Source organism: Ixodes scapularis, unplaced genomic scaffold (genome assembly GCF_016920785.2).
Source record: "Ixodes scapularis isolate PalLabHiFi unplaced genomic scaffold, ASM1692078v2 PGA_scaffold1__304_contigs__length_218370807, whole genome shotgun sequence".
Classification (NCBI taxonomy): domain Eukaryota; kingdom Metazoa; phylum Arthropoda; class Arachnida; order Ixodida; family Ixodidae; genus Ixodes; species Ixodes scapularis.
Genome location: NW_024609846.1, coordinates 120,257,319 through 120,313,238, shown reverse-complemented (window position 1 = coordinate 120,313,238; position 55,920 = coordinate 120,257,319). Strand labels below are relative to the sequence as shown.

Genomic DNA, 55,920 nt, shown 5'->3' with positions numbered 1-55,920 from the left:
TGCTTATACAAATTCATGGTCATAGTTGAACTTAACTAGTTTGATGGGGATCATCTTTATCAAATTCGTTTGCACCTCATTTAGAAGGATGGCATGACTCTGGGGCCGGAACATTGCCGAAAAGTTTACTTTGTGAAAACAATTTGATAGCTCTGAAAGCTCTCTGTTTATCGACGAGGTTTGATTACTGGTGATCTGTGTTTACTTTGAATGATTGAGCTAAAATTTTAATATACTATGATACACTTGGCTTTTTATTGGTTGGATGCACTTTGTGCAATTCTGCACATGCAATATTAGTGCTCCTGTACCAGTTTTATTCCTTGAAATGTGTGATTGGCAAGCACAATGCAGAGAGATTATTTAAATAAATATGGATTGTAAGTACTCTGAGAGCTTATGCAATTATGAATTGCAGTTTAAAGCAATAAGTTTAAAATTTCACAAAAGCTCGTGTTAAAATATGATATATGGAAATGAAGAAAAAATGTGAGAAGCTTGTAATAGCAGTAGTACAGGTGTGTGGCACACCTATATAGTAACACTTTTTTTTTTGTTTTTGATATTTTAAGACTTGCGTTTTCCCTTAAGCCTCAAGCGTAAATTCAATTTGTGCACTTGGTGGATGCCTTTTCGGTTCCTAAGGGTCCCCTCTGACATATATCACACGTAAACATTTTCCACGCTACCTGTGCCAGATGGAACTTGGATCCAGTTTATTGGGAACTCCAGTGTTTTGCATGCAAACGGACAAAGTGCACCAAATAGATTGTCAACCTGAGAATGACCGATAGTTGTGAGGGTCAGGGTGAGGTATTTGTTTCACTAAAATATAAAAGATGTTTACAAATCTCTAACGTGAAATTGGAGCGCAGCTCTTGATGTGGAAGAGAGGAGGATACGCCCCTCCTCCTCCTCCGTACAATTCAGATTGGTGTTGAGGTCATGTAACATCAGTTTCCCCGCTAAATCTAGCGGAGAAACTGAATTTGTCCATGCGTGAAGTTATATAAAGTCATGTGACATTGTTCTCCCCACTAAATTTAGTGGGGAAACTGATTTGGTGTTGAGGCCACGTGACGTCAGTTTTCCCGCTAAATATAGTGGAGAAACTGAATTTGTTCATAGGTGACATGACACAAAGTCGTGACATTGTTTTCCCCGCTAAATTTAGCGGGGAAACTGAATTGGTGTTGAGGTCACGTGGCATCAATCTTCCCGCTAAATCTAGCGCAGAATCTGAATTTGTTCATAGATGGCGTGACAGAAAAGTCATTTGACGTCATTTTCCCCGCTTAATTTAGCGGGAATATTGACGTCACATGACCTCAACACCACTTCAGTTTCCCCGCTAAATTTAGTGGGGCAACTGAATCGGTGTTGTGATCACATGACGTCAGTTTTCCCGCTAAATTTAGCGGAGAAACTGAATTTGTTCATGGGTGAGGTGACAAAGTCATGTGACATCATTTTCCCCGCTAAATTCACAGGGAAAATTGACATCACGGGACCCCAACACAAATTCAATTTCCCGCTAAACTTAGCAGGGCGGTTGCGCCGACACCGACGGTGGAAACGGGTGCCTAAGAGCTGTGCTCTAAAACACCTTTGAACTTGACATACCCATATCACTTTGATATCTTAATTAAATGTACACAATCCATGAAACATTCAGATCAATGGCATAAGAACAACAAGGATGGTTTCGAAAGAAGCTTTTTGGGAAAAGCCAAGATGATTGCAAATCAAAGGATGTAATGAAATTCTTCCACGGAGTTTTGCGAATAGGCTTCGTCCATGTGCACCCCTTTCAAATGTTAATGAAAAGACCAAATATCTAGTTAACAATCATGTTGGACCACACTTAATGCTTGAAGGCTTTAAACGAAAAGCAATAATATCTTATTTATTGATGAAACAAAGGTTTTTAGCCTGTTTGAACCTTTCCTCCTCCGAAAGCTTTCAAATCACCTTCATTACAGCTTTTTGTTAATTTGGTTCAGCTCACACACTCCCTGTCATAAAGTGTTATTGCTGGAGCCATATCTCAGAGTTTGTAATAGTCTGTCAAAGGCTCCTGTATAAAAATAAATGCCTTAAACCTTTTTTTTTAATTTGGTTCAGCTCTCACACTCCCTGCTGGAGCCATATCTCAGAGTTTGTAATAGTCTGTCAAAGGCTCCTGTATAAAAATAAATGCCTTAAACCTTTTTTTTTTTTTTTTTACATTCCTGTTACTTTAGTGATGCTCAAAGGTTACAGAATTTGTTAGAACTTGCAAAGTAACCTCCTGCCAGCCTCCCAATGATGGCTTACGTTTCACTAGGTGAAGTCTGGCAAACCATCTGCTCCCGTTTTTGGGCTTCAAAAACGTGTTTTTTTTGTTCGTTTTTTTTTTTTTCAAGTTCCTGCCATTTGTTTATTGAGAAACGGATTACTATACTCTTTCTCGCATTAAGTTTGCCCTCGGCCTATGTTACGACCCGACGGATCCAATTGAGCAGCGCCAAAAGTGCATTGTCACGACGCTCGTCATCTTTGTGCGTTTGCTGTCACCGGCTGAACCAATCGTGCGCAGAAAAAAGTATGTGATCACGGGGCATTTGTTGTGCGTGACTGGTATAGCCAATAAAGATGACGGGCGCCGTAACGACGCACCTTTGACCCTGTTCAATTGGATCTGTCGGATCATGGCATTGGCTGCAATCTGACTTGGAGTGGAGCGGAGTATAGGAGTAGTGACGGGGAGGGCACTTACGGGAGGAAATCTGGTCAACCAAGTCGCACGCTCACAGGTGCTGCAAGCCGTCAACACTCCGACACCCGGCCCAGCAAAGCACAGGGTCATGTCCGGTCACGTGACTTCTGTCGAGGGGGAAGTCAACTTCATCGTTAAAGAGGTGGGCCTTCTTGTCAAGCGGGCATTGCGGCGGCTTTCGGGGCTCCTCTAGGAGAACCCTTTTTTTTTTGTCCTAATGTTGCGAGTGGGGTTTTATTTATTGTGGTCGATGATCTTCCTTTTTCCCAAATCTGGAAGCATAGGGGAGTGAGAGTCCAAAGAAACACCGTTTTGTAACAGCTGAATGCCAAGTGTTTAGTCATTAGAAGGGTATTATTCTGCGCCCTTAAAAGGACAAGGTTCTAGAATAAATAGGCACATTAATCGGCACATCGTTATGAAACATTATAGTCAAGCATTCCAGTCCAACAAATCAAATTGAATGTTTTTTTTGTTCTTGTTTTATTTTTGCATTTATTTTAATTGCAAGCCGAACTTCAAAATTTTCTAGGAAAATCTTTTTTCCACGAGAATTTGTCACTCTTGGCAGCCCGAGTCCGCACGTTTGATGAGTCCTAGCGGGTAAATATAGTAAGGGTGCAGGCGAGCTGGTGAATATGAATCATATTGAATAAGCCTGAGACGAGTAGAAAAGAAACATCAAAACGTAGAAAGGACAGAAAATAGACGGGACGACGTCCCAATCTGTGTGCTCGTTTAAATGGTGCTAGAACTGCACTAGTTGAAGTGGGTAGCAAAGGCAATTATCCTTTATCGTTGCATCTGTAATCACCGACAGGATGGGAACATCTTTTGAATGCCCGTTCTCCAACGCGTGCCCTTCTGACTGACTTTGGTTACCCGTGCACGCTCGCGCCGGAGGCTGGACAACTGAAAGACTTTCCCGCCTTTCTCATTCTGCCTGTGACTAAAATGTGGTTCTTGCACTCGTTTCTAATGTTAGTGTTTATGGTGTGGCTGTTTCAGTACCTGGACCACCTGGGCTTTGACACTGTGGCCAGGCTGTTCGAAGAAGAGTGCCTGAAGGCGCAGAAGCCCATCCAGGATCACGTTGCCAGTTCTTACAGGGACGAACGCATTGCGAGGATACTGGTGGGACTTCCTTTGTTTGCCTCGGTGTGTGAGGGGGGCCGACAGAGAGGACACACAATCGCAATTGTGTGTCCTCTCTCTTCTGTCCCGTCTGTTTACGCTGTGCGTTTTAATCATCTCGGGCAGGGCATCGACAAATAAGGTCATTTGCCTTAACTTTTTTTTAACCTACGCTATGTGCAGTGTGTACATATATATCCGGGTATTTTTCACCCTTTCCAAAGGTATATATCATTTTGGGGACATTTCTGTCTTTCGATATAATTTACTGCAATGTAAAGCGGGAGCAGAAGGAAGAGAGGGGCGAACGACACAAAACTTCACTTTTTTTGTTTTTATGTTAATTGTACTCCTTTTTTCTTTCTGTCTCTGGGTTACTATGCTTATCTTAAACCAGCTCGCCTACAATCTCGCTTTACTTTCAATAACTTACTGCACTGCTATATACATGATGTTGAGAAGTATGTGAGCTATAGCATCTTCATATTTAATTGCAGAAAATTAAAATATTGACCCGACATGAGCATTTGAACCAAAAGAAACCAGTCATTGAGAATTTATTATTTTTAAGTACGTTTCAATTAAGTTCTTACATATAATGTCAAATCTAGCTGTTTTCATCCTAAGCATAGTTTAATTTTTATCTCCTGATGAGCAGTAAATTTATTTTGGGTTACCAACACTGGTAACGATGTACAGTCGGCAGCAGAAGTTTGCAGGACGCAGGAGCCCCAGTCGTCGCTCTGTCATCTGACGACGCACCGTCGCTTTCAAGACCCACGCTTTGCGCATGTGCATCCCTTTGTGTTTGCAGTCTGGTCTTTTTCGCTCGCTTCCATCCGACGTGCAACCTACTATAACCAGGACTGGCGCAGGATGCCGTGAAACATTATGTAGAAGCAAAAGGGGGCACGCAAACTTCATCACCCTTCGCAGCAGCTGAGGCAGATGGGTGGCACGGCAACTGGCAAGTGGCACCTTGCGCCAGTTCCGATCAAAGGGAAACTCCGCAGATTTTTTTATATTCTTCGATTTGGCTGGAAATTGGCAGGTCACATGATTAACCCTTTCTAAACTAATAGCCAAAATGTTTTTTATAAAAATAAAAATTTTTTGTGAAGTTGTTGAATTTTTAATTTACGCTGGCAGTGAGGTTTTCAAGAGGCGACGCTCTACTGGCAACAGTGAAAAATCCTTACTTTTCCCTACCCGTTTATGTCACCAGCGGGCAAGCGGACGAGCGACTCGGGCAGCCTGAGTCGCTTCGCGGCCGCCTGAAAATAATATTGATCACTCCAAAGCCGCTTCGTGGCTTCGAAGCGATCAAGAATATTTTTTCACAGCTTCAAGGTTGAAAGTTCCTTTGCGAGGGGTAGCAATCTGTGCTTCATGGTAGAGTGCCGGGAAACAATGCCAGGGAAAAGTTTTTTACTCTTGTTTTCATGGGCGAAAAAAATGCGCTTTCGGCAGCAGTTGATGCCAGCCACGTCAAGGTGCTTTTGCGCGAGGTGTCTTCCGAGAGAACTAGTGTCACATAAAACATTCTCATTTATGCTCGGAATACTTTATAGTAGTCGTGTGCTGTGAGTTGAGCAGCCTCCTTCAGCTGGAACTAAAGTCACTGGATAGTTGAAACAGCTTCAAGAGTGGCAAGCGCAGACTGAAGCAGGCTGTGACCACTACGACATCCGTCCTAAGAGAAGCGCTAATAATATCGAGAAAAAATAGTGCGCTTTCTGGCACTGTAGTCGACATTTGGTGCAGCCACATTTGTTGTTCACAATTGCTTCAATAATCTTTTTTTTTTTTTTTTCATAAACACTAATTTGTTTTGAACATCAAATCTAGTTTTTTTTGCTCGTTCCAGAGATCCACTCACGTGACTGACCTGGTAAACACAGGAGGTGGAACGTCTAAACAAAGTTAAATTTTGAGTTTATACATGACTTTTGACACACTGCTATTCTTTCTTGTATCGTATTACAGGGATTTAGGGAGCAGGTGTTGGGCTTCATTAATATACGATAGAGCCATTGCCTGGTTTGTCAAATGGTTGACATGCAATTTTCTCTCACAAAAGAGGTAGTGAAAACGCTTTTATTTTATTCTTTTTGCAGAGAAATGTTATAGGGCTGAAGGTTTTTTAAAACTATGAAAATATTAATGTCGTTGAGGAGAGGCATGCACATTTAGAGCTGATGGAGGCTGTGCAAAACCAAGACTTAATCTGTAAAAAATCTTATATAGAATTACACTCTCCTGAATGACCTCGTGGATGAGTGTTTGATGAGCGTGTTGCGTTTCTTCTTCAACAGTAAGAAAAAATACATATATATAAGTACACTTTTTTTTTGTAAATTTTGTGAACTTATTTTGAATTAAAAATGTTATGATGCATTTTTGTACTTTACGCATTGTTGCGTTTCCAAGAACATATTCTTTATTTGAATATGAATAGTGTATGTTTATTTCACACGCCTTTCATTGCGCCTTGATGTTAGCTTGGTGGTTGCGGAGTTCTTTTAATTTTCATTTTAGCACAATCTTCATGAAAAGTAACCTGCCATTTGGTCTACACAAATGCAGTTTATTCCATTCTCTAGACGATTGAACGCAAGGCGATTGGCCACCGCCATGTCTCTGCTCGTGCGGACAAACCCATGCAAGTGCAAGCTTGCCAAAGCTATGTTCACGAGCAAGCTGCAAGTGCTTGCACGCATGGGGCAGCAATCGGGTGCTCAATGTTTACGAGAATCACAGTCGACATGTGTTTTAAAAGGGGTCGCTTCAGAAGGTGAGCAAAGCATGCGCCTTGCGCACGAATGCTGAAAATGGCACCGGCCAAAAACGCTTTTCTGGAATGGTCTAAAGATATTTTGCTAAATTACCTAAGCACCAAGGAACATATGCATGCTACAAGAGTAGTTACACGTGCTGGCGTCTTAAAATTTAAAACGAATGGCACGCTTCTTCTAGTAAGACGAGCGTGTGGGGCACCTGTACCAACATTCCGAGCATTCTCCGTGGCGCTTGGACAATTAGTCAAAAAATGTATTGCGTGACTCTTCGACCTTTCTTCGCCAGCGTAACTGCCAGCTTCTGATAGAAAGAAAACTTATTTGCTAGTGATTTTACAAAACTAGCAAGCCGCGGATTGACTGTACGAAGTTGCAAAAACGGTTTTCTCAAAATCCCAATTGCTTTCGTTTTTTTACTTTCTCCTAGTTCAGCCTAGGCACGTAGCCAGGATTTTGATTCAGGGGGGGCCGCTGCCACCTATGACAAAATGCTGTATGAGGGGGAGGGGGGAAAGGAGGCCCCAGCAAAATGGAAGATTTCGGGGCGGGCCAGGCCCCATGACCACAACCCCCCCCCGAATACGTACCTGGTTCAACACGTAGGCCAAGGTCATGTTTTGCGCAAATAGAGATCATTATCAACTTCAGATAGCACGAATGCCCCTGTTTTCTCGATGTTAAGGCTGAGAAAGGCGGGCGCGAGCATACCCGATTGCCAGTCACGCGCCTCGATGCCCGCCCATGACGTTACATTTGGATGGAAGGGAAAACTGGGAAAAAACTAGGGAGAACGATGTTTCAACTTCAGCAGCAAACAAAATATCATTTTTTTACTTAACTAGAGTGAATCTGGGGGAACAAGATAGCATTTCGTATTCAGGAAGCCATTTGCATTCAGATTATGCCTTTAGATCAGGTAGTTCGAAAAATTGCCAGAGTTCCCCTTTAAAGGGGCCCTGCAGTCATATTTAAGCGTCTACCTTTTTTGCGGTTTCCACGTCTCTTGAAGTTCGGGCAAGCCAGCGGGCACGGTGAGAGTAACTAAATATCAGTGCGTCATATTTTAACCGGACGACGCGGAAACCTCCTCCACCGACGAGGGCGACCCGCGGTACCGAAAGCGCGCAAAATGTGACGTCTTTGGTCCTGGGCTTGTCACTGGTCAGAGCCGCTAAAAGCTTCTTTTTAGTCGAAATACAAAATATAAGTGTCGCGAACCGTTTCAATTACTTATAAAAGTAGTTTTTGTTCACTATTTTAGATGAGAAAAGAAACAAATGCAGTTTATAGAGTACGGAAACAAGAAATGACCCGTCGACATACCCGCCACCAAGCGGTGTAAAAGGCGGCGCATACTAGAAAGAAGTAGTGGGATCAGGCGCCGACACAGAAAGGTCCCGGATGTACGCGGCAGCGCTGCGGTCGTATGGGCAGGAGGATCCGACCGGCTCCGAGCCTTCCGAAGGCCGTCGGCGAGATGCTTTGTCTTGCGGTTTGGCCATTTCGCGGTATGGCAGCGCGAAGTGGCTCCCACTCTGAACTGATCTGTGTTTGCCCCGTGTTTGCTGTCGTTTGTGGCCAATGAAGTGTCATACCCAATGAGTGTTTAATCACGCAGCAAAGGCAATGAGAGCCGCTCTGGCTGCCCGCTGCATACAGCCTGTCCAGAACACGCTTTAGTGGCGCCCTCTCGCGCCGTCGACACGGAATGCGGCGGCTGTGAGCGCTCGCGGTGAGCTCACTACCCCTCCTCTAGTTCACGGCCGCTCAAGCAACCAAGGACGTCAGGAGGGAGGTTATCTTTTGCTTGTTTATGTAATTTTGATTTGCCTATAACTTTGAAAATAAAGTGAATTTCAAGAAAATAAAAGTTACACTAAGTTACTACGTTCAGTGCGCTCAGGTTTGGTGCAAATTAAAAATTAGTAAAAAAGTGCTTGCAGGGCCTTAAGGGCTGTTCGTACGGGACACTATTTGTGCCGCTTACGACAGAAGATTGTACCACTTCGGCACACGCATATGATTTCAGTGAGGACATCAAACTCGCTGTTGGGCGAGAAACAGCACAACTTTCTTGCGATGTCAGTATGTCGTCAGACATTTAGGGACGCTCCTCCTCGCCATTGTTTTCTCCTTTCTTGTTTTTGGGAGGCTTTTCAAAACAACAACAGCTGCGGAGGCCTCGATTGACAGCCGGCTGGGAGCGTGGCCTTTATTTTGGGGCCTATGTCTCCCAAGAATGCAAGCAGACAGTTGCTTGTTGCCCCCCCCCCCCCCCCCCCCTCCTTCCAACCCTTTCGCCAAAGGTCGCCTGGAAGCTGACCAGAAGTAGGAGAGAACTTACACACTTCCATCAGGTAAAAGTCTGAGAAAACCTTTTCTGTGTGGACAGCCCCTGAGCGGGAGCACACAAGATGGAAGCGAGAAAAAAAAGATGTAAATGCAAGCTCGAAAGGGTGTACACGCTTTCATTTGATAACTTTAGCAGAAGTGTGCATTCTAGGGTATGAATAATTGGATGACTCGAAGCGTGGCATACTTTTGTTCAATGGTGATTCTGTAGAAGGACCTGCAGACGCTGTTTGATGAAGGCAACGAGGCGCGCTTCTTCTCTGTCTGGGACTCGGGAGTCTGCCGGGAGCTCCGGGAGGATACAAGGCTGTCCTGCCGAGACCTGGAGTTCCAGCTCCGTGTCTACTTTGCCATCTTTCCCTTGCGCCACCCTGAAAAAGCGGTGAGTTGCCGCCCTTCGCCGCCCCGTACAAGTCGCTGGGCATTCGGCGATTTGGAAGGGTCACGAAAGTGAGGCCTTTGGCTTTCGCTGCATTTCATTCAAAACTGACCATTGACTCTTAGTGATTCTGCAATGAAAGGGCACGTTGTTCTTAGAACTACGGTAGACTCTCGGTAATTCGAAGCTCACAGGGACAGCGAATCGCATCGAATTAAGCGAACTTCGAAATAAAAGAAACTCATATAAAACTGAGTATTTTATTCAGTACTAACTTAGGAGAAGTACTGTTTGATCTTAGATCGTCTTCGCTGACGCATCCGCGCCACCGTTACTCGGCTCTACAAGTGATGGACGTGTCGTAAGGAGTTTTTGGCATTCTCTTCGCCTGAGAAAACACATTCTACGACGCCTAATGCAGCTTGCTCGTCAGCAGCACTCGGTGCTGGAATCGACGGCGGTGAGAGTTCCTCGTTATCAGAGTCATCGTCACTTCCTTGCACCGCCACACCAGGCCTAACCACTTTGATTATTTCTATGTCCAAAAGCGGACCAGAAACCTCGACGTGCTTGTCAACCTCGACATCCTCGTCAAACGGATTGTCTCCAAAGGCTTCCCAAAGTTCATTACATGTGGGCACCTCTTTTGGCGCAGCTTCGTCAGCAATATCTCCTGTCTCGCTTGCCTCGCTGACGGCGTTGACGGTGATGAACCCGCAGTGGTAAAAGCAGTTGGCGATAGTTGCCGTCGTCACTTGATCCCACGCGTGCGCGAGTATATGAAGGGCACTGAACAAGTTAACCTGGTATTCTTATCCAGTGTCCATGCATAATATCATTTGTTCAAGCAGATGTTTTCTGTAAAGGATCTTAAGGTTTCTTATTATATTTCTTGATCCATAGATTGAAGTATGGAGGTGGTACTCACAGGCAGGTAAGCCAGACAAATTGCAGCTAGATCAGAAACGTCGACATGAGCGCTGCGCTGATCTACGAGAAGGAGCACCTTCCGGCCAGCTGTGGCAAACTTGTGGTCCAGCTTGCGGACCTATTAGCAGAGCAGGCCAGACGTCATCCAAGCTCATCATTAGCTTCGTAGTTCAGAGGCGCGGTTCTCACGCCTTTAACACATTTGGGTTTTTCAACATTTTTGATGACTAGCAGGCGACAACGTTCTGTCCCAGTCATGTTTGCTGCCAAGAGCACTGAAACTCGATCCTTACTTCTTTTATCTCCTGTGCAGTCATTCCCCTTAAAGGACACATGCAAAGGAAAAAAACATAATTTTAAACAGCCTAGATGGAAAAAGAATCTTATAAAATGAATTTACAACAAAGAAAAAAAATTTAGAGCTATATTTACGGCGCGAAACGAATCTGTAGTTGGCGCCCGTAGGAGCCGCTGCGGGTCACGGGGTGGACCTGTGCACCGTCGCACGGTGCCGCTGCCGCCTCGAGGCTCGAAGTCACGCCACCACCGCACACTGAGCGTGGTGCGTCGCCGTTTCAACGCGTTTCTCTACGCCGCTGCCGCCGCCGCCGCGCTAGTTCGTCTACTCTGCGGCGCTGCTGCTGTCATCTGACCGGCGCACAGGTCTATCACGTCTGCTTGCACTTTTTCCGGAGCTTCCTTTGGGCTCTTAAAGTTACTTATAAACCTTTGCTTTTTGTTGCACTTGAAACAAAGATGAATAAGTAACTTTTAGAGACCATAGGAAGCTTTCCAAAAAGCGCAAGTACCACGCGACACATAGCGGCCACTTTTCCGCAGCGCCCGCGGGCGCCTGCTACAAATTTGTATATCGCCGTAAATATAGCTCTAAAAATTTTTATTTTTCATTGTAAATGTGTTTTATAACATCTTTTTCCCAACCAGACTGTTTAAAAAGAATAAAAAATTTTCCCTTGCATGTGTCCTTTAAAGGGAAGCCACGGAGCTTCTTAAAAAAATTGAGTTAGAAGTGAATTCTAGTGGATTCTTACCCCATGAACCCGAATACCCAAACCATTTGCTGCGCAAGTATTGTTGAACGTGAGAAGACCCAAAAGGCAGTCGCTGTGCATGACGTCATCGACGGATCTTTTGGCTGCTCAAGGCTAGGGAGGCAGGGCTTCCACTCTACTTTGAAATTGCTCTTATGGCTCTCCGGCACGTCGCATTGAAACATAATTGTGATATCTGTTATTCTAACGGCCAAATGAACACAATTCAAGTGTTTTTTCTCAAATGCAGAACCGCCCCATCTTCTCTTTAAAGCTAGATTAGCATCTTGTCGGCAGTTCAGCAGTTCGTGACTTCGTGCTTCCTTGACCATAATAAGAGTGCTGCTTCAACATCTGGATGCGCGCCAGTGCGCATTCTTTTACGTGAAGCTTGAAACTTTTCTTGTTCGTACGCACTAATTATTGAATGCTTGCTCTTTAAGTATGTTGAGAGCGTACTCAGCTTGATGCCGTATTTCTGGGCAATGTCCTGCTTTGACGACGCGCTCTCTTCGACTTCTTGCAGCACCTTAAGTTTGTTAACAAGGTTCAGTGCACGGTACTTACCCCGCTGAGCCATCGTGATACCAAAGCAGCACGACGGAGCGATTGTTGGGCTGCGCCAGTCCAGAGCACATATGAACGTGCCAACACACTTTCGGATCTTGGTTATGGAGACTAAAGGGATAATTCACCACCTCCTCGTGCCGCTCTGCGGTTCTGCCAAACACCACCTAACCTTCTTGCCACTTATCTCCCTCTCTCCTCTCGAGGGGAGAGCATAGAGCGGGAACGCAGAGCCCAAAGCTAACAAGCAAACAGCCGTGCATGCAAGGCTGTTTTTTGCTTCCTCGCTGCCAACCTGCAGCGCGCTGTGGTGCCCGTGGTGCCGTCACGCTATGCATCAGATTGCATCATCCCTAGCGCGGTGACGCCAGTGACGCTGCCATCGCGGCCGCGGGCCATGGCGTTGCATAGTCCCGCTTGCCGCTTGTTTTTTCCGTTCCCGAAGTTTTCGGACTTGAGGCGCACACAAAAAATCCTTTAAGGGCACAGGGTAAGGTAAAATTTAAAAAAAAAAATCAATTTTAGTTTTTTTCACAATTTGAAAAGTTTAGTTCTTTCTGCACATTTTCCATTGTCCCAGTGTTTTTAGAAAGCTATATTTCTGGCTGAAAATCACTTCTTCCGACAGAAAGTAGCAGGTGACCACACCTCCTTTTGGGATACACTCCCTGTTTATCGATAAATTCTCCAACAAAACAAAATCAACACAAGACCTAAAAGCATGTCCAGTAACAGATAATCTAAAAAAATTATTTCGCAACTACGGCATAGCTTTTTTTTCAACCAAGACAATCACAAGACGTGCACGTTTTTCCCAGGTGTGTACCGTGTGTACATTCAAGCGTTTGTGTTTTCGTAACGACAAAATGGCGCCATTGAAAGCTGTTCCTTTATTCAATGGTGGCAGCATTGCACAAGCCAGTGTTTTGAAGTTTTGTGGATGGAACCCTGTTTGGAAAGCCATCAAGTGGCTGAGGGAAGTTGACATCACTCTAATATACTTTACGGACTAAGCGACATGGCAAGACACAAAAGAGGCCCGGCAAGCAAAGCGATAAGCCTAAAGGCGAAGACATGACTTTAGCAATGCCTTTCAAGCTGGCGGCTATTGAAAAAATTACTCTGAGGCTGTTGGTGCCAATAGAAATTCGTTAGTCACCAGTATTTTTACTTTAAACTCAATTATCTCAAAAGAGTGTTTTTTAGTACCTAGGTACCATTTTTTCCTTAACCTGACATTATAGAGGGTTGATTTTTTATTCCTACCACATACATGGGTGTTCAAAAATACTGAACTAAAATTAAAAATGTGCACCTAGCAGTTTTTGAGTTACAAAGTTTTTAATAGATGAAAAAAACTAAAATTTCAGTACTAGAATAAAAAAATATAAAAAAGAACTTATTTTAGATTGGTTCAAATTATTCTAGTTCAGTGGATAAAACAGAATATTTCTAACAAAATGATATATACATGACAGGAATACTCCTAGTAGTCACCGAGAAAAATGTTCCTCAACATGGCCTCAAATGCATGGGGAGTATAGGACCTACCCTGTGCCCTTAAATTAACCAGCTCCCAACATTTAGCCTTTGAATTAGCGCGTTTTTCCCCATAGCATTGTACATGCGATTGCCGGGACCCGGCCAATGCTTTGAACTAACCAAAAATTTGAATCATGCGACTTTGAATTACCGACAGTTAACTGTATAAGTAGCACAGTTGCAATAAAGCGTATGGAAGTATCTATCGCAGATTATTCATATTTGTAAATATTTGTCAATGCGCACATCACGTGTCTCTTACTCACAAACTTCTTTTTAGGTGGCTACACATCCATTTGATATCTGTATTGCCTAAAGGCAGTTTTTTATATCCATTATCAAAAGTCCTGTGCTTTGAGGCATTGGGTGAAGCTTGGACTAACTTCATGAAACCTAATATAGCCTGCGCAGTGCTTCTGTTTGCAACACAAAGATTAAAGGGAATGACTAATGTTAAAAAAAATATATATATATATGAAGCAGACCGTGTCTGGATCATTAAAACATGAATTTCTGCTTTCATAAGCTCAGAATAATAGGTTCTGGTCATATATATGCGCATCTTTCGTTTAGGAATATTTATCTTCTAGGCAGAAAACAATGAAGTAGGAAAATCCTTCAATCAAAATTTCACTAGCTACTAGACCCGTTTCAACTTATCATAAGAAAATAAAGTTTGATAAAATGACATCACTGTCTGAGTTATAGGGTTTGTATTTTCCAGTGTTCATTATTGAGAAAAATCGTCAAATGTTTTTCTGTATTTATTTTTTAAAGACTGGTGTTATCAGTTGGTCGACTTGTCATGAGGTTAAGAACAGTGATTATCAGTTAAAAAAAAGCAGTGTTGCCGTTGAATGGGTGATGAAAGCAGTCAAAATGAAAGTCAAGAGCAGCCAAAAATAGCCTTTATTTATTTTTGCGACAGATTTGCTGCCACCGTAATTCTAAAAGAAAATGTCGTAAAAAGTGAAAAACAAATTAGACTTTGCACGCCCTTAGTCAACGTGAACAAATGCTGCCACAGTGAGAGTAATGAGGTTCATTGTTTTGAAGGAGCTCGATGGGCACATCAAATGTTGAAGATGGCTTTTTGTAGCCACAGCACAAACTACAGTGTAGACCGCATATAATGTATGTCGCGGGAGTGGCGAAAATCTGCACTATAAGCGGTACCGCACTATAACCGAAACATCAATTTTTCAGGCCAAAATACATGCCATCAGACAACTTACCTTTGTAAAAGAATTTATTTTATGTTAGATGAAAAATAAAGCTTAGTTTGAGGAAAGTCTTTATTTCACCAGGCTAGTACACTTCTCTCTCAAGTGTGCTACACATTTTGAAAGAAATTAGTTACTTTTGCCTGGCGTAAACGGACGTTGCGAGCGTTCAGGATTGCTAACCCTAATCACTTTTCTCCGGCGATGAAAACGCATGAAAGTTCGCATCCTTTATACGGTACGCGCCAGTAATACCTTCAACTTGAGCACAGGCATGAAATGCTCCAAATAAGAAATCCGGGCGATGTTCGAAAACACAAATGCTTAGAAAGCACCACTGTAGTCGAAGTAAACAAACACAACGACAGGGGCGTTTCTGCCGTCTTAAGAGTGCCGCCACAACATCGCCGCACGAGTAGGTGGATCTTCCCTTCTAGTACGTGCTGGGTTATCATAGCGACACACAACAAAAATTCACAGTCAAGGATAGCGCTTTTACGCGGAACGATGAGCTTCTACCACGCCGTCTATGTCGACGATCACCACTGACGCTATGTTTGCGGATAGAAGCAGCCGGCCCGCGACCGGCATGCAACGCGCGCGAACACTTCTCCTTTACCTGCGATTGGTCTGTCGTTGCGGTTGTTTGTTTCCAACGCAGCGGAGGGATGCACGCACGTGAACGACACGTGCGTGCGTCCCTCCGTCGCTATGGCAACTGAAGCCTCTCTTCGCTTCTTCGAGCAATCTCCTTGCCCCACGAGTGCCGCTTGCGGCTTGCGCCGTTATCTAGTGTCGCACAGGGAAGCGTGCTCGAAGCGCCGGTCAGTCGGCGCGCTGTTCCAAAAACCGCACTATAACCGGTATTTCCCTTTGCGCGCCTGCATTTTAAGCGGAATGTAAATACATGAAGTTTTATGGGAGGCGAACCGGTGGTTTAAAAAAGCCGCGTTATACCCTGTCCTGCACTATAAGCGGCTACGTTGTAAGTGGTCTATACTGTACACTCTCAGAATTGCCACAAAGAAGCACTGCTTCATTTTGTTTTTTCATTCAGTTTGCATTATCGAAACTAGATAAAAGACTAACAGAATCTGTGTTATACTGTAGAAGTGTTTCTGCACTAAGGTGAAAATATTCATCAACCACTGTTTTTTTGTTTTTGTTTTTGGTTTAATCAAGGCAAAAATATTCAACCATTGGTGTTTTTCGGCTTTAACCGATTTTGTATTTTCGTCATTGGCAGATGTTTAACGGTGTTTTTTGGTTAAAACCGGAAAGTGCACAGCCTAGTTATGTGCTTGAACTAAAATATTGCTTGCAGTTATAAAATCACAATTTTCTTGCTTTGGTATCACACATTCTCTACTTTAGTATTGCTGGTCATTCACCTCTTCTACATATTGATTGAAAATTGACGACAAACCAACTGCATGACCCTAATCGACTTCCAAGGTAGAAGGAGCGAATCCTACCTTTTGCCATTCCTGCCACATTGTGTGTCAAGTGCTTGCCAAGTCATTCGTTAGTTGTTGTGTTTGCTTTAAATAAATACAAAATTTCAAACTGCTTTTTAATAACGACTGCCTTACACTGCAGAGTCAAGAAAGTGATGGCATAGTACTTGTAGCCAAGCTTCTTTTTAATGTGAAAGCATTAACTGGTTCCATGGAGCAAACGGGCGTTATCAGCTTTTGAAGCCTTGCCAAACAGCACCTAAACTCCCCTGTCCCAATGGAGCGAAGCCTGTCTTCTGTAGCAGCGATCTGATGGATAGGCTCCCATTGGCTGGCGCGCGTCATAGTTTCAAGGAACAAGGCTCCCATTGGCTCTTGCACGGGGTAGTTCCAAGGAACACCAGCAGAGAAGCCCTCTCCATGGCGGCGCAGAAGCCCGGCCGTCTGTAAGAGGGAGCGGCTGGCCGCCGAACCAGCAGAGCTTGCACGAGCAGACTCCGGAGTAGTTGCACGGCCGAGCTTAGCACGACGCGGACACCTCACGAGAGTGCTTGCTCGGCCGTCAGGAGGCGCAAGCAGATCGGGATTCAAAGTGTCTTGGACGAAAAGAGGACGAGGCCCTTCGACGACGCGAGGTGGAAGCAGTGCGTTGCAGACGGCGTGCTTTTGCATTCACAGCTCATAAGAAGTGCTTAGGTGTTCTCGGACTTTTTTCTTCTACCTGGTGCATGTCACCTTCCGCTTACAAAGTTCGAGCTTTGTTATGTCTCTCATGCATCAATCTTGTGTCTTGGCTCCGACGTTTAGCATTTGCTTGAACTTGATCACATTGATGGATTGGAACACTTCACCTGAGGCCCTAAGCTACACGGTGAACCAGGGGACTTGGACGTCGCTGCCTGCTTCGATTGGTCGGCAATGTGGCGCTGTCCAATCGCAGCAGGCTTTGATGTACCAGTTTCTTAGCCCCGCCGAGTGGATTAGGTCCCCTAGTCACATTTGACTAACTGAAAGGGTAACTCTGCTCAGTTCCAAGAATTTCAGGTTATTGCGTGACCTCAAAATTGATAATGAGCAGCCCTACATAATTTTTTTTAATTAAACGTAAAATACAGTTTATGCAGTCTTGCCGATCAAAAACCGAAGCTTTGGCCGTGGCAGGCAACATTGTCCCCACATTGCCAGCAGCGTGGCACAACCACGGGGTAGTCACATGATCTTCAACTAGGTGCAGCTGAAATATCATCTGCATCGCAGAAGACAAATGTGTGAACACCGCCGAGCCTGCCGCTCGTGCTGCCGGTAGGCTTTCCTCGCAATATTAAAAGCAAACAAAAAATCATAGGGTATACAACGAAGATAGTGCAATGTTGACTTCACCCCACACCGCCCGCTAAATCGTTAAATTTTGACGACTTGGTGCATATCAAACTTTGTTGACCAGTTTAATAAACACTCGCATGGAATTACTGCATGATGTCTAGACTGCATTGATCATCATATTATATGATTTCAAAACGTGCCTTTGTCACGTTTTGAAACTGCGTACCAATATCATTGTCGCATCTTTAGTACCACAATGTGACGTCCGTTCTCCTCCCCGTGCAGAGGCTGCAGCGGCGGGTGGACCCAGGGGGCGCCATGGGCAAGTTCCGCCAGTACCTAGAGTCTCGGGGGGCCCCCGCCGGGGACGACAACCAGATGCTGCTCTACTGTGCCCTGCCGTACGTGCCCAACCCAAAGGCACTGCCTACCTTCAAGCAGATCTTCGAGGTGGGTGCTGCACACTTCACGGCGATTGCTCTCACTTTGCCGGAAAGCTCTCATTCTTCTCCTAAAAGCCTCGTCCCACTAGACCAGTGATTCTCAAACTCTCTGCGGACCCTTTGGTATCCCCGAAGGTTTTCTTGGGTGCCCGAAGCCTTAGATTGTTAGTCAGGCCGAGCGCAACAACTTGTTTTTTTTTTTATTGATGCTGGCTGTCCCACGAAAAGGGGGGGGATTTTAGGATCAGGCTTTGAAGAGAAGGGGGAGGGGAGGGGAGGGAAGGGAAGGGAGGGGGAGGGGGAGTCTGCTGAGATATAACGTTATGGCCGAAACGTTGCCCAGATCTATTTTGTTCAGCAAATGTTTGCTATGCCACCAAGGACTAAAAGTTTTGGCTGGTGTATATCAGTGTTTTTATTAGGAAAAGTTTACCTTGGAAATTTAAGGGAGGGGGGGAAGGGGCTGTCACCCCACACCTCTGCACATAAAACTAAATAGACCTAAGCATGTGTACTAAATGAGTAAGACTGATTATTATCCATTTCAGAGCCTCAAAGCTGTTTTGCACATATTTAGTTTCCTTCATTTACCCTTTTGTGCGTGTAATCATCCAATACCTTCCCCTCCCTTCTGGTGCATGGGGTCCTCCACCACTTCTGTCAATCCGGAAGGGCTCCCCGAAACATTGGTGGTTGAGAACCACTGCAAAAGAGCGACAAACAGCAACAAACGACAGCGACAAACGACGAGCGACAAATGACACCGACAGACGACCTGTTTGTCAGAGTCCAGCTTCCCACCTGTGAGACATGACGCAGGACACGCAGACGAGGGAACTTGCTTTTTGGTGGGACTGAAGTTGTCAAAAAAAAAAAAAAAAACTTCAAAATTCACAGACAAACAGAATCAGGCGATGCAGTTTTCGTGTCCCACTCTTAGGCAGAATATTCACCGGCAAACGCACCAAAAGTAGAGGCAATTATTTTGTTTTCTTAAATAAAGCTTCCGCTTAGTCTTCATTCGCCGTTTACGGCTTCCCTCTAACCGGCATGACCGTCAACACCGCACATTTTAAACCCGAATTCCCAAATCGTTTGTGTTGTTCGAGGCCCCATGATACGGAATGAAATTTCAGTCAGACTTCAAGCATGTTCTCATCCATATAATCGAGGACAGGTCTTTTAGCAGGATATACGGCACTTTAACCAGGTGCATGATGACAAGTCTCTTGCCCGCCAGAATGCCCTGCTGGAACGCCATGTTGTAGATTACCGGAATTCAACCACCAGAAGAGAGAAGAAAGAGAAGACAGAGGAAAGCACGAGACCAGGAACAGAAGACGATCGGAGCACGAGAGAATAAAACGGCCACCAACGAAACGGATGTGCTCGGGATCTTTCCTCAACATAATTTGCTGCCGAAACCCCTTGAGAAGCCATGGACCGCCTCTGCAGAACCCGTGGCGTTGTCCGCTCCGCCGTCTCTCGCACTCTCGCCCAAATCGACGCTCTCCTGGAGAACCCGGATTCCACTGAAGTCCAACTGCGAATCCCACTTGAGTACCTCACGCAAAAACAAGCCGCACTCAAAGACCTCGACAGTGACATCCTCGCGGCCATCACGGACGACGCCTTGGAGGACGAAGTGGAGGGTGCAGAAGAATACCGGCTACTCATCAGCACCTCTCTCGCGCATCTCCACTACACCCTAGACACTTTCACTACCAACGCTCAACCTCAGCTCCCGGAGGCACCTCCCATCAACCCTCCATCAACCGCAACAATAGTAAGCAGCCACCGGACCGTCGCCCTTCCAAAACTGCAAATCCCCATGTTTGCCGGTAACCTCCGTGATTGGCAGGGATTTTGGGACCATTTTAATGTTATCATCCACGCAAACCCCGATCTCCCACCAATAGAAAAATTCAAATATCTTATGACGTATCTAACAGACCACGCTAAACGCGCCGTCGAGGGAATTCGACTCTCCAACCAAAACTACGAACTCGCAGTACGAACACTTCAGGACCGGTTTGGACGACGTGACATTCTAATCGACGATCACATTGATCAGCTTTTGAACTTACCTGTAATTAACACCTCCAGCGACGTGGCAAAACATTGTCAGCTTCACGACACAATATGTTTCCGCACAACGTCTCTTGAAGGGTTGGAGGTTCCACCTAGCAGTTATGCAGTCGTTCTCCATTGAGTTCTCATGCACTGCCTTCCCGCTGACCTGGCTATCCTTTACCGTCAGAAGCTGAGAGAATCCACACCACCATCTTCAACGAGTACACCGGACCTGACTCCAGAAGATCAAGTTAATATCATCATGAAGTTTTTGAGGATACAAGTCGAAATCCGAGAAGATGGCCAAATAGATCGAGCAAGTTATCGTTTTCGACGAGGGCTATCGCCAATGACACCTCAAGAATCAGTTTCGGCAAATCACCCTTCAACTCTCGCGCTATCGACGGAATCGGAAGGCTACCGATCAACTGCGTGCCCCTTCTGTGGTTCCCCCGAACACAAACTCCGAAACTGCCTGGCCCCTTTTTCAACACAAGATAAGCGAACCAAGCTTGCACGAGCGCGCTGTTGCTTTAAATGTGGGAAGCGAAATCACATCGCTCGTGTTTGCTGTTCAGGCAGAAGCTTGTCGTGTTCCACGTGTGGGGGTCATCACTTGACCATCCTTTGTGAACTGTCACGTCCCCTGCCAGCCCCATCGCACACTCCGCAACCTGGAGAGCCCCCTGAACACGCCACATCCATTGTTAGCGCGCCAGCTAGCAACTCCTGTTCTTCTCCTGTCCTCCTCCAAACAGCTAGAGCATGGGCATCAGGGACCCCAAGAAATGTTCTCGTAAGACTCTTGCTACATACTGGCAGCCAGCGCACGTTTATCAGACGGGATGTTTCTGAAGAACTCGGCTGCGAAGTTGTAGGCCGAGAAGATCTAACCATCTACACATTTGGCAATACAGCCACCAAACACTCCTGCCGACGCGTGGCTGTGACCCTTCAGGGCCATCGTAGCAATCAGAAGGTGACATTTGAAGCACTGGAATTTCCCGAGCTGTGCACCTTATCGCACCAGCAACTTGATGATCATCTGCGGTTGCAACTTCATTCAAACGGATTTCAGGCCGCAGACATTCCTCCAGATTCTGACACAAGAGTGGACAATAACATAAGCGTCCTAATAGGTTCAGATGTCTACTGGCAAGTGGTCAAGGGAAGGATCCAACCCATGAGTCGAACCTTAACCGCCGTTGAAACCATTTTTGGCTGGGTGGTTCAAGGGACCTACTCGGGGAGTATCTGTCACCCTTCAACCAGAGCGCGGCCAGCAGGCTTCACAAGGCGTCCAGCTTCGACCATCTGCTGCCTGGCTTCATCACCTACCTCTTCTCGGGACACTCCGACGGGGAACGGAAGATGGTGCGTCGCAAGAGTTCGGGACCAAATCGTGTGCCAGAGATGGAACAAACGCTGCCTTGGGGCCTGGGCTGCGGCTCGGCGAGAAAGTTCTGCTGCTCGGCCGTGGGACAGGCCCCGTCGCATCGGTGCAGGGGCGGCTGGTCCCCCGGGCAGCCCCCGCCGCCATCCCTGCCACCACTGCCGCCCTCGACACCCGTTCCGGCACCGAGGCACTCCCTGGGGCGGAAGGACTACCACCACCTGGGTCCTGTCTACGCCAACAACCAGGCACTCTCGGCCAGGTTGCAGATGGGCGCAGACGACACGATGCCCATACCCGAGGAGCAGGATGAGGAACGCTCTTGCGAGGGTGCCCTGATCGACCTGGACTGCGACGGCGACTGCGTGGCGCCCGTGTGTCAGCGGAGCGCCTCGTCTCCTAGCGTGAGCTCCCGCGCTCTGGTGCTGTCGGACCTGGAGTTGTTCCCGCAGACCGTGCCGCTTCCAGACGGAGCTTGAAGTCCGTACCCTACTCTCTATTTAATTGGCTTGCGACAACGTTTCTTTTCCTTCTGCTTGTGTGTTAACGGCTTTTTTTGATCCCGCCCTCTTTTGTGAATTTGTTTTCACAGTACTGTCACTGACCCCTCGTGTATTATCTTGTCTCTTATTTCTTCGGCCGGCGCGGGAAGTTGTTGTAGATTACAGGAATTCAACCACCAGAAGAAAGAAGAAAGAGAAGGCAGAGGAAAGCACGAGACCAGGAACAGAAGACGATCGGAGCACGAGAGAATAAAACGGCCACCAACGAAACGGATGCGCTCGGGTTCTTTCCTCAACACGCCATGTCCCTTCATGATGAGCAGTGTTACTTTGTCGAGCAACTCCTCGAAAGTCAGCGTGTCTATCCTGATGCAAGGGTGGTAGTCCTCGGAGTCTTGAAGCGCCACCTCGTGCACCAGGTTTCTGCGAGCAAAACCAGCAACGGGAAATTCTCTTTTGCAACACGCCATGTCAACAGCCAGCAGGCGAGCGACGGGTACTACAAGGCGCCGAGGGACGGGAACGAGCAGGAAGCCAATGTGTCCAAGACCGAGGTCATCTCCCAAGGCCGAGTAAGCCACGGGAAGAATGGGAGGAAGGTTAGGAGGGTGGGTTAGAGGTACAAGTGGGCGAGAAGGATAAGTTTGTTTTCAAGAGATATTTCTCGGTGGGACTGCTCGCAGCGCTTCAAGTCTGGTGACAAACAAGAGCTTGCCTGTCGTCGATTGTTTGTTGACGTTTATCGGTGATGCTTTGTCGCTACAGTGGGATGGAATCAGCGATATGGCACTTTGCCGCATCGCCGCATGCTACACGTTGCAACATGCATGGTTGAGTTGGCAGTGCACCATGCGAAAGCACCGGGTTTGGATCCAAGTAGCCCTCTTTTTGGTTTAATCATTCTGCTGCTTTGGAAAGTTCCATTGGAATCTTGGTAGTTATTCTGTGTTCTAGTTGAAAACCCTCGTACACATAGAGCAGGGGTTCTCAAACTGGGTTCCGCGAGCTGGTCTCATGGGTTCCGCGAACGCTCAAATTGTACCTCCCCCCCACACCCACGCTGCAGGCTGCACAGCAGGACCATGCAAAGCGCGTTCATCTAACTTTGTTCTGACACCGTGATGGATATGGTGAGGATATATGAGAAGTAACACAAGCAAAATTGCCTGCGATTGTACTTATGTCGCTTTTTGGCGGGCAAATTTGGGGGGGCAGGGGGGGGGGGGGGGGGGGGGTTCCACAGCTATATTTCAAGCTTCCTGGGGTTCCGTGGGACCAAAAAGTTTGAGAACCCTTGACATAGAGCATGTAGAAATGCAACCATAGCACACTGCATCAGAACAGCTTTACGCTAGCGCAGTGGCGTCACTACGGTCAGCGGCACCCAGGGCGGTGGCCCGCCGTGACACGCCCCTCCACCCTCGTGGCCCACCTCAACATCTCCCCACCCTCGCTCTCATGGCCCCACACGAAACACACACACACAAACCACCCCCCCCCCCCCCCTTTCACTGCCCAGCTGCACCCAGGGCGGTCCGTCCCCACCCCCCCCCTCCCTCCCTTGTGACGCCTCTGTGCCAGTGCTCGATCCTGCTGTTATGCCGACACTGACACCCGCGATGCCCATTATTGTATACCATATTTTCTGGTCCATAAGTCACACTTTTTTAAAACATTTTTCTAGGTGCGTCTTATATGCAGGTTTTTTTGTTTTTTTTTATTCACAGTGCAACGCCATATTTTTATGCGCAGCCCGCCATCTTTCGTAGAGCACCCCAGTTATAGCATCAGTTCTTTGCACTTTTAGGGCTCTAAGTAACCTTTTGTCTCTAGGAAATGAGTGATAAATACTGAAATGGAAAGTTGGGCGAGTTGGTATGAATTAATTTTGAAAAACAGCGCGAATACCACACGGACAAGAAGGAGGAACACACAGGACGAGGCGCTGACTATCAACTGTCTATTCAGAACACATACATAGAAATTCACGCGAGGTCAGCTTCTTCTTTTTCCTCATCCAGTAATTCGCCATTTAGCACGCAACGTTGTAAATCATATCAAATTAAAACACACGAGTACATTAAAGCACACCAGCACAGGTATAAGTCATCACGTCTTCCTCCTCTTTTCTTCTTTCTTGGATCTTCAATCTCGATCTTCAATTCTCATGTCAACCCCATGTTCCTCTTTCTTGTCCGTGTGGTATTCGCGCTGTTTTTCAAAATGGATAAATACTGCACTGGCAACAGCCCAATTAAAATACTTTAATATTATAAGACGTCTTTTGCATAAGCACGAGAAAGAAAAGGAGATGTAACATTTGTCCCAGTTGAATGCCCATCACGAGCCTTTCGTAATGAATCCTTTTAAACCCACAAAGGGACAGCTATGTTGCTGAATGGAATAAACAAATTAAATAGGCAGCAAGCTACTGTCGAGAGCGAGACCGTTTATAATGAGGTCAAAGGGAATCGGAAATCATTACGCTATTTCCGCTTCTTTGTTAAATATGAACTCGTACAAATACTAACATGAAAAAAATATGTAACACTGGGTGTCACGGAGACATGAATATCGAGCCTGCAGAAAGCAGTCGAGGCTTCCCTGCACGCGTCCCCTGCTAAATTGGAGCTGCTTCTCGCCAACCGCAAGAAGCTCCAATCGAGAAAAAAATTCTGCTACGTATGGACCGTGTCGACAGCTGCGACAGCCCCGCGGAGGACGCCGGCGGTGAACGGCATTCTTTTTGTCTATGCGCACTCCGTCAAGGATGGCACACTTTTGATTCAAGGAGATTGCCTTCGTCTTGCCCGTGGAGGTGCTGGCAGTGCCGGAACTCTCCATTGTTTAGTAGCGATTACTGTTGTGCGAATATTCAAATTTTCTAATACAGTTGAGCCTCGATTCAACGAAGTAACCGGGACCCGTTAATTATTTCGTTAAATCGGGAACTTCGTAAAATCGAGGAAGGGAGACCTCGCACATAAGCTGCGCGGGAAATCCGAATTTGTTTGTTAAATGGGGAAATTCGTAAAATCGGGTTTTGTAAAATAGAGGTTCAACTGTAGCAGTTTCGAATATTACTCTATTCGATATTTGCTTCGAGAACAGTTGTGATATTTGTGCTTTTCGAAGTGTTGGTAAACTCGCGGTCGTGAGCTTGTTTACCGTTTAAAAATCACTAAGGGGCAATTTCTAAAATCAAAAATATACTCCCATGTCCGGCAAAACGGTATAAATATTATGGTGGGAACTTTTAAATATATTCATCGTAGTCATTTCATCAATTTTGTTTATAACGGGCAAAAGAAACCAAGCAACGAGTTCCAAAGACGCCGGCGCCATGTTTGCCAATCTTGGCGCCCTGGCTGCCAGCACTCTTTTCTTACCACCGTTGCGTCCAGACAAAAGGTTACAAAAACAAGTTTACGATAAAAATTAATTTATTATCTTAAATTCCATCGTTGCGTGTGATGGCGGTACGAAGATCTACGGTATCACGCTCGGCGTCGGTGCTTGGGGGCATTAAAAAATAATTTTACTGTCTTGAAACACGCAAGAAGGGCAACATAATTGTAAGAGATCTGGGGAAATAAGCATGAGCGATAAGTTTATTGCATGTACAGTGCCAAAAACGTTCATATTGGCTGAGAAACGCTTTCAGTACGATGATGCCCCATAGCGATCTTGGTGCGACTGGTTGTAATGACCCTTTCGAAGCTTCGAAAGGGCCCAAAATGGTGATCACCATGGTAACCGAGAGCGATGAGCCAATTCCCTTGAGAGGATTTATCATCTGTATGTTGGTATTTGTTTGTGTCCGGCTAACAGGTGGGAAGGGAATGGCGCTACTTTCCCAGATCCAGTGACTTTAGTCCCAACCAGACTGTTTAAAATAAAACATTCTTTTTCTTTTTAGTGGTCCTTTAAGTACCCACTGATCCTAGTGTCAGGCTGCATTGTGGAAAGAAAGTTCTGTTGTGTTTTTGTTTTTTTTTCCTTTTAAAAACAAAAGCTAAATACAGTTTGGAGAAACTGACTACACCAGGATGTCCTTTATAGCTGCAGGTATTAAAAGCCAAAAACGTTTATTTGCCTAGCTATGCAATGATGCCTAGCTAGCCTAGATATGCAATCAAAGTAGAAAATCGGTGATTGAAAAATTGCTACATGATTCACATTCTTCCCATTTCAAAGATTATCTCAGTTAAAATTATGCGAGGTAACCCAATGAAATTTTCTTCCTGGGTAATTTCTGATTCACAGTGCAAAGCAAATAAGCGTCCCTTGACATGACCACTTCAATCCTGAATTAAATATTTTGTCCCAATTTATCAGATGTTCTAATAATGACTTGGGAATTCTGGAGGTACAACATACTCAGAAATGTTTATCATTCCCGATGTTCCACAGGGCATGTGGAGGGGTAACTTAATTAAGGAAATACCCAATTGTTTTATTAGACCTTGAGTATTAGCTTTAGCACCTGTGGCCCAACCAAGCTTGGAATGCCTGACAAAAGCAAGTGGTTGAAAATGTCTGGAAAAAAATGTTTGCAAGCAAAAAGACTTGAGTTGGTATAAAAAAAGACCCGTGTTTGTTTCTAAACATAAATAGTACCAGCATTGAGACTTTCTTCCTTTTATCCTGAGAAAACATGAATGTCTTCATAAATCAATTTTCATGTTTTAGATTCAATGTATGATTGTAAAATATACAGTAGAAGGCCTTGTTATTAAACAATTCATGAAAGGAAAGGTTGTAGTGAGTAACAGGATGATCTTTTTTTTTTTTTCATAAGAATACATTATTACAAAAACATTGCTGCCTTTCTTTTTCTTGCAGAAACTACTTTTAGTGCATGTAAAGGAAAAGTGGTATTCAAATTGGCTTTGTGAGCATGAAGAGTTAAATTCTATGACAAGTTAGCCGAAGTCTGAAAAACAATTCCCGTTCCCTCCAAGAAATCTTTCGTTTTGAGAACATAATACGAAACAGACTTCAGGTGGTCAAAAATGTGTCCGAGACGTTTTTCTCTGTTTTTTTTTTCAGGAGGACTGGGTACTTGACCTGAAGAGTAAGATGGAGGAGTTTGTGGAGGAAGCTCTGACGGAGAAAGTCCAGGAACCTCCGCAGCCGCGACTGCTCGAACTTTACGTATCCTTGACCCCTGCACACTGTGCTACCTTTAGGAGAGAGTGCACGAGATCTGTCATCACCATTGGCCGGCTGCAAATGATTTTATCACTCTCAGACAGTATGCCACGGTGTTTCTCAATGTAGTCACCAGTCTCGTGTTGTGTGTATTACAGAATTGCAAAATAGACCTAACTCGGATTTCGTGTGCACCCGTTGTGCGTCACGGCCTAGCACACTGGAGGCTAGGAGAGTTGGCCCAGTCGACCTGCTGCCAAACCTCCAAGACGCGAACCAACTGCGCACGTTCAGTTCACATGCGTCGCATGCTGACAACAAATTATAAGTCACCTTACAGGATGCTTGCTCGCCTCAGTCTTGCATTCTTGGTGTTGTTGCAAGAAAGAAAAGGAAAGAAACATTGATGAGGCCACATTTCAAAAAGGTGGGGCGGCCCGTGCCAAGAAGACGAAAATTGAACTTGGGTGTCAACTGCGTTTCTTTATAAAATGCAATTCTGCATATGATGGTTTGATCGATAGACCAAAAAAACAGCTGCAGAATTTCGCAAATGTTTTGCTGAAGAGGACCATGTGCAATTACTTTATTGGTTCGCAATTTGTTTTTTTAAGTTTGGTCTGTTATTTAAATAAGTTTGACATTTTTGTGCACCATTTACAAAGTTGGTCATTCATAAAATGCTTCAAGATTGAAGGCTTATGGAATCGACTGTAGCATCCCGTTTGTGCTGTGGGTAACTTGCGCCGCATCCATCGGTGCTAGCACATAGTGTGCACTGCACATTGACAGGTGTTGCTCAGTGAGCGACATCACATTGCATTGCTCACCATTTTGATGGTAGCCTTTAAGCTGCCTGAGACAGACTAAAAATTAGCTTTCACAGATGTAGAGCAACTGCATTGGATACTGTACTTGTCTGACAAAATATATCTTGACACCCTTTCTCCAAAAAGTACTGCAGCGACATGGAACTCAACGGTAATTTTGTGCTTTCTTCCTCTCTTTCATGCAGTGCATGGTCAGTGGTGCTGATGTCTGCTTACAAAAACTGTATGTGCCTAGTTCAGATTTTAAAACTCGTCTGACCCAGCTTATTTTCCTCGGCAAATATGTGAATTCGTATTAAAAAAACTCGCAAAAAAGCATTGTGAAACTAAAAACAGTGCAAAGACGGACACCAGGAGTTCTGAAACTCCTTTATCTCAAGGAATGCCTGTTTCTCTCAATTGATGCATGAAGAACCTCATTCCGGTCTTGGCACTGATGCAGTAAAACAGTTGAGACGCCTACAGGCTTTGCAATCAATAATGCACATACCGAGAGCATTAGGCACATATGCATGATGGGTGGCTGAGGTCTGCTAAAGGGGGGGTCAAACTGAGAAACCACATTAGTATACTTAGGGGCAGGAGCAGTCAAGAAAATTTGGTACCTCGGGGAGCCTATAAGGGGGTGCTTTGAGAAAACCAGTTTATTTGAGTGTATCAGGTGGTCCTTTATTTCTCCTCCCATTAATTTATCATTTCTCCCCCTTGATCAAATGTTGGAGATAGGTCCTCTCTGTGTAGAATCCCTTCGTGAGTAGGGCATGTTCGCATTGTGATTGGTTTTTGCATAAATGGAAGTGCTCCTGTCGGTGCAACCTGTCTGCATATAGACCCTGGGTTTTGTTTTTGTCGTCGACTTGGTTTCCGTTCTCCTGAAGTAGACGTCATTCCCCAGATCTGCGCCAAGAGTTTCGATACCTCGAAAGAAGACTGCAGGAGTTTGAAAGTCACTGCATGAGCCAGGAGGAACAGATGAATAAACTCCAGGCAAGTAATGGAACTTGAGTTTGTACGTCCTCGAAGGATCTGCAATCTATTGTTGACCTTGTTTTGTATACTAGGCAAGTTGTGCTCACATTATTGGCTCTATCTGATGTCTCGTGTTTGTGCAGGAGGATTACAAGACCCTAACGGGCATCACGTCAGAACTGATCACTGCCCTGGAGGCAACAATCCAAGGAGACATGGTAACTTTATTCTTTCCTGGTATTCATGTACACATTCCACTTATACAGTATGTTAGCAAGAAAAATTGACCATATTCTTATACCTTATAAATACAGTTTGGTGTTGTTGGATTTTAGATTTTTTGCAGTTTGGCATACCTTTTCAGTATTATATAAAAAGCTGTAGATGGAAGGGGAGCCAGAAAGAGACTGAGTGATTAATCCATTTGCAGACCTTTTAAGGTTAGTGTGCCTATGGAACAACCTGGTTATCTGGGCCAGTTGGCTTGTCTCATAGTTTGAAAAACGGCCGAAATTACAACTTTGTGTTGTGTAGCTTGTCTCTGACTTAGTGGATGTTGCACGTTTTGTCCACGAGCAATACTTGCAAGGTACGTGACTCGAACGCTTATCACCGCTTCCTCAGGTGAACCTGGAGAATGTGCTGTTCTCGTGCGGGCAGCAGTTTCCTGAACTGGTTCGAATGCAGCGGTCTCGGACTTCGCAACTCTCATCCACAGGAAGTCCGTTGCAGGCGCAGGACTCCCTTTCCAAACAGGGCAGGTGAGTCGAGATCAGTGTTGCCTGAATGAAAACTGACTTTAAAAGCAGCCAGAAGTTTTACAAAAAGTAGCCTATGTTATGCCAGACTTTTTGCAGCGTCAGCCATACTGGGCGAGTGTTTTGTTGCCAAAAACGAACGGAGCATGCGCGTTTATCACAGGTGGCTTTGGTGCCTGGAGTGGGCGAGTGCAGCAGGGATGCACTCACCCTCTCGCTGATAATAGTCGTGGTTGAGGTGCAGCGCGGTCAGCGAATCGCGATTGTGCTGGGGGTCATGTGATAGCACACCTCGCCCCCTGCTCTCCCTCGCCTTCGGTCGCCCATTCCCTCGGCACTCTAAACTTTTGCGTGCAAGAATGGTGCGGTGGAAGCATTCGCCAGAGCAAGCAGCGGCTGCTGGACAGCGTGAACATGCCCGCGAGAGAGAAAACGTCGTTGATGTGTGGTGCTGACGGTCTCACCGCGGGTGTAAGGATGGATCAAATTCAACATCAAGATCACGCCGTGCGTGAACGTGAAGCAGCACATAGAAAAGAATGTTACCGAGCAAAGAATGAACGCACCGGAGCGACCTAGCAATTTCTGCGGTGCATTGGCAAGAACGTGTTTGGTGCTAGCTGTTTTGTATGCTGTTGGTTGTGGTTTACGCGAGACACCACGCGATGCAGCATCACCAGAAATTCCAGTTAATTACGATGCAATATCATTGAAATATTTCACCGGCTGACGGTGTCCCCTCGCATCACGTCGCGTGATTGTCCGCACAGTTTGTTTGCAAGAAATGTATCGAAAGCAATGCATAACTGGTTGTTGGCCGTTACCAAAGGACTATAGATAAATGTGTGTCAACAGTCGCCTGTAGTTTGTTGTGACATAGGATTTGCCTTCAACATACTTTCGTTGCCTTCTGTCGAGCTACGGTTGCGCTTGTCTACGAGATGCTGAAGTTTTATTGAAGGTAGAAAGCTGGTCCTAGGGGCAGATTCTTTACTGCAGATCTTACGTCGCAAGAAACTGAGAATTAATAAGAAAGAATGAGTGCCAAAAGCTTTGTCGTATATTTTGTTTAGTACTCTTTTTAATCCTTGGTCTCTAATTGTATGTTAACTACCTAAGCGGAGCTGATGTTTGTACATTAATCGTGATAAAGCTTGTTTACCTGAGACTCAGGCAACCTATTGAAGGCAGCTGGGCCCGTTTGCTCAAAGCCGGTTAACTTTAACCGTGGTTAAAAGTTAACCGCCCTTCCCTACTAGGTACCTACAAGTACCTAGCCAAGTTTGATGAGGGCTGGATGAGCGATAGCTCCGTGTTTTATTATGGGGTGGTAGCTGGTGTCACCTGCTGGCTGTAGCGAATATATGTGGCTTCCGTGGAAAGGTTCCCGACATGGGGGGACCCAAGAAATGCGCGCTGCCTGGTTTTCGCGACGCAGCGCGGCATACAATTCAGCTTAAGAAACAATTTTTATTGCTCGTGGTACAAACAATCGGCAAGGTAAAACTAAATTAACCCTTGTTTGGAAATTTTCTGAATATTTGGCTGTATGAAGTGAAGACAAGCCTCGTTGAAATTTCCTTCCGAGTTCGAAAGAGGACGACGAAGTTGAGTCCTAGGAACGATGAGAAAGAAGTGAGCAGTGAGAGGCGGGTGGTACAACGGCAGCATGGTTGGCCGGCATGTAAGAACTGTAAATAACACCTTCATAAATTGAAAAACCTGTAACTCGGCTCCACTGAAAATTAACCTATTAGTAAATTACCCGAACATCGAGAAGAACGCTGGAAGTGTAATTCTACTATCTGCGCGCGCTGGCCTTCCACTTATAAAGAATTTGAAGTAAATAATCATGATAAATCTTTGAAGAACGCGCGTGCACGGCAAAATTTGTTTTTAGGCTTTTTGCTTCAGAACAGTTATTACTGCAGACGCCAGCAGGTGCAGCACGTGTAACTACACTCGTAGCATGCACCTCGATGCTTTTGAAATTTAGCAAAAGGTCTATGGGAACGCTCTCTGCTTTTGTGTGCTATCAATACCCGGCCGATTGAGTCAAGGCAATCCATTTTCCGAAGACGTTGCCATGCCGACAACTATCGCGTTCATTTAGGCTTAGGAATGGCCAGAGTCGAAAGTCTATCTAAAAAATGCGGCGAGGTCATTGCTCATGTTTTGCGTTTTATGTGAGGTAAGGCAACGCGAAAACCTCCTGCACCATTCATTGCTGACTAACGCGCCCGCTACTGCAGCTACTACGACGTATTAGTTCCAAAGCGAGCGGCGCTCAGTCACCGGGGCACCGCCATGTTTCCCCGCCGTCGTCACTCTGCCGGTCACGTGACCCAAAATTCCCCCTCATAGGGAAATCCGGTTAACCATGGTTAGTTAACCAGCTTCGAGCAAACGGGCCCTGGTGTCTTCATTTCTATAATACTTTCCCTCTCATTTGTAGCTTGCTCCTTCAGATATGTTATTTTTTGTTATGTCACCTCTTTACGTAATGCATCTCATCAAACAGCAACTGATTATGCAGGATGAAACCAAAAATGAACACTAGAAATCACACTTGTCCCATATATCATGGTTTTTGAACTCATGGCTATATTGCGTGTGATACACAAAGAAAATGGACAGTATGCAATAATGTATTCTGTTCTTTCTGTTTCACGCTTGCCGCAGGGCCACTCCTGCACATTTTTAAAATAAATTTCCTGTTTCGGGTATGGAGCAGGGAAAATTATTTCCATAGGCAGCACCGCACAAACCTGGGCAATGCTGCTGTTCTTCTTTTGATACTTCCTTAAGAGCAATGTTCCGAGCGTGCCTCGATCATTTGTTTTATTTCATGGCTGAAGCGTAATGTTTTACTTCGTGACATTGCATATCTTTTTGGACGCAGTAACAGCATTGAGAGGGACTACTTTGCCACGAGGCTCGACTTCTCCAAGATAAAACACGACCTGACCGCTGCAGAAGCCACTCAGCGGTGCCTCCTTCTGCAAGCTCTGAGATGGGTCTGTGTCTAAGGACTCAGGTTGTCTTTAACATTGAATATGTTTTTTGGCCAGATTAGCTTTGTGAAAATGTAAGAAAGAGAGAGACATAAATGTCATGACCGAGAAAACATTATATGGTGTTAGTATAGCAACGGGGCCTCTTCAACCTCGTGCGTGGTGCGTCAGTACCATTGGTTTGCGTAAGCAATCGCATGACCATATGAACAGTCAAAGGCGTTCTCATCGGAAGTCACTGTACGAGTCTCGACACATAAACAGTCTCACCGACATTCACCAACCCAAAAACGCGTTTTGTGGTTGACAATTTTGTTGGGTATGACCGAAGTACCGTTTGCTAACCGAGAACCACAAGTCAAAGGTGTATTAGTTGCACTTTTAAACGTTGAGACTTCGGTCGGCCTGGAAATGCGCTGCCTCATTTCGACGCAAGGCAAGCGGGCGAGGGCAAGGTTAGGACAGGCGAGCAGCCGTGCTACCCCTTCTTTCTCTCTCACTTCAGTGTCGTGCGGTAGATGCTGCGAGGGGAAGGTGGAGCAGACGGGATGTTCTCGCAATCTATTGCTTGCAGACTTTCGGGAGTTTCGCGAGTGATTCATTTAATGAACTGGAAGTTCAGCAGCACGTGCTTTCAGGTTGCCTCCGATTGCCAACCTTTTCCGTCGCGTAGCATTTGTGAGCCACATGAAAACCTCTGGAGTGCACGTCGGAGTATCAAGTTGCATAGCGCACCCGACTGATACTAATCAGGAGACCCAGGAAAGCTCAGATCCCTGCATTGATGCATTTATTTTTCTGTGGACTTGTCGAGTTTAGTTGTTGATTAATACCGTCTATTTATCCGCATTTTCGCATTAAATATTTCTTCTAAATGATATGCCGCCGTGCTCAGGAAGTGCAACTAACTGCAGTGAGTAGTGAAGCTCTGGCTGTACGCTGTGACACAAAAACTTCACCAACTTCTTTTTTTTTAATTTGTGGATTGCTTTTAGAATTTTGGTGTCTAATGAAACAAGGATGCATTTATTTACCTTGTTCATTCCCAAACTAGCTGTCTATAGTCTAGACTGTGAGCTTCTGTATGAACAAGGCAGAATTGTATGGGAATGGATCGGTCCTCGATAATTTTATCAATATATCGGGGTGTCAATATTAACCCTTTGAGGGGACGCGGCTGTACAGCAGTATCCAAAGGTTCCCACCTAGACGCAAAAACATGTGCACCCCAGAAGGTGCTGCTATCTGTCATCTCTTTAGCAAACTATAATTGTTGTATTCGCACTATCTTCCACCTTGCCGAGCTATTTAGTTTCAAAAGTATACATTATATACAGATGATACGCTCAAGACGGTCGCTTCGCGTGTCGGCTGCTCTGGTGGTAGTGACCACGGGGCACGGGCTCTTCCAATTCAGACTTTCGACACTTCCCTGAATTCCCCGCAGGGGGCACCTGTGAAAGCAGGTGTTTGGAGAGTGGCGTCTCCACGGACCCCGAGCCACGCGGGTTCGCCCGCCCACGTCTGGCTGTGCGTGGCTTTCCCGTGTCTGGGGAAAAGGGCATCCTGGTGGTTGAGTCGAGCCCGGGGTAGGTTTGGACCCTTCGGGGCCCCCCGGGCGAGGCAATACACCACTTCGGCCCCCGCTTCTCATAGACGGGAGTCCTGGTAAGGCCCGGCCAGGATGATTCAGTCTAGTCGCCACTTCTACTATCCCCTCTCTACTTTCACCCTTGTCTTCCCCTCCTTTTTACTCTTCTCATTTCTCTTCTTTCCTTTTTCAACTTCTTTGGCGGCAAGGGCTAACCTTGGGTGGCGACAGACCCCTTGTCCAGAACCACACTTGGGTATAGTTCCTGGGCAGTGCTAATAGCATAACGTTTCCAGCTAAGCCCTTTTTGTTATGGTGCGTTATCTATTCCCATGTAGGGCTCCGTGGTGGGCGGCACACCACAGGTTCCGAACAAACTTCGCCTCTTATGGCAACCCCCCAAACCAAAACCCCCAGTTCTGGACGTGCCGCTAAGAGGCATCGTCCCGAACGAACAGTCATAGTCAAAGATAAGGAGGATGAAACATTTTCAAGATTTATGGTGATTCACTCTGAGGTCCCTGACAAACCTCTATCTAAGATATCACCGTTTCTGGTAGCGAAGGTTCTCGACAGTCAGATTGGTTGTGATTATAAAGCAAAGAAACTGCATTCTGGTGACCTCCTTGTTGAAGTTGCAAAAAAGTCTCAGAGTATTACTCTTCTAAAATTGACATCTCTAGGTGATATACAGGTAACAGTGAGCACACACAGAACCCTCAACACCATTCGAGGAGTGATTTCAGAAGATGATCTACTTTCCAGCAGTGAAGACGAGATCTTGGAAGGCCTGCGGGCATCTCAAGTAGTGGCGGTCAAACGCATTATGACGAGGCGTGATGGTGCAGAGGTGAAAACTAAGCACCTTATCCTGACGTTTGAATGTCACACGCTTCCTGCACTCGTCAAAGCTGGCTACCTGAACTGCCGTGTCAGACCGTACGTCCCGAACCCACAGCGATGCTTCCGTTGCCAGCGTTTTGGTAACGGATCGCGAAGCTGTCGGGGGAGGGAGACGTGTGCAAAGTGTGGGAGCCACGACCATGTGGCCGACATCTGTGAAGGTTCAGTTGCCTGCGCTAACTGCAAGGGTCCTCACCCTGCTTACTCTCGGTCCTGCCCGCTGTGGCGACAAGAAAAGGAAATACTTGCCTTACGAGCCAAAGAGAACTTATCGTACCCTGAAGCAAAACAAAGGTTTTCTTTCATTTCCAAAGGTACCTACTCCGATGCGGTGCGCAGGGGCCCTGCACCGCGTACGGAATCCAGGGCCACTCGGTTCTCTCTTGAGGACTTGGCAGGCCCCTTTCAGGCCCCGAAACAATCTGCGGGGAAGCAGGGTGCCCCAGGTAACGCTGGGAGCACACAGACTCCCCAGTCGATTCAGGCACGAGCTCCGGCTGACCGGCAGCCTCGTGCCAGTGGCTCTTCTCAAGATAGAGAGCGAGGTCGTCGTTCCAATTCCTCGGAGGCGGCCCGCCTTGTTACGGAGCAGCAGGGCCCACCTGCTGCTCCATCAACGTCAAAAGATGTTGAAAGCGTGAATGTGGGAGGGTCCCGGCCTGGTACGTCGAAGCCTTCTTCGGCGGGATCTGGCCGCGGCCGGAAACTCGTGGCTCAGGTCTCCGACCACGTCGGAACTGGCAAACCTGCATCCAAGGTTCAGGATGCAGTGGGAACTGTTGACATTGCCGACTCTTCAGGTCCCTCCTCGGATCAGGAGGACATGGAATGGCAAACCGCTAAATCAAAACAAAAAGGAAAAAAGCCGGTGGTTCCTCCTTAGGGTGTAGCAAATGTAGAACTGCTTTAATTCATTTATGGAATCTTTTATCCTTTAAAATGGGCTCTGTAATTCTTCAGTGGAACTGCCGAGGCTTATTCGCTAACCTTACAGATGTTGAGTTCCTTTTAGAAGAGTATAAGGCATCTGCCTTATGCTTGCAGGAAACACACTTGAATACATCTCATACTAACTTTCTGAGACGCTACAGTGTGTTTCGTAAAGACCGCCCTAGCACGTCCATTTCTTGTGGCGGCGTTGCGGTGGTACTTCCAAAACATATTCCGTGTGCAGAGGTTCCGCTTCAAACGCCACTCGAAGCTATCGCTGTTCGTCTCTTGTTGCATAAAGCCATAACTGTATGTTCAGTGTATTTTCCACCTTCTCTTTCTCTGAAGCGACAAGATCTCGGCTCTCTTTTAAGCCAGCTTCCAGAGCCCTTTCTTTTACTCGGTGATTTTAACGCACATAGTACCCTCTGGGGAAGTGATCATACAGATACACGTGGAAAGATAATCGAATCTATATTATTTTCACAGTCATTATGCATTTTTAATACTGGCCATCCTACATATTTTAGTCCTTCATCCTTGTCATCTACATGCATCGATCTTTCTATTGGCAGTGCCAATCTGCTACCCGATTTTTCATGGACTGTTGATCAGAATCCCCATGGAAGTGACCACTTCCCCATTATTTTAAAATGTAACGACACTCCGCAGTCCTCACCTACGCGCCATCCACGCTGGAAGTTTGAAAAAGCAGACTGGAGCCTTTTTAAGCAGTCGTCACTCCTTGCCTGTTCTCGCCTCGATCAGCTTTCGATTGATGAGCTGAGCCATCTTTTAACATCCCATATCCTCACTGCAGCGTCACTCTCAATCCCTCGGTCATCTGGACAGCTCCCTAGACGACCGAAGCCATGGTGGAATGAAGACTGTAAAGAGAGTCGCAAACAGCAAAACAAAGCTTGGAGTGTTCTAAGACGTTATCCAACTCGGGATAACCTGATATCTTTCCGAAAAATGAAAGCTCATGCTAGGTACATTCGTCGGAAAGCGAAACACGAGAGCTGGCAAAAATATGCGTCCTCTATCAATAGTAGTACTTCTTCCAAGGAAGTATGGGACAGGATTCATAAAGTAAATGGCTCATATCATGCTTTCACTATTCCACTTCTTTCCAGAAATGGGAAATGCCGAAGCAATCTTGAAGAGCAGGGCAACATCCTTGGCGAGCATTTTGAATTCATTTCCAGCTCGCAGCATTACTCGCCTGCTTTTCTGCAACATAAAAGGAAAGCTGAAAGTATGGTACTGAAAACATCCGGTGGTGAACGCGAAGCTTATAATGCCCCCTTTACTTTACACGAACTGAACATAGTGCTCCAAAACTCTAGGTCATCGGCTCCTGGTCCAGATGGTATTCATTATTATATGCTTCAACATCTCTATCCTTCCACACTTGATATTGTTTTATACCTTTTTAATCGTATTTGGTTTGAGGGCTACTTTCCATTGGACTGGAGAATGGCAACAATCGTACCCATACTCAAGCCCGGTAGGGATCCATCCTGTGCGGCTAGTTATAGGCCTATCGCTTTGACTAGCTGTTTTGGAAAGACTCTTGAACGAATAATTAATAGAAGATTGATGTATTTCCTTGAATTAAATAGACATCTAGATGTGAACCAGTGCGGCTATCGTTCGTCTCGGTCCACTCTTGACAATTTACAGTAAAACCTCGTTATAACAAAATGGGATATAACAAACTAATGGATATAACAAAGCAATCATAATTCCCCTTGCTTGCTAATAGGGAAGAAATGGACATTGGCTATAACAAACTAATGGTTATAACGAAATAATTACGATCGCTCCTTCAACTTTGTTATAACGAGGTTTGACTGTAGTAAGGCTGGAGACAGTCGTGCGTGAGGCCTTCGTTCATAGACAACATTGCCTATCTGTATTTTTTGACCTCGAAAAAGCCTACGATACAGCCTGGCGTTTTGGTACACTGAGGGACTTGTATGATATGGGTATCCGTGGTCGAATGCTTCGTACCATTGAGAGCTACCTCAGCAGGCGCACCTTTCGTGTTCAGATAGGAACAGCTTTATCTAAAGTGTTTGTCCAGGAAAATGGTGTTCCTCAGGGAGGCGTTCTTAGTGTCACTTTGTTTATTGTCAAAATTAACTCCCTTGCATTGGCTATCCCCCCATCGGTGCAATATTCACTCTACGTAGACGACCTTCAGATCTCTGTGTCGTCTTGCAATCTGTCACTGTGTGAGCGACGAATTCAGCTAACTATCAATAAGCTATCAACCTGGGCCGATCAAAATGGGTTTAAGTTTTCCTCAGATAAAACAGTTTGTGTATGCTTTTCTCGGAAACGTGGACTACTTCCAGAACCTGTTCTTACACTAAACAATTCCACAGTTTCTGTGAAGCCTGAGCACAAGTTTCTGGGTCTTACATTTGACAGCAAACTAACCTTTGGTGCCCATATTAAGAATCTAAGATTAAAAGCTCACAAATCACTTAATATTCTTAAAGTCCTGTCCCACCGATCTTGGGGTTCTGACCGGACGTGCCTTTTGAGGATATATCGCTCGATAGTGTGATCACGACTGGACTATGGCAGTATTGTTTACGGTTCAGCTAGGCCTTCCATTCTAAAAATGCTCGACCCTATTCATCATCTTGGGTTGCGATTGGCGACGGGTGCCTTTCGCACGTCTCCTGTGCCAAGTCTGTATGCAGAGGCCAACGAGCTGTCTCTTGAGAAGAGATGATTTTCCTTGGGCTTTATGTATTCCCTGAGAGTCAGGTCCATCTCTGATCACCCTGCGCGAATGGCCGTGGAAGACATGCGCTCTGAAAGGGTGTTTCAAAACAAAGCCACAATTGTGCCTCCCTTCTCTTTGAGATTGAAAAGGGCCAGTGAGAACATGGGACTCGATGGGAGGCCCCCAGTAGTGCAGTCTGCTGTTGCGGGAGCACCTTGGGAGCACTCTGTCATTAAGTGTGACCTTTCACTCACGCGATACAAGAAAGCTGACACTCCTAATGGTGTGTTTCTTCAGGAATTCTTAGCACTGCAAAGTCAGTATTCCGAATATGTAAGCTTCTACACAGATGGTACAAAGACGGAATCTGCTGCTGGGTGTTCCATGATTGGCCCAACAGTTCAACTTGTTAGGCGAATCAACTCCTCTGCTTCTATTTTTACTGCAGAGCTCTATGGTCTGCTTCTTACTATAGGCTTCATACTTGATAAAAAACTCTCTCGCTCCATCGTATACACTGACTCCCTCAGTGCATTGCATGCACTGTCTTCATTAACACCCCTCAAGCACTTCTGGCTCCTTGAACTGCGAAATAAGGTTGTTGCTGCCTCAAGACAAGGATACGAAATATGTTTTTGCTGGATTCCCAGCCATGTGTGCATTCCAGGAAATGAGGCCGCAGATCGTGCAGCAAGTACTTGCGTAAAGCAAACCGTTGACCTCCAGAACATTCCTTATGCAGACTACAAAGGCCTTCTCAGGCGTCGCATTAAGTGCAAATGGCAGGCTGAATGGGACCAAGAAATCAGCAACAAGTTGCACATGATCAAACCTCTTTTGAGCGAATGGCAGAGTGCACGGCACCAGGAACGCTTTTTTGAGGTTGTACTTTGCCGGCTCAGGATTGGTCACACTCATCTGACTCATGGCTACCTCCTTCGTGGGGAAGATGCCCCCACTTGTGAGCAGTGTGACAATGCCTTAAGCATTCTTCATATTCTAGTTGAATGTCCTGCTTATCATGAAGAACGGCTTTTGTATTTTTCACAACTGTATGAAGAACAAGTCCCACTACACCCAGCTCTGCTCTTAAGTGATGATTCACTTGTGACACATACTAATGTTTTCAAATTTTTAGATAGTATCGGCCTTCTACACCGATTGTAGCTTTCTTAATTTACAAATCATGCCCATCACCCTTTTACCTTTTGGTACCCCATTACCATCTTTTATCTGATCACTGGCTACGAAAGCCTCTTTTTTCTCTCCAAACCTTTTCCAGCAATAGTCCCGTTTTTGGCGCTCTATGGCCTTAGTAGCTTTTGCGCCATAAACACCAAATCAATCAACCAAATCAATCAAACTTCCCTGAATTGAATTAAGACAAGAGCGCATCATCTGATAAAAAAGCTCAGATTTGGAGCCTGAGACCGCCGTAATGTTGTGGAAGCAGACACACCAAAATGAAACCGAATCGAAGAAAGGCAACAACTTTTCACCTTCAATATTTCCATTCTGTGCTCCTCAATCTGGACATATTGCAAGCACTGTATGAGCTCCTGTTAGCCTAAAAATAAAAAAACTGTGCATTGATTAGTTGGTTGTGCTAAACGTTTAGAAACTAAATTAAACCAGTGAGTCACGTCTTTTTAAAAAAAAAACTCTACTCCAGATTGGTTAACAAGGTCTATATTAACAAAACATGAGTTTATATGCGAGCGTCCTGGCACTTCAGGACAACAAACAGTTTGCTTGTTTCATGTCCTTTATTTATGTTGTGATGTTTTTCTTGTTTTATTTAGAAACTGACAAGGCCATCCACTTTTGAACAACGGAACTCCGTGGTGCTTGCATTTGTAGACAATGATCTTCTTGGATTTGCAAAAAGAACACCCGACTATTCAGTAAGTGTTCAAATTATTGAATTTAGGCAGCTGCTATTTGGCATGTATTTGCCACATACAGTGATAGATCCATTTCCAGTGGGTCAGCTAGTATGGTTAAGCGAGTTGAAAAGGCAGCGGCAGGTGTTTAGAAAAGCTGACTCAGGTTTAAAATATAATCTGTTCACAATAGCCCATGCAGGTGTTTAGCCACCTTCCTTATTCATTTAAGACTGTTTTTGTATTTGTCTATTGATTTATACTAAGTGCAGATGAGCATTTCTATGGTGAAGGCTCGTCAGTTTACACCACGTTAGTCTGAATTTTTTTTATAAATCACACGAACTGCCCTGATCTGGCCATGCTGCGTACAAGTCCATGTATAGCGAAACTTGTTCATTTGCTCGCGAGTCAGCTCTGCCTCCGGTGATTCGAGCTGTGCACTATGCATATGCATTGGTATACATAGTATTCTGGTGATTTCAAGTCGCCGTGTTGGGTCAAAAATTGCTTCAGGTTTGGGTATTGTTTGCTAGCTTAAAGACAGCATTTGCATGATGTTTCAGAACAAATCTGTCATTACGGGCGGAACCAGTTGAACAATGAGGGAAGGGAAACAGAAAAGACAATCGACCGCTGGACTACCAACTATTTTAACAAATTGTCCTGTTCTTCTACTACCGTATTTACTCGAGTAATAGTCACACTATTTATGAACAAGGCCATTGCGTCTGCTTTACCGCAGAGCACATATACAGCCAATCATCGCGCTGCGCAAAAATAATGTAGCGAATAACTAGATCAAGAACATTATTCTCCATTCAAATGCTATCTTCATAGATGGTATCTTCACGCGAAGACGTTATTACTGTCCTGTAAACCGCTGGAATCATGCTGCCGATCGCGGTGATAGGCGAACCGCATACTCCGCGGAAAAGCGAACCCTCAGGTTTTCTTCCTAAACAGTGCGGCTATTACTCGAGTAAATACGGTAGTTCTTATGTGTACCCATTTTTTTCTTCTTTATCCTGAATTGTGTTGCCCCCTTCCTTCTATTTATACTGAGCTGTGAGGGTGCCCTGCAGGAAGAACTTCTCTTGAGGTTGCAGGGTTATTGAGGCGGAGCTCACACAGTTTTCTTGTTCGTTTTCTTTAGCCAAGGCCTCCAACATCTCTCTTGCAAGCTGGTTTTTATGGTGCCCTATGATGCGGGCTTGCTCAGGCTTTGCTTTGCATTTGCAAGTTCGACTATGGGCAGCGAGGAACCAGGACACCTTGCTGCCCATTGTCGAACTTGCAAATGCAAAGCAAATCTTGAGCAAGCCCACATCATAGGGCATCATAAAAACCAGCTTGCAAGAGAGATGTTGGAAGCCTTAGCTATAGAAAACTAAAAAAAAACTGTGTGAGCTCTGCCTCAATAACCCTGCAACCTCAAGAGAAGTTCTTCCTGCAGGGCACCCTCACAGCTCAGTATAAATAGAAGGAAGGGGGCAACACTATTCAGGATAAAGAAAAAAATGGGTATGCATAAGAACTAGTAGGAGAGGAGGACGATTTATTAAAATAGTTGGTAGTCCAGTGGTTAGTTGTCGTTTTTGTTTCTCCTTCCCTCATTGTTCAGCTGGTTCCACCTGTAATGTATAATAACCAGCTAGCTCAACTCACCCTGTAGTAAATGTGTCATGCTCTGTGTGTCCAGTGGCAGTGTGACATAGGCTTGTGCTGCTGACTCTTTGACAGCGCAACTTTGTTTTCTTGTACCTCCACAAGATGAGAGATGCATATGGAACTTTGTAAGTCGTTGTCAAGCGCATCGAATCCATGCCAAACAACAATGCGAAGATCTGCCCGATAGTGCAGATCTTCATATCGTTAGAGAAACGGTGATAGAGAAACGCATTGGCTTGAAATGGGAAAGGGGAAATCGGGTTTTTGTTATTGTTTTAGGCTAGGTGGCACAACCTATCGCCCGTCACAAAGGGTACAGCCGTTATCATCCATCCATCCATCCAGTGTTGCCTCAGAGCACACCTTTGTTGTGTAGAAACGCTATCATCATCATCCCACAGGGGACAGTTTTGGTTTTGCCCGAAAATCGAAAAATTTGTATTGTAACATAAATGTTGGGCAACGAAAAAAATTTTTTTTCTGCAAACATTATTTTTGAGACATGCCTGTCCTAACCGGGTAGAAAAAATATTCTCCTAGGTTCAGTGTTTTTTTAATGTTGCACGCCTCTCTTTCGGCTTTGAAGAGGACGAAGAAGACACCTTCCATCACATTTAAAGGGGCGGTGCAACAATTTGCGGACTTTGGCTAATTAATTGCGGGAATTGATCCCGACCACATATAAAACGAGGGACCGAAAACTATCCTTTCCTGCTTGCCCTAGTTTTCATTAAAAAAAAATAAAAGAAATTGGTATCTCTGGCACCCCTCAACTCAACATCGAAGCGGCACCAGCTTCGCCTGTGACGTCATTCGGAGTGGCGTAGGTTTCCGGTTGGGTTCTTCTGGCTTCCGTTTCCCCAGCGCTCGCCAGGCTCGCCGCTCTCCCGCTCTCCCGCCGATTCCCGACCAACATGGCGGCATGGGCGGACGGCCTGAGCAACGTCGAGCGCAAGATGCTTGCGATGCGGCGGGCAGTCAAAGTCGAAGTCGAGGTCGAGACACCAGGAACAATAACGATACCACGATACTACGGACCACGACCAACGGACTCCGTCGAGCGAGGGAAAGACAAAATGTCCGGGTTGCTCGTGTAGCCGCCGTAGGCGCCTCGGGGGTCGACGGATCAGAGCCGTATATTGCGACGGATGACCGGATGATGGCGACGGCAGGTTTTGTTGACTTGCGGTAGATGGCGCCACAAATAACTCATACCCTTTTAGCAGCAATATTAGGCTTTTGAAGCGTTTCTGCATGCCTAAACAACAAGATTTTTTAAACTTAACCTTAAATCAAGCTTAAAATTGCCTAACACTATCACTTACAAAAACCACTCCGAATGACGTCACACCACAGGTTCCATTTGCGGCCACCATGTGGCCACAGGTTGGGAAAAAAAGTGTTTTTTATTTTACGATTACGCAGCGAAATAGGGGTATTTTGGGTTAGGGTGGCACTTTTTCTCTTACTTATGCCGAAGTAAACAATATAAAAAATACAAGCTGCATATTCGTTCAGTGTTAAAATCATTGCACCGCCCCTTTAAGCACTGGAGCAAGAACTGATGACCATTACTTTCCAGAAAAGAAAGCAGGAGCTGATTGCAGATTATTTTATTTTTTTATGTGAGGAAACATGATTGTGATTTAAGACAGGGACAGAGCAAGAAGAGGTGCCACAGAGCACTTTGTGGTCTCAATTCTTCCTCTGTTCTTGTCTTAAAGGGGTAGGAAACGAAATTCCAGCATTCATTTTCTTGCCTGAATGTGTTGCATGTTGCACCCTAACCTCAAAAACATCAGTCTTCCGTTGAAGGACGCAAGAAAACAAATTTTAAAGCTAAATAAACGATCTTTTAATGTGCACCTGGTGGATGCATGCGGAGCCTATTTGGGAGGTAATCTAGCAACGTTGGGGAACCTGCTATGTAGTCGTGGCTTAGCAGATTCCTTCGGAGCAGCACCACCCTTTGGAATTTCAACATTTTCCTTCTTGGCTTTCCGCCTCGCTCAACTCACAAATCGCACATTGTACCAAACGGTCCAAGAAGATGGAAAGGAGGAACTCCCCTCTTTCTCGGACCCTCATTCGTGCAACCGAAAACAGCCATTCTCCCCCTAGGAGATTAGCCCGTCGCTCAAAACTCGAACAAAAGTTGCTTTCCCCGCCCCGTTCAGCCCTAAGCTGACAGTGTTGTGGAAGCTACGCGTTCCTTGGGCCAGCCACGCGCTCGTCACCCCACGGGTACTTCCAACGGCTCGGTTGTAACGCGCTGACGCTATTGACACCACCACAACGCTGACAACGCCACCAGGGGCAAAGCTCATAACCACGCCTGCCTTGCTACTCCACGAACGCGGGAAATCTTTTCTTTCTGTTTTTGTTTGCGCCGGATATCCCATGGCGCATCACGCCCTCCGTTCGCTTCTCTTCGAGCGCTTGCTCGAGTGCACCGTTTGGAACGAAAAATATAGCCAGTCGTTCAAAATACAAACGTGCGATTATCATTTACGGTTATTATCCGTCATGCTTGACTCATTTCCGAACGAAATTTGAATATTTCAATTTTTGTTTCCATACCCCTTTAAAGGAGAATCATATTTTCTCACAAACAATACGAACTCAGGAGATTATTTTTGACTGGTGGAAGTTTGCATTCATTCCCAGTACTTCCCAGTGCCGAATATGCCATTTTTTATGACTCTCGTTAGTTCGAACTTTGAATAATTCCAACTTTTCTTGCTTGAAATTCAGATTATATAGCTTTTGCTGTATGAAGCATGGAAAGCTGCCATGTAGAATTCACAAAATGTTTCGCTGCTTGCTATCGTTGGCTGTGGCCCAAGACGAGCATCTATTTTATCTCTCCACCAAATCTATGCATTAGTGCACTGTGTTTGTCTTTGAAGTGGTGGACTTCTGGGCTAGATATTGATTGATTGACATAGTGAAAACAGCACAAATAGATGAGAGAAACTCCAAGAGAACCAAAAAGAAAAGGGCTGAATGAAGGAAGAATGTACCGTAAAACAAAGGATTGCTGGTTCTTTGTTTGGCATGGGGTTCTCTTTCATTTGTTCCGTCTGTCTGCATTCTTTTCATTATGTTGATCAGATTTGTCTATGGAACAATTTTTATTATGTCTCTCTTCCCAGAATCGCATCCTGCACATGATCAAATCTGCAAACTCTGGCCTGCAGCAGAGCTTCACGAGGTTTCTGAACGCTCTGGCTTCTTTCAGCCAAGGTAATGCGGAACATGTGCATGCGTTTGGGGTCTGCGGCGGTACCAATCCTGTCTAAGAAGGCGTGCATTCTTACTTACGACCACTTCTTCAGACTCCATCTGAGAGCGTGCTCCTGGCTTAGGTAGTCTGGGCAGCGCTCAAACTCGGCCTTTGTAATAGCCGTCGGTACACAGCCAGCTCCGTGCTTGGGTGTCAGGTGCGGTGTATTGACCGTACATGCATTTAGTCCACATTCAGCTTGTGAACGGAGCCACTCGAAATCCTTTTTCCCAAGCTTGTTTTGTATATACAGTAAAACCTCATTATAATAAAATGGGATATAACAAACTAATGGATATAACAAAGCAATCATAATTCTCTTCCTTGCTAATAGTGGGAAGAAATGGACAGTGGCTATAACAAACTAATGTTTATAACGAAATAATTACGACCGCTCCTTCAACTTTGTTATAACGAGGTTTTTACTGTAACTAAGTTTTTATGTTTTCTGGGTTTCTTTCTTTTTTTAGAATGTGGGGGCATGTTTTTTGGGAAGGTTTATCTTTTCCCACAGAATCGGCGTTGTTCTATGTCAGCAGACCCTTTTTGGTATTCGGTGCCATCTGGTGGCTCAAACAGCAGTTTCCCTTTTACCATACTAATGGCGGTAATCGACCTGGCAAAGTCTGTAGTACTTTGCCAGGCACCATCACTTTCAAAACTCAGTCGCAGTCAAGAATATCTGTTTTTACAGTTCCAATTATTTCTGTATCTCTCTGTTTAGATGGTAAACAATTATATATAACCAGTAAGGACGGAGCACTGACCCACTTTAAAGTAGACCTGTGCGCTGTTTAGAAATCGCTGGCGGCGGCGTGCCAGTGTTCGCACCTCCGGCGGCGGCGTGGGAACGGCGCGGAGGTCAACAGATCGGCGGCGGTGTGGCACGGAAGAGGGAGGGTGGGGTGTAAATTAGAGAGTGAGTGAGGGGGAGAGAGAAAGGAGTTGTTTTAATTTAAAAAACAAAATGCAAAAACCATTGTAAGGGGCTGACCTTTTTTTTTTTCTGGAGGGCTACATCGCCTCCACTGTGAAGACTTTGTCTGTTGGAAGAATCAGGTACTCCTGCTTCCTAGTCATTCTTTTTACCTCTACATTTATTCATATATTTACGGAAGTAAAAAATTGAAAGACTTTTACAAACCTCTGTAATGTGAAATAAGAACGCAGCTCTTGAGGTATTTTAATTTTGTGATTTACAGTGACAGGAGGGTACACAGGAAGAGGAGGAGGGGAGGGTCCTCCATACCCTCCCCTCCTCGTTCTCCTCCTCCTCCTCCATAACCTCCCCTCCTCCCACAGCTTCCCCGCTAAATTTAGCTGGAAAATTGGCGTCACGTGACCTCAACACGAATTCAATCCCCCCTAAATTTAGTGGGGAAACTGAATTGTTCTTAAGGTCATGTGACGTCAGTTTTACCGCTAGATTTAGTGGGGAAACTGAATTTGTTCATAGGTGACATGACACAAAGTCATGTGACGTCATTCTCCCCGCTGAATTTCGCGGGGAATTGAATTGGTGTATAGGTCTGTGACGTCCCATAATACAATGCACGCGTTTACACTGATGGCGACGCCACGAAACACTGGAACGAGCGCCTAAGCTGCAAATGAAAGAGATAAAGTGTACAGACACACCGATATATTTCTTTATTTATTGATAATTTAGTAGGTCAGACTCATATAAAAGCAGAAGAAAAAAAAAACGTCAATACTATGCATGCATAAACCCTCCCCCCTCCCCCCCAAAAAAAAAACAAAGATAAAAAAAATGACCGCATCTCCACGTGGTGAATGATGTTGATTGGGGCGAAGCTCTGATGGTGCGAGCTCTCAACTCCGGATCCGCTTGGCGTTTTTGATGCTTTGCAGCAGCTTCTCGCGCCCTGTTCTCCGGAGCAGCTTGCTGTCTGCGTAGACGCTGAGCCACAGCATGCCGAGCTTTTCGTTCGTTTTCATTCATGTTTGAAAGAGAATGTGTGGTATGGAACGTGGTTACATATGCAATTGAGCATTTGACCGCAGCGCCCTCTCGTCTGCAAACCTTGAGCCAATGCATGCAAAGTTTAACGCGATTATATAGGCATTTGACCGCAGCGCCCTCTCCTGTATAGACGTTGAGCGGCTACATGCAACGTTTCATCCATGACGTCCCCAGCTCTTTAGTTACTACCACGTCTTAGAGCCCCCTACTCGTCCCGCAGACGTGGCCGAGTGGTTAAGGCAATGGACTAGAAATCCATTGGGGTCTCCCCGCTCAGGTTCGAATCCTGTTGACTGCGCAAACATTTTTTTCTTTTTTTAAGAAGACAGATGGGATGGCAATCGATGTGAGCTTGGATGCCGGACAAGGCTAGACCCTAAGGAGCTTCGCCCCTAAAAAATAATTAGCGATGTCGGCAGCGCGTCGCATTTATTGCGCGGCGGCGGCGGTGCTGCTGTCTCTGGGAACTTCGGCGGCAGCGCACAGTGGCAAGGGCAAAACAGGCAGCGACGCGGCACGGCGGCGCACAGGTCTACTATGAAGCAGTGTTAAAATCGTATACATCATGGGGCTGTAAATCTGATTATGTGCCACCAACAGATCGACTGTACCTGAGTTAAAAAAAAAAAAAGCTTACACAGCTCTTGTATTTAATTCCTGCGCTGCATCATACTAACGTCTCAAATGAATAGGCCTCACATCATCCACTTCCGAGCATCTTAAACCTCTTCCATCATCAGTAACCACAAAGCCGCTGTTAGTACGACACATACGCCATTCCTCAGATGATGATAATGATCAAAGTGGCCAGACTGAATTTTGGGATGGGTCTATTCTCAGTGTTAGACTCAAAATGGGCATTTATCTGAGTTTATGTAGAAGAAAGCGTGACACAGGCAGCTCTCCCACTCCCCCATCTGGAAAAATTTCCACTGAGCAGAACTTAACCACACCCCCACCTGCTAAGAGGAAAGTATGAGGTGACCAAATCCAGTGGCTCGTCTCGGCTTGACCCGGCTCTTGGTGGCCCCCAGGGCGCAGCTACCTGTCGAGGAATCTGCAGCTGGTGGCCACCCTGATTGACTGCTTGCTGTCGGACCGACTGCTGGAGCCCAAGTGCCAGGACATGATCCTTGGCATCCTGCAGAAGCTCAGCCTCAGGTGAGCCTGGCCCGACGTGCGGCGGAGGCATAGGCTTACATCCTTGGAGCAATATCAAATTTTCATCAAAGGTGTGTTTTAGTGGTGCATTCGACCATGTGAATTTTTAGAGAGTCACTTCCTTCCTGTGAAAAAAAGGGTTTGTTTTCGCCCAAGATGTAAAAGCAATAGCTGTAGCACGTTTGCGCAACTCGGGATCCTCACGTCGCCATGTACACGTCGCTCGGCACGGGCAAGCTCCCGTTGGTGCTCAGTGTGAGTGCGAAGCCGGACGCAAGTCGTGCAAGCCAGCCGTTCTCTCTGCGCTCGCTCCTGGAATGGAGTGCGGCCTTGGTACGGCAGCGCCAATAAGAATGTGGCAGGGACGACGCAAGTGAAGGTGCAGGATTTTCATGTGTTGTTGAGGGTGAAGTGGGGGGTGGGGTGGTAATGTTGACGTTTATCGATGAGTGGAAAGGGGGACGCATGGGCAGACAAACAAGGCAAAGCTCTGCGGGGAAGGCGGGTGCGAGGCAACGAGTTTTGGCAGAAGATATTTTAAGTTTCGTGTTGGGTTCAAAAAGAAGAGATGAAATAGTTAAATCAAACGAAATGAAAATTTCTAAAACCCTGCAGCATTACGCGTAGCAACTGGATTCTGCCCGAGTGGGATTTGATAGAACGTGAGTAATGTTTGAAAACCTGTCTTGAAGTCATCGCTAGCAGACATCAGGGGACGACAGACGATAGACGGCTAATGCTTCTTTGTCGTCGCACCGTTACTGGCGGGTTGTCGGGGCTCTCCTCTCTTCCCTCTTTGTGTGGTGCGGCCAGTGGGAAAACCTGTCCTCTCTCTTTCCGTGCCTTGAGGGGAGAGAAGAAGAGTTCTTTCACCTCCACGGCAATGATAAACAGCCACAAATGCCAACACCGAAATTCCTGCAAACTGTTACCCGCAAAGCTAAAATGAGACCAACACCCTTGCCACAGTCAGCAGCGGACGATGACGCAGACACTGGAGTAACAAAGGTTGTGCTTGCGTCGCTATCTCCCGAGAGGCACAGCAAACAGACAACGTTGTCATCTGCTCTCAACTGAGTGTGTCGTCTGCTCGCTGCTCCTGTCGGGAGATGGCTCTACAAGCATAACTTTCACTAAATCGGTAGTCTCCACTGTCATCTGCCTTTGATCATGGCAAAGGTTTTGGTTTCATTTGTTACAGGAAGGGAGCTACACCTTGAAATTTCACGAGGTAAATACACTTTTGACAAAAATTTAAAACTGCTACGTACAGTGCTAATCACATTTGTCAATAGCGCAGCAGTGCGCGGCTTTTTCTGGCGAGCGCTAGACTAGTGGGATTCGCGGCAACTAATCTGGTCGCGTGGGCAACGGGAAACGGTCCACTCAAGGGGTGTCCTCTCTAACCTTTTCTTCAGGTGCCACCGAACGTGGGAGATTACTCTTACACTTCGCTCCTGCTTTGGTTTGCATATCAGCTGCAATCTATCGTGCGCATATCAAAAGCTCGCTTTTTCCTGCATGTTTGTTTTCTTGATGCTTACGTTAATGATAAGCTCTCGTGCTTTATTTTTGTTTTCTATTGCTACGGCTATCTGGTATTTACGAAGAGCATGCAAGCAGCCTTCCACACATTCAGCAGCAGCCCACATCGAGTTCAACCGAACCGTTCCATGTTACCCATGTGACTAGACTAGTTGCCATGAAGGCCACCAGTCTAGCGCTCGCCATAAGAAGCCGCGCGCTCTCGCGTTATAGACAAGGGTGGTTAGCACTGTACACAGCACGACACTGTGAGTGAAAACAAACAACCACCGTTAAATTTCTTGTTTTTTTTTTATTGTTTCTTTTTTTTATTGAGCAGCTACAATAAAAAGTAGTGTGGCAGAACTATAAATTTTGAAGCTCACCAATACTTTGTTTGAATAGAGTCTAGAAAAGCACCGATGTCGTGTTTGCGCGCTAAGAGTGTCGCACAATTGACAGGGGCCGATTTTTCCGGACGATTTCAGAGCGAGCCTAAGCATTGTATAAATTAGCCCCATCCGAAAGTCAAGTGAGCACAAATGGACCAGTTGAATGAAACAGAACAGTTTTTGAAAGAAGCCTGGCATGCTGATTCGTCATCGGACGTGCAGGCGAGCCCAGAAGGAGGTGATGATCAGCCAGGGAATCATGGAGTGGATCGTCTGGACGCTCAACAATGACCGCAGGATCTCCCAGTACGGCCTGGAGTATGCCGTAGCCCTCTTCATGAACCTCTGCCTTCAAGCGTCAGGTACAGTCGGTGAACCTAGGTTGGAATTTCAATCCTCTGCCATGTCACTGGATCTCAAACCTTGCAAATTCATTCATTCTTGTTTCACAACTTCGATCAAGATTTTGAACCTGCCACAGGTTCAGAGCACTCCATCAGTCATATAACCAAGTGGCAAACCCAGGCCCAGGCAAGCTCAGGCTGACTAATTCGGTCATCATTATAGTCGAGCCTGATTATATCGAACCCGGGTGTTTAAAATTATTGTCTATTTTGAACAGTCAAGACATCCCCTCGAAAATTCCATCTAGAAGTGTGGGAGCCTTGTGCATCTGTATCTGGTAGGTGGGCTTACCCCAACCACTGTTGTTGCTGCTCCCGTGATTGGTATGCAGACGCTGAGGCTGTGCAAGGGAAATCATAGCGCGCACCAAACATTTGTCTAGCTTCAGCTATAGTGTTCTAGAAGGGGTGTAGTGGCAAATGCGGCGCACTCTTTGTGAAGCCTTCGAAGCGGATGCCGCTGTGTGGCACTGGGGTAGTTTCCCCGAGCACTAGCGCTGGCAAGATGGGGCATTGGCTACCTACTTGCGGTCCTATCTCGTGATGTTTTTATCACAGCAGATCATTTTATCAGCTCTGCAGTCGTCAGACTAATCGAAAAAGTGTTTCAGATGCTTGGAGGGTGTCATGCGGGGGCGATGTGCTTCTTAGAGTTCAACACGACACAAGTGGCAAGCCGGACAGGACAGAGCGTTGACTCGCAACTAAAGCTTCTTTACTCAAAGAAAAAGAGAAAGAAAAACACACATTGCTCCACGCTTGGTAGCTGACTACTGCACGCGCTCAGCTACCATGGGTGAAAGGTGCGCGTGCGATTGCTTGGAGCAATGTGTGTTTTTCTTTCGGTTTTTCTTTGAGTGAAGAAGCTTTCGTTGCGAGTTAGCGCTGTGTCCGGTCCGGTTTGTCTCTTCCTTTTGTATCTTAATGCGCTGTTTTATTCCATTATGTACAACGATTACCAACTAGCCCAGCTATCAACCTTATTTCAAGTGGCTAGCCTGAAACACTACACGGCTATGCCGCTACAACAAAAATAAACTATAGCTGAATGCTCAGTCAGCTCAATTTCCACCGAATGTAGCTGTAGGGGTTTAGATCAGATGCCAAGTTTCAGAACTGGGCGATATAAGAGTTATAAGCAGTCGTGTCACGGGTCACCAGCACCCAAGACAGTGGTGCACCCCCCCCCCCCGCCCTCTCGTTTCAAGCAGCGAAGCTTGAAACGAGAAAGCGGGGAGGGGGGGCGACACTACCCCCTTTCACTCTTTCACTGCCCAGCCGCGCCACCCTGAGTGCCGCACCCGGGGCAATCCCCCCACCCTTTCCTAGTGACGCCACTTGTTATGAGTATAATGTCCTTAATGTTTCAATAAAAGTATGGCCCATTCCTAAACTCCGTTGACTCCGTCTCAGCCAATCTAGCACTGTGATTGTATCATAACTAAGCGCGCCACTGCACCCATCCCAAAGGTCACATGACACTCACGCGGCATTGGATTGGGTGAGATGGCTCATAGCATCCGCTGCAGTCCCTTGTAAGGTAAAACGTAGCATAGTAGCAGACGCTAGTCACGTCCAGGCATTCCCAATCCGCTCCTGAAGCATATACGCTCGTTATGAAATCGGATTCCCAACGGCTAGCTTTACATTCCGGTGTAGATTAAGGTTGCTATTTCTTTTCAGTTTACGGAGAGGGAAACAGCGCCAAAAGTATGAAGGACAAAGAACGAGGAACACACAGATCGAGGGCTGACTGACAACTGGTTTATTTCTGGAAACCACCTACCGGCATAAAAACACACAGAGACAAACATACATTGGACCATCGCCTAAGGGCACGTGTCACAGCTCTTAAAGAGCATGATTTCCTCATCGAAGAGCGCAATCTGCCAGGAGCTCGGACGGCTGCTAGCACGAGAGGAAGTAAACCGACGCAGCCGTTTTCTCCTCCAGTTGTCGACCTCAGCACCATGTGCCGCTGTCCACTTTTTTTGGTGCAGTGCCTTCCATTGGCACTGGCCTCGCTTTTGTCACAACTCCCCCTTCTAGAACACTGTACTTCAGTCACATGCAGCGAAGGGGCAAGGAAGTAGAGGAGAAAAAAAAGACGCTCCACCTTGACTGCTTCGTACCCCAACGAAAAATTAATCCTTTAAAGGGGTACGGAAACAAAAATTTAAATATTCAGATTTCGTTCGGGAATGGGGGAGTCAAGCATGACGGATAATAACCGTAAATGATAATCGCACGTTTGTATTTTGAACGACTGGCTATATTTTTCGTTCCAAGCGGTGCATTCGAGCAAGCGTTCAAAGAGAAGCGAACGGACAGTAAGATGCGTCATGGGATATCCGGTGCAAACAAAAACAGAAAAAAAAGAGTCCCCGCATTCGTGACCTATCAAGGCAGGCGTGGTTATGAGCTTTGCCCTTAGTGGCGTTGTCAGCGTTGTGGTGGGGTCAGTAGCGTCAGCGCGTTACAACCGCACCGTTCGAAGTACCCGTGGGGTGACGAGCGTGTGGCTGGCCCAAGGAGCACATAGCTTCCACAAAACTGTCAGCTTAGGGCTGAACGGGGTGGGGAAAGCAACTTTTGTTCGAGTTTTGAGCGACGGGCTAATCTTCTAGGGGGAGAATGGCTGTGTCCGATTGCACGAACGAGGGTCCGAGAAAGAGGGGAGTCCTTCCTTTCCGTCTTCTTGGACCGTTTGGTACAGTGCGCAATTTGTGAGTTGAGGAGGAAAGCTAAGAGGGAAAATGTTGAAATGCCAAAAAGCGGCGCTGCTCCGAAGGAATCTGCTACGTCACGACTACGTAGCAGATTCCACAACGTAGCTATACTACCTCCCAAATAGGCTCCGCATGCATCCACCAGGTGCACATTGAAAGATTGCTTATTTAGCTTTAAAATTAGCTTTCTTGTGCCTTTCAACGGAAGACTGGTGTTTTTGAGGTTAGGGTGCAACATGCAACCCATTCAAGCTAGATAATGAGCGCTGGAATTTTGTTTCCCTACCCCTTTAATTGGTGTAACGTGTCGTGTCACTACAGCTGTGCAGTCGTGCTTCGAACACCTTGTTTCTCTTTTTCTTTTACCGCTTTTGTTTTATTTTATGTGAGTTTCTTTTTTTTTTTTTTTGCTCTTGTTTGTTTTTTAATAATAGATGAAGAGAGCTGCTTTTTTGGGGGGAGGGGGGGTTTTGGGGCTTGTGCTGTTGAGGTTGTGGCCACGTGCACGCCTAACCGCAAGAAAATGTATGTGCAAGTGTTGCCACTTGCGGTTCACGTCAACTACGGTTCTACTCTATTTAGTGTTTCTTCTATGTTCAAATCGGTATGCTGGATTTCTAGGAGGGGGGGGGGGTGGGCTGAAGCTCTATAAGCTCTTCCTGGCTACGCCACTGTTAGTGAGGTCAATATGTATGTATTACAAACTGTAGCAGGGGTGGAAGTGCTGTGCCAATTGTGCCACTGTGTGCCAATCCACTTTCGCTGCGCCCTCCTGCTCCTAAGCGTTCTGCCAAAACTAGCCTGCTCCTAAGTTCTGCCGAAAATAGCCGAAACTTTTCTTTTTTTTAAGCTATAATAATTGGATTGCTCTTTTTTACTAGCCACAGTGGTTTACCATGTCGTGCTCATTAAGATAATTCTGAACCAATGTTATGGGACCACCATACCAATGTAGTCGTGTTAGCATCATAGGAGGTGGCTTTCAATTGATGAAAACAGGCAGGTGCCAAGTGCTTATTTTCATGTAACAAAAATTATCATGATTTATTCCAGACACAATAATGTTTTGTTTCATGATCTCATGTTGAAGAGCCATCAAGCGCCAGCAGCACGAGGGAGAATCGCAGGAGTTGGTTGTTTAAGTCTCCTGTTTCGAACGCGAGGAAAAGTAAATGTGTTTTTAGTTCAGAAACATACCGTATTTGGACGAGTATAAACAGCACACAATAATAAAAGTCGCATGTTTATTTTTTGTTCCCCGTGCCAGTCCGTTTAAAGCACTTGTTTGGCTCAAATGGCTCATTTTTTTTTTTCACAGTGGCATAGAGTTTGGTTGCATGTACACAAAATACCACGAGCATTAAATCGCGTAAAATCTCGTATGAATGCCCGCCCCCAAAAAATCGTCCACCCCGTTTTTTGGGCTGAATGTTCATAGCATAAAAATTCAAAATCATTGACGCCCCCCCCCCCCCTTGGATACCCCCAGATATCGATGACACAATGTCGGACTAGAATCGTATCAACTGCGCGATCTGCGTTATTGGTACGTGTGACAAGCGTGCTCGCTGCAGGTTCCCTCGTGCTTATCGCACTGTGACACATGCATCTGCAACGTCCCCTCCCTGCGGTATTCGCTCCCGTGACATAAAATTTCCAGTTTGTTTCGCATTGTTTTTTTTTTTTTTGTTTTTTGGTACACCATTGGGCGCGCGCAATATCTATTAGTAGCAAGTTATGTGCTGTGTCCATGTTTTTCTGCCGTACCCGTGACGGGGGAGTTTATGGAAAATTCCCCCGCACTTATCGCACCCTGGAACGCGAATTCGCTGTGTCTGCGATCTGTGGTGTCATTAATGAAATGACAGTCGATGTGCAGGCGAGTTGGTGATAGTTAACTATGATGTTTAAAACCCGAGACTATGGTGAGGGAAAAAAATAGTCAACTTTGAAGTCAAAAAGTTCTCCTGTCAAGAACTGGTAATCCCCCCCCCGCCGTGTTTATCACCAATTTTGTGTAAAATCTTGCTGTCGCATCCCCGTATATTTTCCACTATTTTTCTTTTC

General features: G+C 45.8%; 1 protein-coding gene across 1 annotated transcript; it reads left to right on the top strand.

Annotated features, from left to right (window-relative positions):
* The first annotated feature begins 2,795 nt into the window (after positions 1-2,795).
* Positions 2,796-51,266, top strand: LOC8041343 (lisH domain-containing protein ARMC9). Its single transcript, XM_042290308.1, has 15 exons — positions 2,796-2,900; positions 3,767-3,892; positions 9,254-9,424; positions 17,801-17,965; positions 26,980-27,084; positions 28,038-28,062; positions 28,807-28,898; positions 29,024-29,098; positions 29,505-29,641; positions 32,541-32,655; positions 40,622-40,723; positions 45,529-45,619; positions 48,678-48,804; positions 50,943-51,082; positions 51,202-51,266. Exons 1-15 carry the CDS (start codon positions 2,847-2,849, stop codon positions 51,264-51,266), a joined length of 1,590 nt encoding a protein of 529 aa, XP_042146242.1. The 5' UTR covers positions 2,796-2,846.
* Positions 51,267-55,920: the final 4,654 nt, after the last annotated feature.

Coding starts and splice junctions, on each gene's coding strand:
- LOC8041343 (XM_042290308.1), top strand. CDS start 2,847: ATGTCCGGTCACGTGACTTCTGTCGAGGGGGAAGTCAACTTCATCGTT. Junction 27,085..28,037: donor CGCGACTGCTCGAACTTTAC/GTATCCTTGACC, acceptor TTCTCCAAAAAG/TACTGCAGCGACATGGAACT. Junction 32,656..40,621: donor TTCTGCAAGCTCTGAGATGG/GTCTGTGTCTAA, acceptor TGTTTTATTTAG/AAACTGACAAGGCCATCCAC.